General features: G+C 31.8%; 5 protein-coding genes and 1 non-coding gene across 7 annotated transcripts in view; 3 read left to right on the forward strand and 3 right to left on the reverse strand.

Moving 5' to 3' along the window:
• Window positions 1-456: 456 nt before the first annotated feature.
• On the reverse strand, window positions 457-564 carry LOC148572510 (small nucleolar RNA R71). The gene has a single exon (XR_015907888.1). It is a non-coding gene; the product is annotated as a small nucleolar RNA R71 (small nucleolar RNA).
• A 10,882-nt stretch (window positions 565-11,446) lies between these two features.
• Window positions 11,447-17,670, forward strand: LOC107631161 (cysteine synthase, chloroplastic/chromoplastic). The gene is made up of 10 exons (XM_016334511.3): window positions 11,447-11,876; window positions 12,122-12,231; window positions 12,618-12,675; window positions 12,791-13,054; window positions 13,807-13,944; window positions 14,728-14,779; window positions 14,877-14,956; window positions 15,948-16,007; window positions 16,539-16,619; window positions 17,267-17,670. The coding sequence occupies exons 1-10, from the start codon at window positions 11,631-11,633 to the stop codon at window positions 17,357-17,359; spliced, it is 1,182 nt and encodes a 393-aa protein (XP_016189997.1). The 5' UTR covers window positions 11,447-11,630; the 3' UTR covers window positions 17,360-17,670.
• A 9,302-nt stretch (window positions 17,671-26,972) lies between these two features.
• LOC107634669 (NAD(P)-binding Rossmann-fold superfamily protein) lies at window positions 26,973-28,369 on the forward strand. The gene is made up of 4 exons (XM_016338096.3): window positions 26,973-27,064; window positions 27,157-27,424; window positions 27,504-27,695; window positions 27,768-28,369. Exons 1-4 carry the CDS (start codon window positions 27,018-27,020, stop codon window positions 28,167-28,169), a joined length of 909 nt encoding a protein of 302 aa, XP_016193582.1. The 5' UTR covers window positions 26,973-27,017; the 3' UTR covers window positions 28,170-28,369.
• A 9,806-nt stretch (window positions 28,370-38,175) lies between these two features.
• On the reverse strand, window positions 38,176-40,542 carry LOC107631160 (uncharacterized). The gene is made up of 5 exons (XM_016334509.3): window positions 39,888-40,542; window positions 39,481-39,804; window positions 39,091-39,406; window positions 38,895-39,011; window positions 38,176-38,814 (listed from the first exon to the last, which is right to left on the reverse strand). The coding sequence occupies exons 1-5, from the start codon at window positions 40,164-40,166 to the stop codon at window positions 38,705-38,707; spliced, it is 1,146 nt and encodes a 381-aa protein (XP_016189995.1). The 5' UTR covers window positions 40,167-40,542; the 3' UTR covers window positions 38,176-38,704.
• Window positions 40,543-58,842: 18,300 nt separating this feature from the next.
• Window positions 58,843-59,631, forward strand: LOC110269525 (uncharacterized). The gene is made up of 2 exons (XM_021117420.2): window positions 58,843-59,139; window positions 59,197-59,631. Exons 1-2 carry the CDS (start codon window positions 58,843-58,845, stop codon window positions 59,629-59,631), a joined length of 732 nt encoding a protein of 243 aa, XP_020973079.2.
• Window positions 59,632-70,278: 10,647 nt separating this feature from the next.
• Window positions 70,279-72,089, reverse strand: part of GC1 (guanylyl cyclase 1) — a 5,902-nt gene continuing 4,091 nt past the window's right edge. For both annotated transcript variants that reach the window (XM_016334507.3, XM_016334508.3), the window contains exons 8-10: window positions 71,987-72,059; window positions 71,428-71,503; window positions 70,279-70,666 (exon numbers count right to left, since the gene is read on the reverse strand). In XM_016334507.3, coding sequence (XP_016189993.1) covers window positions 70,571-70,666; window positions 71,428-71,503; window positions 71,987-72,059 — 245 coding nt within the window. In that variant the 3' untranslated portion in view covers window positions 70,279-70,570. The remainder of the gene's footprint in view (window positions 70,667-71,427; window positions 71,504-71,986; window positions 72,060-72,089) is intronic.

The raw sequence follows: 72,089 nt of genomic DNA on the forward strand, positions 1-72,089 counted from the left end.
GAAGCTAAATTACAACAATCTAGAGACAACTTGATTGAAAATTTCAAACAAGTAAAGGAGATGGCAGCCGAACCCAACAACAATGCAAGGAGAATGCTTGGTGACTTTACTGCACCAAATTCCAATTTACATGGAAGAAGCATCTCCATTCCTGCCATTGGAGCAAACAACTTTGAGCTGAAACCTCAATTAGTTTCTCTGATGCAGCAGAACTGCAAGTTTCATGGACTTCCATCTGAAGATCCTTTTCAGTTCTTAACTGAATTCTTGCAGATATGTGATACTGTTAAGACTAATGGAGTAGATCCTGAAGTCTACAGGCTCATGCTTTTCCCCTTTGCTGTAAGAGACAGAGCTAGATTATGGTTGGACTCTCAACCTAAAGACAACCTGAACTCGTGGGATAAGCTGGTCACGGCTTTCTTAGCCAAGTACTTTCCTCCTCAAAAGCTGAGCAAGCTTAGAGCTGATGTTCAAATCTTCAGACAGAAAGAAGGTGAATCCCTCTATGAAGCTTGGGAAAGATACAAACAGTTGACCAAAAAGTGTCCTTCTGACATGCTTTCAGAATGGACCATCATGGATATATTCTATGATGGTCTGTCTGAGTTAGCTAAGATGTCATTGGATACTTCTGCAGGTGGATCCATTCACCTAAAGAAAATGCCTGCAGAAGCTCAAGAACTCATTGACATGGTTGCTAATAACCAGTTCATGTACACTTCTGAAAGGAATCCTGTGAGTAATGGGACGCCTATGAAGAAGGGAGTTCTTGAAGTTGATACTCTGAATGCCATATTGGCTCAGAACAAAATATTGACTCAGCAAGTCAATATGATCTCTCAGAGTCTGCATGGAATGCAAGCTGCATCCAACAGTACTCACGAGGCATCTTCTGAAGAAGAAGCCTATGATCCTGAGAACCCTGCAATAGCAGAGGTAAATTACTTAGGTGAACCTTATGGAAACACCTATAACTCAACATGGAGAAATCATCCAAATTTCTCATGGAATGATCAAAAGCCTCAACAAGGCTTTAATAATGGTGGAAGAAACAGGTTTAGCAATAGCAAGCCTTTTCCATCATCAACTCAGCAACAGACAGAGAACTCTGAACAAAATACTTCTAATTTAGCAAACTTAGTCTCTGATCTGTCCAAGGCCACTGTAAGTTTCATGAATGAAACAAGGTCTTCCATTAGAAATTTGGAAGCACAAGTGGGCCAGCTGAGTAAAAGGATCACTGAAATCCCTCCTAGTACTCTCCCAAGCAATACAGAAGAGAATCCAAAAGGAGAGTGCAAGGCCATTGACATAAGCACCATGGCCGAACCTGTGAGGAGAGGAGAGGACATGAATCCCAAGGGGGAAGACCTCCTGGGACGTCCAGTGATCAATAAGGAGCTTCCCTCTGAGGAACCAAAGGACTCTGAGGCTCATCTAGAGACCATAGAGATTCCATTGAACCTCCTTATGCCCTTCATGAGCTTTGATGAGTATTCCTCTTCTGAAGAGAATGAGGATGTTACTGAAGAGCAAACTGCCAAGTTTCTTGGTGCAATCATGAAGCTGAATGCCAAATTATTTGGCATTGATACATGGGAAGTTGAACCTCCCTTGTTCATCAATGAACTAAGTGATCTGGATCAACTGACATTGCCTCAGAAGAGACAGGATCCTGGAAAGTTCATATTACCTTGTACCATAGGCACCATGATCTTTAAAGGCTCTGTGTGACCTTGGTTCAGGGATAAACCTCATGCCCCTTTCTATAATAGAGAAACTGGGAATCTATGGGGTACAAGCTGCTAGAATCTCATTAGAGATGGCAGACAATTCAAGAAAACAGGCTTATGGACAGGTAGAGGACGTGCTAGTAAAGGTTGAGGGCCTTTACATCCCTACTGATTTCATAGTCTTGGATACTGGAAAGGAAGAGGATGAATCCATCATCCTAGGAAGACCTTTCCTGGCCACAGCAAGAGCTGTGATTGATGTTGACAGAGGTGAAATAGTCCTTCAATGGAATAAGGACTCCCTTGTGTTTAAAACTCAAGGATCTCCCTCTGCAACCATGGAGAGGAAGCAGAAAAAGCTTCTCTCAAAGCAGAGTCAACCAGAGCCCCCACAGTCAAACTCTAAGTTTGGTGTTGGGAGGCCACAACCAAACTCTAAGTTTGGTGTTAAACTCCCATATCCAAACTCTAAGTTTGGTGTTGGAGAGTTTCAACAATGCTCTGCACATCTGTGAGGCTCCATGAGAGCCCACTGTCAAGCTATTGACATTAAAAAAGCGCTTGTTGGGAGGCAACCCAATGTTTATTTTATCTAACTATATTTTTTATTAGTTATATGTCTTTGTAGGTTCATGATCATGTGGAGTCACAAAATAAATATAAAAATTGAAAACAGAATCAAAAACAGCAGAAGAAAAATCACACCCTGGAGGAGCATCTGTCTGGCGTTCAGTGCCAGAACAGAGCATGGTGCTGGCGCTGAACGCCCAAAATGGGCAGCTTCTGGGCGCTGAACGCTAGAACAGGCATGGTTCTGGTGTTCAACGCCAGAAATGGCACACAAATGGGCGCTGAACGCCCAAAATGGCCACCAACCTGGCGCTGAACGCCCAGAGTTGGGTACAAAGGCATTTTTACATGCCTAATGGGTGCAGGGATGTAAATCCTTGAACACCTCAGGATCTGTGGACCCCACAGGATCCACTCAGGATCTGTGGACCCCACAGGATCCCCACCTACCTCCACTCACTTCTTCTCACCACTCTCTTTCACACAACCCCATAAACACTCTTCCCCAAAAACCCTTCACCAATCACCTCAAACTCTCTTCCCCATCACCTCTTCACCACTCACATCCATCCACTCTTCCCCATAAACCTACCTCATAAACTCCACCTACCTTCAAAATTCAAAACCAATTTCCCACCCAAACCCACCCATATGGCCGAACCTTAACCCCCCTCCCTTCCCTATATAAAGCCCTCCATTCTTCATCAAATTCACATAACACACCCCTCTACACTCCTCTTGGCCAAAACCACATCTCCCCCTCCCTCTCCATACTTCTTCTTCTTCTTCTTCTATTCTTTTGTTTATTGCTCGAGGGCGAGCAATATTCTAAGTTTGGTGTGGTAAAAGCATAGCTTTTTTGTTTTTCCATTACCATTGATGGCATCTAAGACCGGAGAATCCTCTAGAAGAGGGAAAGGGAAAACAAAAGCTTCCACATCCGAGTCATGGGAGATGGAAAGGTTCATCTCCAAAGCCCATCAAGACCACGTCTATGATGTTGTGGCCAAAAAGAAGGTGATCCCTGAGGTCCCTTTTAAACTCAAAAGAAATGAGTATCCGGAGATCCGACATGAAATTCAAAGAAAAGGTTGGGAAGTTCTAACAAATCCCATCCAACAAGTCGGCATCCTAATGGTTCAAGAGTTCTATGATAATGCATGGATCACCAAGAACCATGATCAAAGTAAGAACCCGGATCCAAAGAACTATGTTACAATGGTTCGGGGGAAATACTTAGATTTTAGTCCGGAGAATGTGAGGTTGGCGTTTAACTTGCCCATGATGCAAGGAGATGAACGCCCCTACACTAGAAGGGTCAACTTTAATCAAAGGTTGGACCAAGTCCTTATGGACATATGTGTAGAAGGAGCTCAATGGAAGGTTGACTCCAAAGGCAAGCCGGTTCAACTAAGAAGATTGGACCTCAAGCCTGTAGCTAGAGGATGGTTGGAGTTCATTCAATGCTCAATCATTCCCACTAGCAACTGGTCTGAAATCACTATAGACCGGGCCATCATGATCCATAGCATCATGATTGGAGAAGAGGTGGAAGTTCATGAGATTATACCTCAAGAACTCTACAAGGTGGCTGACAAGTCCTCCACTATGGCAAGGTTAGCCTTTCCTCACCTCATCTGCCACCTATGCAATTCGGCTGGGATTGACATAGAGGGAGATATCCTCATTAAAGAGGACAAGCCCATCACTAAGAAAAAGATGGAGCAAGCAAGAGAGCCCAATCATGGAGCTCAAGAGGCGCAAGAAGCTCATTTCCATGAGATCCCGGAGATGCCTCAAATGCACTTTCCTCCACAAAATTATTGGGAGCAAATCAACACCTCCCTAGGAGAATGGAGTTCCAATATGGGACAACTAAGGGTGGAACATCAAGAGCACTCCATCATGCTTCATGAAATAAGAGAAGATCAAAAAGCAATGAGGGAGGAGCAACAAAGACAAGGAAGAGACATAGAAGAGCTCAAGGACATCATTGGTTCCTCAAGAAGGAAACGCCACCATCACTAAGGTGGATTCATTCCTTGTTCTTATTTCTCTGTTTTTCGTTTTCTATGTTATGTGCTTATCTATGTTTATGTCTTCATTACATGATCATTAGTAGTAGTAATTATGTCTTAAAGTTATGAATGTCCTATGAATCCATCACCTCTCTTAAATGAAAAAATGTTTTAAATCAAAAGAACAAGAAGTACATGAGTTTCGAATTTATCCTTGAACTTAGTTTAATTATATTGATGTGGTGACAATGCTTCTTGTTTTCTGAATGAATGCTTGAACAGTGCATATGTCTTTTGAAGTTGTTGTTTAAGAATGTTAAATATGTTGGCTCTTGAAAGAATGATGACTAGGAGACATGTTATTTGATAATCTGAAAAATCATAAAAATGATTCTTGAAGCAAGAAAAAGCAGCAAAGAACAAAGCTTGCAAAAAAAAAAAAAAAAATATATATATATATATATATATATATAGAAAAAAATAGAAAGAAAAAGAAAAAGCAAGCAGAAAAAGCCAATAACCCTTAAAACCAAAAGGCAAGGGCAAATAAAAAGGATCCCAAGGCTTTGAGCATCAGTGGATAGGAGGGCCTAAAGGAATAAAATCCTGGTCTAAGCGGCTAAACCAAGCTGTCCCTAACCATGTGTTTGTGGCGTGAAGGTGTCAAGTGAAAACTTGAGACTGAGCGGTTAAAGTCAAGGTCCAAAGCAGAAAAAGAGTGTGATTAAGAACCTTGGACACCTCTAATTGGGGACTTTAGCAAAGCTGAGTCACAATCTGAAAAGGTTCACCCAATTATGTGTCTGTGGCATTTATGTATCCGGTGGTAATACTGGAAAACAAAGTGCTTAGGGCCACGGCCAAGACTCATAAAGAAGCTGTGTTCAAGAATCATCATACAGAACTAGGAGAGTCAATAACACTATTTGAAATCTGAAGTTCCTATAGATGCCAATCATTCTAAACTTCAATGGATAAAGTGAGATGCCAAAACTATTCAAGAGGAAAAAAAAAAGCTATAAGTCCCGCTCATATGATTGAAGCTCTGTTTCATTGTTAGTTTGGAATTTATAGTATATTCTCTTCTTTTTATCCTATTTGATTTTCAGTTGCTTGGGGACAAGCAACAATTTAAGTTTGGTGTTGTGATGAGCGGATAATTTATACGCTTTTTGGCATTGTTTTTAGTATGTTTTTAGTAGGATCTAGTTACTTTTAGGGATGTTTTCATTAGTTTTTATGTTAAATTCACATTTCTGGACTTTACTATGAGTTTGTGTGTTTTTCTGTGATTTCAGGTATTTTCTGGCTGAAATTGAGGGACTTGAGCAGAAATCAGATTCAGAGGTTGAAGAAGGACTGCTGATGCTGTTGGATTCTGACCTCCCTGCACTCAAAGTGGATTTTCTGGAGCTACAAAACTTGAAATGGCGCGCTTCCAATTGCGTTGGAAAGTAGACATCCAGAGCTTTCCATAAATATATAATAGTTCATACTTTGGCCAAGAATAGACGACGTAAACTAGCGTTCAACGCCAGCTCTCTGCCCAAATCTGGCGTCCAGCGCCAGAAAAGGAGCCAAAACCAGAGTTGAACGCCCAAACTGGCACAAAAGCTGGCGTTCAACTCCAAGAAGAATCTCTACACGTGCAACACTCAGGCTCAGCCCAAACACACACCAAGTGGGCCCAGGAAGTGGATTTATACATCAATTACTTACTCATGTAAACCCTAGTAGCTAGTTTATTATAAATAGGACCTCTTACTATTGTATTAGACATCTTTGGATTACCTTATGATCCTTTGATCACGTTTTGGGGGCTGGCCATCTCGGCCATGCCTGGACCTTCACTTATGTATTTTCAACGGTAGAGTTTCTACACTCCATAGATTAAGGTGTGGAGCTCTGCTGTTCCTCAAAGATTAATGCAAAGTACTTCTGTTTTCTATTCAATTCATCTTATTTCGCTTCTAAGATATCCATTCGCACCCAAGAACGTGATGAAGGTGATGATTATGTGTGACGCTCATCATCCTTCTCCCTTATGAACGCGTGCCTGACAAACACTTCTGTTCTACATGAAATAAGCTAGGATGAATATCTCTTAGATCTCTTAACCAGAATCTTCGTGGCGTAAGCTAGAATGATGGCGGCATTCAAGAGAATCCGGAAGGTCTAAACCTTGTCTGTGGTATTCCGAGTAGGATTCGATGAATGAATGACTGTGACGAGCTCCTAACTCGCGATTGCAGGGCGTTAGTGACAGACGCAAAAGAAGGGTGAATCCTATTCCAGCATGATCGAGAACCGACAGATGAATAGCCGTGCCGTGACAGGGTGCGTGAGCATATTATTCACTGAGAGGATAAGATGAAGCCATTGGCAAGGGTGATGCCTCCAGACGATTAGCCGTGCCGTGACAGGGCATTGGATCATTTTCCCGAGAGATGACCGAAAGTAGCCATTGACAGTGGTGATGTATCACATAAAGCCAGCCATGGAAAGGAGTGAGACTGATTGGATGAAGATAGCAGGAAAGCAGAGGTTCAGAGGAATGAAAAGTATCTCCATTCGCTTATCTGAAATTCCTACCAATGATTTACATAAGTATCTCTATTCCTATTCTATTATTTATTATTCGAAAACTCCATAATTATTTTATATCCGCCTGACTGAGATTTGCAAGGTGACCATAGCTTGCTTCATACCAACAATCTCCGTGGGATTCGACCCTTACTCACGTAAGGTATTACTTGGACGACCCAGTGCACTTGCTGGTTAGTTGTATCGAAGTTGTGACAAATTATGAATGCGTAATCACGATTACGCGTACCAAGTTGCTCACGTGCTAGGAATAGTTTGAGCCTGGACATCACAATTTCGTGCACCACAGTGTCCAACCACTGATGAGGAGAAACAAGCAATGAATGAAATTCCTTATGCCTCAGCTGTTGGAAACTTGATGTATGCTATGGTGTGTACTAGACCAGACATTGCTCATGCGGTTAGTACTGTGAGTCGTTTTCTCTCTAATCCAGGAAAAGAACACTGGAGTGCTGTTAAATGGATTATGAGATATCTCAAAGGTACAACTAACTTGAGTTTGAGTTTTGGTGGTGAGAAACCTTTGCTAGTTGGCTTTACTGATGCAGACATGTCAGGAGATATTGATTCTCGAAAGTCTACTTCAGGTTATTTGGTCAAGTTTGCAGGGGGAGCTAATTCATGGCAGTCAAGGTTACAGAAGTGTGTTGCACTTTCTACCACAGAGGCAGAGTTTATTGCAGCAACTGAAGCATGTAAAGAGTTGTTGTGGATGAAGAAGTTTCTTATAGCACTTGGTTTCAAATAAGACCGTTATGTGTTGTTGTGTGATAGTCAAAGTGCTATTCATCTTGCCAAGAATTCTACTTTTCATGCAAGATCTAAACATATTGATGTTAGGTATCACTAGATACGGGATGTGTTAGATTCCAAGTTGTTAGAACTTGAAAAAGTTCACACTGATGACAATGGGGCTGATATGATGACAAAAGCATTGTCAAGAGATAAGTTTGAAACATGTTGTTTGATCGCCGGAATGGCGAGGGCCTCCACCTAGTCGAGAAGGGGGAGATTTGTTGGGTTTTTTGTCTCTCCTTTGTAAGGACCAAGCCCAACATTTTGAGGGTGTTTCTTTGCACCCATTGTGCCATAATCCTAATCAGATTTTGGGGTCAATTTGAGAGAAAGAGAGTAGCCACCAAAGAGAGAAAGAAGAGAGAAAACATAATTTCTGTTTTTATCCAAAGCAGTAAACTTCAAATGGCAGTTTCTCATTAGTTCACCGTTGGATCGATTTGAAACTTAAACTGCGTGTTTCTCTCATTTTGTTCTTCATTCCGGACGGTGGAGATGTTGATTGGAAGTATTTAGTGAGAAAAATTGGTTTTGCAAGAGAGAAATTAGGTTTCTCATTTCTGCACAGAGTAGAAATCTTTGAATGGCAGTTTCTAATTTTTTCACCGTTAGATTGATGTGAAATTTAAACTATAGATTCTTCACATCTTGTTCTTCATTTTGAGTGGTGGAGATTTTAATTGGAGATTTGCAGAAGGAGAAATTGGCTTCGACAATAGCTCTATTTTTTGGATACTTTTCATCTTCTTGCTTTTCATTTGTGAGCTTTGGTGCTTTGATATTTTGGCTGGTTATATGCATGTTTTTGTGCTTTGTTTGAGACTCTCTTGTACCCCATTTGATTATAGTGGAGCTATTTCATTGCTCTGGATGACCCATGGTTTTTATCTCTCACATTGAAGGGGTTTTCCACGTTAAAATCTCGGTGTGTTCTTGTTAGTGCTTTACTTTCTATATTTGGTTGTTATAGTTGCTACTATATTGTGTTGTGAGTGCTTTCATATTATTCTTGTATTAGATATTTGTGTTGTTTCTGCTGCTAGGTTCTTTCACTTCTTCCCCTTTCTCTTCCTCGTCATCCTCAAATTTATCAACATAAACGATGGTGATAGAAAGATAAGAAGAACAAAGGTAGCAGAAAATAAAAATAATGGTTAGAAAAGAACCAGAAGCCTTCAAAGGAGTAGAACTGCAGAAGAGTACTCTAACCTCATTAGTGACAATCTGACAATGAAGTTGAGTGTAATAGTAAATTCAGAATTTATATTTTTTTTAATGCTTGCCAATTATAAGAACTACTCGATTAATTTAATTATATATTTTATGGACCAATTTAAATTTGATTTTTTTCATTAACTTGATAATTGTATAATTTTTTTAGATGATTTTTATTATTAACCCTAATTTCACAATTATATATGTGGCTCATATTGACTCGGTGGTTGACTACTGCAAAACGTAAGATGTAAGTTTTTTTTTTTTAAACAAAGAGCTCAACACAGTACAGTGGAGCATTCAAACAGAAACAAAACAAGCAAACAAATTATAATAAACGTAATAACATTAAAAGAAGCTCCCTTGTCATCTCCGGCATTGTCATCAACAACTAAAGGGGTCCACACCACTCTATTCGTTGTGGCTCAACACAGTCATGTCGGTGATTTCTTCAACACCTTTGCTTTTATTCTGGAATATCCTTCTATTCCTCTCTAGCCATATGTTCCAAACCACCGCACAGAAACATCTGAATCGTTGCTCTCTCTTCTCCCTCCTCCTTGGCCCCTCCGTCCAACACAGAAAATGTTCCCTCATTGTCCCTGAAATAGACCATTGTTGGCCAACCATCGATAACCAAGCACTCCACACCTGCTAAGCAAACTCGCAGCATAGAAACAAATGGTGCACATGTTCCGCATATTTATTACATAGAACACAGACGTTATCTTCCTGGTTAAGGATCCCTAGCCGGCTTAGCCGTTCTTTTGTATTCACCCTACCTATCAGCACAAACCAAGCAAATAGCTATACTCTCGGTGGAACCAACCCTTTTCAGATGGTCTTTGTGAAATTGTAGCTTGTCACCTCCTCCGGGAGTGTCGTCTCCTGCAAAAACTGAACAAATGAGTTAGTTGAATAAACTCCTTGTCTATCATATTTTTATACTATCCTATCCTCTCTGTTAACTACTAGTTGCACAGGTCTCAATACTTTATGTAATTGACCCAATAGTTCCAACTCCCATTGAAAGAACTCTCTCCTTCATTGAAAGTTCTAAATCCGGTCAAACACATCCCAAAACCTACAATCTCCTATAACAAACTCACATTGGTTTAAAACACAGAAAAACCTCAAAAATTATAGTTAAAAGAGCGGTTTCCCACGCAAGATGTAAGTTGTAAGTAATGTTTCGTAAGTTTTTAGTAGTTTTGAAAATTATAGTTAGACTCGTGCAAGACTCAAACATCATGGGAAGTAGGAACCAATGGAGCAGAAAGTGTGAAGAGGCCCACAACCCAAAAGTCACCACCAATGTGAAACAAGATGAGCCATTGGCACTCTATTGCTTCCACAAAAGGCTTTTCAGAAACCCAAAGGTCGGAAAACAACTAAATTAGAAATATATTTTGATAAAAATTTCAAATAATATTACATTTTCAAGTCTTCTTATAAATCAACTTAAATAATAAACTTACAATAATGTTAATCATAATTAATTATTATTATTATATTAAATTAATTTAATTAATAAAAAAATTTAGATATATAACTTTATTTAAAAAATTCTACAGCGAACGCCGCGCTGCAAATTAGGAGAAGACAGAACTTCGTATCGCACTACAAGAAGGCCTGCGTTAGTTGCTATGTTTTACACTTTTACCACAAAGTACATTTGATTATGAGCAAGTGTGATGTATATATATATTTTTGAGAAAATGATGCTTCGTAAACTTTTTGTATATTTATAAATATTTTCACAAAATGTTTATTTTGAAAAAGTCAATAGGTCCCTTTCTTTTTTTATAAGTCAATGTCTTATTAGCCATTACCACGCTAGTCACGATAATATCATTTTGTTAGTTCCATTTTATGTGGCAACAAGGAGCACAATCAATCAATTATTCATTGAACTTGGACATTTTATTGATAAATTATTAGTGACCTAAATTGCTTCAAGATATTATAAATTTTTGAAAAAAATATTTAGATAATTATTTTAAAAGCTTACAAAAAAATTAGACTAAATTTGTTCTCTTTTTATTTAAAAAATATTTTAATTTTTGATAAAAAAATTACAAAAATATTCTCTTTATATAAAATTATCTAATTTTAAATATTAAAAAATTTATTATTTAAATGTATTAAATTTTATTTTTATTATATATTTTAAATGATAAAAATTTAAATGAGAACAATGTGTACAATGAAGGTTTAAAAAGTATTAGAGATATGATTATTAGTGTTACATTATCCTGTCAGGTTACGCTTTTGGGATGAGTCATGGTATTAGAGTTCTAAATCCGGAAGGTCAAGAGTTTGAATCTTGGTGAATCCAAAATTAGCTTTTTATAACATGAGATGATTATTATCCTGGTATCCAGATGGTTATCCCTACACATTGTATACTTAGGCCATTGACTCTACTACTCAATTTAAATACAGTTAACTTTACCTGAAATTTAATGGTGAAATTATATATAAATACTTTTTACGTGGTGTTTTGATAATTTTCATGATCTGAAAATAAGATTATTACAGTGAGTGAGTGTGAGTTGGAGTTGGAAAAATCCAATGAGGTCCCAGCGCAACTGATTCGATTTCCACCAACAAATATCTTTATCATCATCATCATCATCATCGTAATTTCTTATTCCACTACTTCTGCTTCTCCTCTTCCTCATCATCATCAATGGCTTCTTCTGCTTCCCTATTCAACTCGTTGACTTGCCCTTCCCGTTCTCCTCTTCGCTACTCTCTTACCCGCACCGCCGCCACCCCCACTTTCCTCAGACCGGCTTCCTCACCCTTCTTCTCCACATCCACAAGCCTCTCTTCTTCTTCTTCTTCTTCTTCTTCTTCCGTTATCTGCAAAGCTGTCTCTGTTAAGCCCCAAACCGGGATCGAAGGTCTCAACATTGCCGAAGATGTTACCCAGGTTATTGCTCTTGTTTTTATATTTTATTTTCTTTCGATGGTCAATTGGAATATCTAGAAGATTTGATCCGTTTTATTTGGTGTACTCTCTCAATTTGGCGTATTTTGATAATCTAAATGTGTCCGTGGATAAGTTCTTGTTGCAAATTTTGACTCCTTTATGATTCACCTTGTTTATTCTTTATGCGTGAGAAATAAGCATTCTATAGCATCTTGATATATATATATTTTTTTGAAATGCCACAGCTTATAGGAAAAACCCCAATGGTTTACCTGAACAATATAGTGAAAGGATGCGTGGCCAATGTTGCTGCCAAGCTTGAGATTATGGAGCCATGCTGTAGTGTCAAAGACAGGTGAGAACTGAGAACCTGAATCATTGCTTGTGAGGTCTAAATATCATATGCTTGCATGTTTTACTTGTTTTCCATTTTCATGAAAATATCTGGTGAAGGATGTGACTCTGATGAAAATGATTGTTGTGATTTTTCCAGTTATCTCTTTGTCAGATTATATTGTTTCAATCTTCTTTTTTAACATAGATGAAAATTATTACATAATAAGATGAAGGTGACAATAATGCCAATTAACTGTTAGCTCTATAAGAAACTACGAAAATAATGAGGTTGATGTTAATATTTCTGTAAGACTGCATTCTGTATATGACCTTATGAGCTATGCTTATTTGAAATTGAATCTTTAACCATTTTTTTTAAAACACTTTGTATTTTTATTCTTGCAGGATAGGGTATAGCATGATACTTGATGCTGAGCAGAAAGGAGCTATAACACCTGGGAAGGTAAATCTATTATAGAAATGATTTGTGTTCTTTCCTTGCAGATTAGCCATAAAAGCTATTGCTTCAAACACACTATTTGTTGTTCTCAGTTAACTTGTTTCTTGTGTGCTTTCAGAGTGTTTTAGTCGAACCTACTAGTGGAAACACAGGAATTGGTCTTGCCTTTATAGCGGCTTCAAAAGGATATAAACTCATTCTGACAATGCCTGCATCAATGAGTTTAGAAAGACGAGTTCTTCTGAAAGCTTTTGGGGCTGAGCTTGTTTTAACTGAGGCAGCAAAGGGCATGAATGGAGCAGTTCAGAAAGCTGAAGAAATTTTGAAAACTACACCTAATGCATACATGCTTCAACAATTCGATAATCCGTCTAATCCTAAGGTAAACAGTAACAGTCCATTTTATGGTAAAATATATTAATCCAATTTTTAGGCCGTGTGTTGTACTGAGCATTTTATCAAAAACCATGCTTCAAGCAGCAGTCCAAACTATAGGTTAGAAGAAATACAAAAGCAAGTCAAGTCAAAAGGTTAGGGATAAACATTCTTTGCTGTTCGTTTTCTGAACATATCCCCCTTAATTGATTACAAGTAAATGCTCATGGGTCTGAGGGCATAACCAAGATTCCCCACATAATTCAAAGAGCTTACTTAAAACTCTAAAGTCCTTATCTAACAGCTGGATTATGAAGCTTTAACTATTAACTGTGTAGCTGTTTTTGAAGGTTGGTATCCCATTACACAAAACTATCTTGAATGAAGTTTTGATTAGTTTATGCAGCTACAACACAGGATTAGGGTTAATCCTATTGAGAACTGCTTTCCAAATAAATGAACTACCTTTGAACCCTAGCTAGTGGCAATGAGGACTTAATCGAACCAGTCCTTGGGTTACTCTCTCCCTGGGAATCATGACCTTAAACTTAGTTTGTTAGGTGTTAGCCTCTAAATTGATATTTTTTAATGGAAAAGGGGGTAATTGTTCAAATTGTAGTTTGTAAGCTGATATTTGCTTACCCCTGTTGTGTGTAGTTGAATGGAAGATGTTGTACGACATGTCATAAATTGAATTCTGTCTCTACCATAGTGAGCTGTGGTATGATCTGATATATGAAGTTGGATTCAACTATGCAGATACATTATGAGACAACTGGCCCTGAGATATGGGAAGATACAAGAGGCAAAGTTGATATTTTTGTTGCAGGAATTGGAACTGGTGGAACCATTTCCGGTGTTGGTCAATTCCTAAAACAGAAAAATCCAAACGTAAAGGTAACCATCTCAATTGGCATTATCAAATTGATGGTATCTCTCAGTTTTTTTAACTTCAATAAACAAAATGACTAACATTAATTGTCCCTAAATTTAAAAATACTTGATGTACATGGTTTGATACGGAAATAAAAGATAAATAAGAAGACAAGAATTCAAACTGAATAAAAAGATTACATTGGAATTGAAATAACAATAAAAAGGATAGATTGAAATTGAATACAAAGAGAATCACTCTACTTTATACCCAATTTCTTGACGCAACAAGAAAGGGACTCCTCAACCTAACTTGTCAACGCCATAGTTTGGAAATTGAATCGAAGGGACTCCTCAACCTTCTACCCAATTCCCCGATGTAACAAGAGAGGGACTCCTCAACCTCAATTGTCCACACCATGGTTTCATCACGAAACCAAAAAGGGGTTTTGAAAACCTCTAAATCATTCTATCCTACAACTACAATAGCTAAGGAGGTATTTATAACCTCTTATTAGGTTAAAACAAAGAAAACCCTAAAGCCCATAAACATAAGGCCCAATCTAGTAATTAAATAAACAAAATCAAAATACATTAAATAAAATATTCTAAAAATGTAAACTAAAATATCTTCTAAATAACTCTTGAACTCTTCATATCATGAACATTTGAAGCACGTATCATGGTTCTTTTTACTCAATCAATGAACTAGTCATGTCTTGTTATCCCTTGGAGTAATAATTTGAGTTTGAGGGAAGCTCTCTAATAAGTTGGGTTCCATTTAGCATTTTCTTCGTTATGTATCAGGTTATTGGTGTAGAGCCTACGGAAAGCAATATACTTTCTGGTGGAAAGCCTGGTAAGAAAGCAGAACAAGTTCTACATACTGAGTCCAATACGCTAGTCTTTAAGTAATCCCTTAATTGTATGTTGTTTCTCTTTCCTCTTAACCACAGGACCTCACAAGATTCAGGGTATTGGGGCTGGTTTTGTGCCCAGGAATTTGAACCAAGATATACTTGATGAAGTTATAGAGGTCTGTTGTTTTGTTTTCCCATCTTCTTTCTCCTCTCTTCCTTTTTTTGTATAAAAAAAATAATAAACATAAAAACTTTTTGGAGTTATAATTCAATATGTCCTGTTTAGTACTCTCCATAACTCGGTTTATAAAAATAAAATAAATTAATTAATTCTTTTATCAAGACATGGCAGTTGCATGACTTTGTAATGAGTCATTATGCTTCATTCTTTTAGTACAGGGTTCTTTCTTTGGTACGGAATTCCCTTCTGCCTACATCCATATCTAATTACCGTGTCCTTGTTGGGTTGATCATTTGCTATCAAATTGGGTGGATGTTATATTCTGTTTAGAACTGGATCAGTAAATTCGGGAACATACTAGGGTATTGATGGAATGATTGAACAGTGTTTCTAAAAATCCTAGAATCATGTATTAAAAGTTTGAAACACAGGAAGTTTGAAGGCTCTTCTCTCTCTTCTCCAAATCTTGTTGAATATGTAACTGACTGATGAATCCCCTGCTCTCCACATTTATATTCAACTAAGCATTATATCATATCCTTCCTGTCATTTTTTAATTTAGATGATGTTTAGCAACTTTCGGCTTTGATGGGGAATGAAAATGTCACTTCTGTATCTCACATACAGCATTTAATGCTCTGATTTGCCAATTGTTTTTGTGGCAATATTTTCATAGTTGATATTTATATTCAGCTTCAGATTCAGTTTTATCGTTGGTTACTCTTTAATAACTTTTGTCATGTCTAACGACATGGGGAAACCATATTGACCAGTAGTAAACCTTTCTTCATACGCTGGTTTATTGTTCCTAGTTCTTGCCATTGCTACTATTTTTCTCAATTCAATGCACATCTGAAGCTTTTTTGGGTGGTTTAGTTTATATGTATGTGGCATAGGAACAACCTAACAGGATAAATAGTGAATAATTGAACATCCATTTTTCTTTCTGTTCTATAATTGATTCCTATCCCATGTGAATACGGCAGGTATCGAGTGATGAAGCTGTTGAAACTGCAAAGCAATTAGCACTCCAAGAAGGCTTACTGGTTAGTGCCATGTGTCATCTTTTAACTGTTTCTGTCATTTTAGTTGCATGATTATTTTTAATTGTTCATGCAATATCCCATGCCTTTTGCATAATAGGGTATAATGACTTCTTTTGATCCATATAGCTGATCCCACCTAGTGGGAAAAGGCTTTTTCAGTTTTTTGTTAGTGTTGTTGTACATGCAATGCCGACCCCACCTAGTGGGACAAGACTTTGTTGTTGTTGTTGTTGTACATGCAATATCCCATGTACTGACGCAGTTACACAACTCATGCCAAAGTAGCTTGAAAATTGAAACGATCTAGCACAAGATAATGGAATTTGACATGGTTACTGTGTTAATTTAGTTGTATCATGTGCATGAAGAGTCCTATTATGTGGACATAAAATTTAATCTTCTTTGGAGTGCTTGTCAAAGCTAACTCTTTAAATCTTACAACACCCCAGTAATTTTCTGGCCCAAAATGAAGAGCAAGATCTGTTGATGTTATACTTTAAAACTTTCATGCTCACTTCAATTGGAATGCAGGTGGGAATTTCTTCTGGAGCAGCTGCAGCAGCTGCAATAAGGGTTGGAAAGAGACCTGAGAATGCAGGGAAGCTTATTGCGGTAAGTGCATTCCCTCAAATAATAATAAAAAGCAACAGATGGATATGTTACAAGGAATTTAATCCGCCTCAAATAGGACGTATGTTTACTGAATTTACAAACATCATACAGATTTATATACGTATGATTCCTTTATTGGAACGTAGGGTTAAGTGTCCATCTGCTTGTACGGTAGCATAATTTTTTTTTTTTTCGCATGGGAGAATATGCTTTTGTCCTGCTATTTTGGGTGACCAAGTTTCTTTTATATTGCGTTGTGTCTCCACAACTTGGCAAGCTGCAATTTTTTAGTCTTTAATTTGGGTAGAACCTTTCTACATCATGTTTTTGTGATGTTTGTCTCTTTCTCACCTTTTTTCTTTTGGTTCATATTACAAATTTACAACTCCTCACCCACACTACACACTTACACACTTACACACAATCCTATAAGGGGTTCACATCCATTTTATCTCTTTCTCACTTTGTTGCAAACCTTTTACATTGCCGGTCCCAAGCTCGAAGAGAAGGATTGTGTTGGTCTTTTAGGAATCAATATAGAATTTTGTTGAATTTTTATCTAGGGACAAGACTTTATTATTGTTGTTGCTGTGATCTCATTCCCACTTTAAGCTAATTACATTTCACACACTGTTTATTTATTGCAGGTTGTATTCCCAAGCTTCGGTGAAAGATATTTGTCTACTGTTCTCTTCCAATCAATTCGAGAAGAAGTTGAGAAAATGCAACCAGAGCCCTGAAAAGAACAACTTTGCTCTTGTTATGGCTTAACTTTCATCATCATCCACCTTCTTGTAAAACATGGCAACACATGTCAACGTGTAGCTCTTTTTTTTTCCCTCAATTTTTTACTTTTAAGAATTTAGAGAATTCTGCACGCCATTTTCTTACTATTTTAAATTTTAAATTTTAATTTTAGGGATAAACTTTCCAGATGTGTATTACTATTCACTATCATTACTCTTCTAGTCTTCTTCATGTATTTGTATTGACTGCAAATAAGTCTCTCGATCGTGTTCCTTGTTTTAAATAAAATAATCGATCAAACAAACCTGTTCTCCTTGCCCTTGTCAAATCATATCGCAAGTGAAATCATTTAGTGGCCCACAAGTTCTATGGTCAATGATCTTTGAACTTAAATGTGACAATATTGCTAATAAGTCATCTGTGCTTGAACACTTGAACCCGTTGCAATAATATAATACACTGGGCCCAAGAATGATTTAGTTTGAAAGATTCTGACTCTAGTTTTCTCTTTAATGTAGTTTTATTAGTGCAAAACTATTCTTTTGAAATTCTGAAAGCTATACTTAACATGCTGTTTATATCGATAACAAAAAAAGTACCCAACAGGCCAACTGGGGTTCGCATATAAAATTTTTTTTTCCGCAAATGTCAGTGGGCAGTGGCCCTTCTTTTGTATTTTATATAAATTTATTACGTCGTTATTTTTATTAAAGGATTAGAATGTGGCTTCCATCAGTTCCATAGTTATTGTGACTACTAGTATTTTTTATTTTTATTTTAATAATATATATATAACTGAAGATAACGATTAATAAGACTTATTCTTTATAAGATAATTGAATATATTAATATATCAAAATATTTAAACACAAATATCTCAAAACTAATATCAAATATTATAGAAATAAATTATTGTATTTAAAATCTACAAATACTAGTATTGATATAATTTTAAATTACTTTATTGAGGAGTTAAGATGTTGATGTTGGATATCTTTAAGTATTAAAAAATTTGGTCTTGATGTAATAATAATAGAAATATTTTTATCCTTTTGGCCTGTTTTTTTTTTTAATATTTATTGTTTTCATTTTATCTATTGTTCAAATAAATTTCTATAATTAAGATTTTTTAAATAAATATTATATAAGTTAACTAAATCCTAAATTATATTTATAATACCACTGATTTTATTGGTTGAAAATTAATAATATAAAAGTCACAAACAATTAATAATGAGATAAAAAATTAAAAAATATATACTAAGTTAATATTATCATTATATAATTATCATTTTTAATAATTTTCAAAAACTTAAATTGTCATTATAAACTAGATAAATAAATAAAAATAAATAAAAATTAACTCAAAATAAAAGGAGAAAAGTGACGTGAATAAGAGAGAAAGAGAGAAGAAAAAAAAGATTTTTTTTTTATATTTGGCTTTATAAAAAAAGGTTAAACTTTCAAATAATTGTGTATGAATAAGTATAAAAAGAACATTATTATCCTTTGATTTTTCTTATGATGATTAATTGATCAGACCCATGCTCATAGGGTCTAAAGAGGGGAGCCATCAATATTTTTTTGAGAGGCCACTCTTAATTATTTTATTTTTTCACATAGGATAATTTTCTTTTGGGACGGCCACTGTCTCCTTATGAATACATAAAGCTTCGCCCCGTGATTGTAAGGAAAATAATCCATATTGTATATGATGTTTCATTTTTTATTTTTTATTTTTATTTTTAAATATAATATATCACAAAGACGCTTTAATTAACTCATGTAATTTATCTCACCTAATAAAATAAGATGTTATACTTTTTTTTAGTTATTTATAATATTTTTTAATTTGATATTTATTTAAACAAATAAGTGAGTTCACTACTCGAACAATTTAAGTTGGTTTGTTATTGTTGTAATTGAAAAGTTATGTATGTGGATAGAAATTAAATAAAAGTGCACGCAGTTGCATTTTTCTTATTGACATGCCCAAGAAGCTTGTTAAAAGGCAGTCTTTCTTCTTCCCATTCACAGAGCAGTGTAAGCAGAAGAGAATAATATGAGGTTCCCTTTATAGGTGCGAAGCTATCTATATATAATAACGAGTTAGGTATAGAGGCATGCTCGTATACATAAAGAAAAGAAAAAAGCACACACACCAACAAGTAATAAGAGAAAACTCTCTTTTCTCTCTTTCATACAATCATACCTACCTTTCTTCCTATTATATTGCATGTAAATATATATATAAGTCATGCTTAGTGTGAAGTAGTGGAGTACAATTTCTTCTCTAATTTAAGTATATTGGTAGACTGGTATTTTAGTAAAGAGAAAGTATAGGGAGTCAATGGAATATCTGTATAATATGTACAATGGAGATTTAGATATATCCGATTTAGTATTAGAGATATAACTATTAATGTTACTTTTTTCGATCAGCTTAACCTTTTGAGATGAGTGGTTGCATGACATGGTATTAGAGTTTTAGATTCAAAATAAAAATGTATATGTATATTTAGAAACTTTGTTAATATATATACGCTTTTCAAGTATGAAAGGCTAAACGCACTACTATATCATGTTACTGTGGATTCCAACTATGCAACGCATAACCATGGAAGATGTAGGGGACCATCACCCTATTATAGATTGTTGTATTATTATTGCCTATAATGATCAAACATATCATTAATTAAGTACATACTATTATTGGATATTGTACATGAGTCAGCATTTATATATACTTTATATAAAATTAATAATTAAAAATTATTAAATAATATTTTAATTAAATTTTTTAAACTATTTAATAATTTTTAAATATTAATTTTATATAAAAATAATTGCACATTAGTTTATATCTTGTATATATTTTTATTTTAAGAACATTAATAACGATAAAATTAAAAGTTAAAGAATTATAATTTAAATAGTATAATTTTTTTATAATCACTTAAAGATGCAGGTTTGAATATACTTATTTAAAAAAAAAAAAACTGTAAAATTTAAAAAAAAAAAAGACAAGGATAAGACATTTTGCATAAAAAAAAAGGAGGAAATTTAATACATTATTATGAAAAACGAGACTTTGCTTTATCATCGTTGTCACTTAGCTTGTTTGATTGTGAGGAAATGACAGAATATAGGACTAATTAAAGGGCTATATATATTATTATAAGGTAGCTATTGCAATGAAGATTTAATGATTATCATTATGTGAAGATACATTATTTTAATCATTGGATGATAGATTATAAAACTTGATTTTATTTGAAGTAAAAGTGTTACCTTTATTTAAAGTGTTACTAAATAAATAAGTTATATTTTTTAAATAAGAATCATCGTGAAAAGATGTTTTTGGCATCTTCGTGAGAGTAATTGCCTTATTATAATGTAGACATGATAAAATTTCAACTTGAAGTCTTGAGTCCTTGGTTCTCTACACCGTTAAATAAATTGAATAATTCTTTCTCTACTCACATGTGAAATAAATAAGAAGTTATTTCTTATTCCAAGAAAGAATTTCAGCAGTTTATCCCCCTTTTTTTTTCTATTTGTTACTTTTTTTTATTTACCAAAAATAGGGAGATTCGAATTCGCAACTTCATGTGAAGATTATGCTATTTGAATTATAATTCGGTGATTATTATAGAATAATGCTAGATAGACAAAAAAAAACAGCTAGAACTTGTCTTATTTAGCATTAATTAATTGTCGCAACAATTAATGAATACTAAATAAGATAAATTTGGTTGTTTTTAGTTGAAATAAAAAAGTCTCTCTCAAAGTCTTGCATTTAAGTTGGCTGTATGAACAAATTTCAGCTATCATATTCGACCGGCAAAAATAATTGACTTATCGATCTCCTAGTTATTTTGTTATTTATTTTTTAAATTAATTACAACTTCAAATTTTTTTTTTACCTATATAATTTTATCTTCTATTATAATATATTTCTATTAAACCCTATGCAAGAAAATTTTAGAGCCTTTTTAATTTATTTAATTTTCTTCTCTTGATTTTTTTCTTCAATCCATATTTCAATTCAGTAACTTTAATTCCTGCATCTATCTTTGAAAAATGAAACTTACATTCTTAAAATTTATTAGTTGAACTGTTAAATTAATATATATTATATATTTAATATAAATGCTGAACCCAACATATTTAGCTTGATAAGCACAATATTATTTTACGTATTTAAAAAAATATCAATATTTTCATAGAACAGTATTAAATGTGATTGAAGTCTCACCCAAAGTTGCTAGTTTTAAAAAAAAAAAAAAACCCAGTTTAAAGAAGAGCATTATATGTTTCAAGACTAGAAGCTTCTCAAAGTCAATATATGTTCTTTCACCAAGAAATGAAAAAGTCAATCTATATTCAGCAAAACGAAAGAAAATTGAAAATTGAAAACATACTTGCATTTTAGCATATCATTCAACAACTCATGTTCTCAATGATTAGACTTTATAATTGGAATGATAGCTTAATAAATTGCTTGAATCACCAGGTAATTCAAAAAGCATAAATACAAATTCGAATAAAGGACAAATTGGTCCCTGACCTTTTTTTTTTCGGACATTTTCGTTCATAAGGATTGAAAAATACATTCATGTCCCTGACTCTTCCAAAACGCAGACAAATTTACCCCTCCGTTGAAGTGACTCCGTTGGACTCAACGGAAAATGCTGACATGGCTCCCGTGGCGCTGACGTGGCCGTTACGGAGCACATGTGGCATGCAATTTTTTAAAACAGGACATATTAATCCTCTCACACCAAAACGTGTATCTTTTTAAAACAAGACATATTAGTCCTCCCACCCCAAAATGACGTCGTTTCACCCAAATCCCCAATCTTTTACATTTATGAGCCAACTTTGTTTTTGCCTCATTAGCTTCTTTCTCCAATCGAACAAGCCGAGTCCTATACTCCTCAGCCTTCTCTGCTTCAACTTTGGCAATTTGCATCTCTTTTTCTGCAGTTCTGCTCTTCTTCGCTTCTACTGCCTTCAAAGCTTTAGCTGCTTTTTTTCTCTCCTTTTCCAAATTTTTCTTCTTCTTATCCACCTTTTTCTTCTCTGCCTCCAGGAGCTCCTTCAACCTACACAAAATCACTACCAGAACCACTACATAAGTAGTTAGCTAGTAATTGTGGCCTCAAGAATAATGTACCTAGTACAGAATACCAACGTTTCTCAAAAGATTGTATATATTATAGCAAAACTTTACACAATTCAATTATTACTTACTTTATAAAGCTGCTTATGAACATATTCCATTCACCGAGTACCACTTTAAAAATAATATATACAACTAAAATTCAAACTTCTTTGGAACAAAATAACGTCCAGCAATAATTGATTATCACACTTAAAATCGTTGTAATAAGCTGAATTCGTAACCAAAGCTACATACTTCATTTTCTAAAGATACTCTAGCATTACATTTTTTAAGCTTCTCCTCAGCGTCTGCTTTGGCTCGTGCCCGTTCTTCTTCACATTCTGCAGAAAATACAACATTGCAATGTCTCACTAATTACAACTTAATCCAATCTGTTCAGTGAATCCACTCGCAGAAATTCTACTACATATGCATAAAATTCTTATTCAGATTCGCTACTCACATCCCAAAGAAAAAGGCAAAAATGAAAAATTGAAAATAAATAAATAAATAACTTTGGTTGAGCTTCACATTTTGAGCCTGAACTTCATTGATTTTGGTTTCTAGAAGCTTCACAGCTTGGCGAAGAGCGTTTCGTGATTCTTGAAGCTTCGAACACTTCTTCTTCCATTGCCACAGAAAAGGAAAATAACTAAAGAACTCGGCTTTGAATGACAAATAAAGTGAAAAAGAAAAAAAGAGAGAATTTTACTGCTTCACAGTGGGAGCAAGCAGTGGCAGAAATAGGTTCGAATGGGTGATTTGCAAAGAGAGCCATTGGCGGCCAAGAGGGAATGGAGAAATGTGAGATTATTCAATCCATAGCAGAGATTCTACACCACCGTTCTCTTCGTCCTTGGGGTAAGCGAGGGAATGGAGAGGGAGGGGAGTAGAGTGTGTTAGGGTAAGCGAGGGAGTGGAGAGAGAGGGGGATGGGGCAAGGAGAGGAGGGGCAGCGTAGGTGGTGGTGGAAGAGGGACTCAGGGGCAGGAGGTGGTTGGGGTTGGAGGTGGCTGAGGATGGTGACCCACTTCACCGTTTCTGTGGAAGGATTAGGTCTCATAAATGTGAAAGATTGGGGATTTGGGTGAAACGACGTCGTTTTGGAGTGGGAGGACTAATATGTCCTGTTTTAAAAAGCTACACGTTTTGGTGTGAGAGGACTAATATGTCCTGTTTTAAAAAGTTGCATGCCACGTGTGTTCTGTAATGGCCACGTCAGCGCTACGGAGCTATGTCAGCGTTTTCCGTTGAGTCCAACTGAGTTACTTCAACGGAGGGATAAATTTGTCCGCGTTTTGGAAGGGTCAGGGACATGAATGTATTTTTCAATTCTTGGGGACGAAAATGTCTGCAAAAAAAGAGTTAGGGACCTATTTGTCTTTTACTATACAAATTTAAATAAAGCCTCAATGAGTATTGATTTTTAATAATTTTATTATATTCATTTTTTTTTTCAAAAAAAAAAGGTCCTGGTTATTGGGATGGAATATTGGAATTTATTATATATCCCATTCAATAGAAATAATTGTCCGCCATTTAAAAAAGAAAACTGAACGATAATTTTTTTTTCATTAATATAATCATGAATAAAGGAGATGTCAGATGTGGTAAGTAGATAGGGAGAATATTTATAATAGTTATATAATATAAAATATAACAGATTAAATTATATATAACCGCTTCATGCATGAAATAAAATATATTAATAAATATTGTAAGGGGATGAGGTGAGATATGAACTCGTAGTGCCCACAATGGTAGACTTAACTAAATTATGCAAAATCACATGTTGCATGTTGCCACTCTGTTTTAGTTCTTGTTAATTTATAACTTATTGGTTAGCGCGCGATAAAAAAATTATTTTTATACACTTGTGTATTGGATTCATTTTCTAAATTCTTTTATGTGAACGCTCGTGTATAGATTGATAAGTTGCGGCTACGAAGTTAAATAATTAGGTAAAAATTCAAGTTTAGTTAACTTCACGTAAAATTGATAATTGAGAATCATTAGATGATTTAACTAATTTGACTAAATTTTTATCTAACGGCTCTCAACTATCAACTTTACGTGAAGTCAACTGCACCTAAATTTTCACCAAATAATTAATATTCGACAGTTATACAAAGTATTTTATTTTTATCCGTGTCACAAATATTTAAAGTAATAATAGTGCACACCCTATTTTGCATATACAAATAAAAATGTTATTTATATATTAAAATTAATTATTATGTAATTTAATTTATTTTTATTTTAATATATATTTTATATTTATAACTAATTTTAATAATTAATTTTAATATATACGTAAAATAGTTGTTGCATATATATTATGGATATAATCGTAGAATTAAGTAATAGACAATGTATGTAGAAGAGTAGAATCTTTTAATTGCATCGTCACCAGCCACAGCACCATATACACTTTTATATATATATATATATATATATATATATATATATATATATATATATATATATATATATATCTTATTTATTATTTAAAAAAAATACCAACTCAGAATTTGTCCAAGTGATAAGTATATTCTTTATTTAATCAATAATTTTGAATTCGAGTCCTAAAAATAAATGAATTTTTTATTGAGAACCAAAAATATTATACATAAACAAATTGACAAAATAAATTATCAAGTGTTTTAAATTTATTTAGATGAATAGTATGATGAAGTAAAAATGTTTCTGAACTAAGTATTTTAACCAAGTAATGAAAACATAACATATGACATGCTTTTCTTTTCTGGTTAAATTTGATTTTTGCTTTAATATAAAATGATTGAATTTAAATGACTAAATCAATCATTTTTTTTTAATAAAATCAAATACTTAATATCAATTGAGAGTGCTTTTGTCATTAACTATTTTATTTTTTTTTATTTTAAAAAATCAATTGACCAAATAATTTAGTCATTTCCATTTCAACTATTTTCAATTAAAAAAAAAGTTGACCAACAATAAAATTATGTTACATGTCATATTCTCGTTATTGATCATAAATTCATAATGTTTCATCCTAAAATATTTTACCTCCATTATTTCATTTGAAATTCTCCATTTATTTATTAAAACACTATATATTGTCTTGATGGGCACAACAAATAAAGTAAACCACATATTTGTAGCAGTATTTTTTTTTTCTTATTAAAGAAAGTTATGCAGCAGTATTTACTATATCAATACTATTGTATAAGAGTGTTTAAGATTTGGTATCATCCTACACCCAAAACATATTTTATAGGATTCAAATTTATTATTTTTAGATTGGATTCGGTTATATTTCGAATCATTTCATTCGAAATTTTGTTTAATAAAAATATATATTTTAAAATAAAATTAATAATATTATATTATATTTTAATTTTTAATTAATATTTATTATATTATATAATATTATTTTTATTTTAAAATAATTTATTTTATTATAAATATGATGAAATATTTATTAAATTTAATTTTTAAAACAAAATTTTATTATTTAATATATAAATTTATATATATATATTAATTTTATATTAAATTGATCCAATTTAACTCAATTTATTTTAAATTAGATCAAAATAGACCGGATAACTTTTTAAATTATGTCCGAACTCAACCATAAACGCCCTTACTGTTGAAATAGTTTGTGTGTGTCCGTTTTTTTCTTCCTACTATACTTAAAGGTATTAAAGATATATAAACATTTAAGTAGCGTTTGGCAGAGAAATAGAAACGAAAAGACTGAAATTGAGAGACAGAAATTGAAATAAATCTCAGTATTTTATTTAGTGTAAAATGAGAGACAGAAATTGAAATAAGAATGAAATTTTAATTTAATTTGTATAAATAATAAAATTGGAATTAATTAATTGAAATGAAGTTATTTTAGGTATAAAATGTTATTAAAATTTCAGTTTCCATTTCTAAAAATTTTAGTCTTCTGTGTCCCCACTTTTTGGAGGTACTGAAATTTTAGAAATAGAGACAGAAATTTTAATATCAATCTCTAAAGCAACAAATATAATACTGAATCTCAGTCTCATAATCTCTATTTCAGTACCTCAAAACAAAAACTACAATAAAGATCATCAAACAAAATTCCTTCATATATATATATATATATATATATATCCTTTTTGATATTATATATGAGTAGTGTTTCCTTAAGAGGAATGCTAGGGACAATAATTTTTGTGTTTTATAATCATCAATTGGTCATCAAATAGTATTTTTAATGGTGTGAGATTACATTCAATGGTAAGAGATTACTCATTTTTCTTTTAATAGTTAAATAATAGCCACAAAATACAAAAGTTGCTGACCCTAAACTTTCTCTTTCCTTAATCCCAATAAAGAATGCCAAGTGGATACATAGATAGCATATATATAATCTTATTCTTGTCTGTGTTTTCATTCATTCACCATTCATTGATAAGCTACTAGCGAGTCCAAAGTAGTACTATAACATACATTTTGTATATATGGAAGCGGAGCATTATTTTCCTTCTCCTTCTCTCTGCTCAACCAGGTATAAATACATTGTCATTGATAATAATTTGTGTGTGTACTGGAAATGAATGAATCTAATTAATGTGTTGATTTGTATGGTAATGGATGAAGATGGTGGTCAAAGGAGACGGTGGCGGTGGTGACGGGTGGGAACAAAGGCATAGGGTATGCGTTGGTGAAGCAATTTGCGGAGCTTGGACTGAGCGTGGTCCTGACTGCGAGAGACTACCATAAAGGGGAAGCTGCTTTACAGGCCCTTGAAGCACATGGTCTTGCCAATCACCTTCACTTTCTCTTGCTCGATGTTTCTGACCCTCTTTCCATAAAAAATTTCGCATCCTCCTTTCAAGCCAAATTCGGACCCACCTTGGATATTCTCGTATGCATTCCCGCTTTTAATAATCCAAATATCAACACAATTCCTTCCTAATTATGTGATTTTATTTTTAATTAATTAGGTTAATAACGCGGGTGTGTCGTTCAATGAGCTAGACGGGAACACGGTGGAGTATGCAAAAACGGTTATGGATACTAACTTTTATGGCCCTAAGTTGTTGATTGAGGCTCTCCTTCCACTCTTCCGTTGCTCTTCTTCTTCTTCTTCTGTCTCTCGTGTTCTCAACATTAGCTCAAGGCTTGGCTCCCTTGATGTAAATTTAAATTCTCTTTCTTTCATTCATTCATTCATTCATCACTTTATCTAATTATGTGATGCCATGCAGAAATTGAGGAACAAGAAGATGAGAGAAATGTTGGAGAGGGGGGAGTTAGGGGAAGAGGAAATAGAGGGAATGGTGAAGAGGTTCCTTGGAGACGTGAAGAGTGGAAGGTGGGAGAATGAAGGGTGGCCATTGCAGTGGACTGACTACGCGGTCTCCAAGCTGGCTCTCAACGCATACTCAAGGCTGCTCGCTAAGAAACAAAGTGGCCTCAGTGTCAACTGTTTTTGCCCTGGCTTCACACAGACCGCCATGACAAGGGGAAAGGGCACCCACACCGCCGACCATGCTGCTGCCCTTGCCGCCACACTCGCCTTGCTTCCCCCCTCCCACTTGCCTACCGGCAGGTTCTTCTTGCTTAGCCGCAACACCACTCCTACTACTACTATTACTTCTAAACTTTGATCCAATTTCTCTGCCTAATTTTATATATTTTTTTTCAGAAATTCACAACCAGTATTCAACCAATTTCATTATTATAATTATTTTTGTTGGTTGAAAAAATATTTATTAGCTCCTGTATCCGATGATTTATTTTATACTGGTTCAACAAAAAGGTTACAACTTTGCCTAATAACAACAAATTGAGCTAGGCTAATATAACATGCTTATAAGGTAGTTTCTTGTTTTGTAATTATTTCTAATAGAAAAAGTATAAGGAGCAATGAAATATTTGTACAATGTGTACAATGAAAGTTTAGAGATGTCCGATTTAGTATTAGAGATATAACTATTAATGTTATCTTTTTTCATCAGTTGAAGTTTTTGGAATGAGTGGTATCATGACATGATAATTATTATCCTAGTACCCAAATAGTTATTCTGGATAGTATAGATGTTCATTTTTTAACTCATATAGCCTATTGTACACACTCTCTAGTAGAACTCCAAGTAACTGTAACCTATCTAAAATATGATCTCAATACGTTAATTATTTATCAAGGTAGATTTATTTTTTAAAAGGACACTTTATATGATATTTAAAAATAGAATAATATTAGAGAGATAATAATTTAAAATTATCTTATTTAATTTAATATATATAATTGTATGTATGTAACATTCATAATTATATATTTATTTATTTAATTTTAATTTTTATAAAAATATTTAGATAAATATTTAAAAAATATACATAAAAAAATGATAGTAAATTTCAATTACTAAATCTCTTTTTTCATGTTTAGAGAAAAATTGGATATTCACAACAAAACAATTGTTTAGCATTTCCAAATTTCAATGATTAAAAGGTACTATTTATCTAATTATACTTGAAAAAAAATATGAAAATTTGATCTTTAAAATATTTTTAAAAATATATTTATCAATTGTTTAATTGTTTTTATCACGACGTTTTTAAATTTTTTAAAAATTTATTTATTTTTTATATTTTTTAAGATTATTTTTATCAATAATATAAACTTTTGGATAATATTTATTTTAATAGTTTAGCAGTTGATATTTAAATGTTGCTAACTATATGTCTAATTATATTTTCATTTATGGACCTAAAAATGAAATTACTTTATTTGTCCCGCCAAATGAAGTTAGTAATAGGGCTTATCCATTTTTGTCATTATTTTTAATTATTAACTCAATTTACTTAATTTAATAATTTATCTTAGCAAACAACAATTATTAGTAATAGGATTTATTACTCAATTTAGTAATATGTATGAAAGCAAACAACAAAAAAATAATCTATCTTAGCACTTGACGTTTAAAGACAGCAATTAAGAAATCGAAGTAGAACGAGTAACTGAATTTTCTATTGATATTGTAATTGAACCACCCCCTAATCCCTATAAACAAATAAACCAATTTTTTAGTTGAGTGGCAACATAACACATACATGAAAAAACTGTTGTTAATTAATGATGAAGCGTCATGAAAGATCCTAGTGATAGGTGAATGACAAAAAGGCAGTTGGTTTTAGTTCCATGCATGGTCTCCTGACTCAGCAGGGAATTATATGATGAACACAAGCAAGAAACAAAGAATCTTTAATTTCGTTTTGTGTGTTTGAAACTTTGAATCAAGAATAATGTGGTTGATTCCAAGCATCTCCCTCGACGTATGGGATTCCTTCCAGGACCTCCCATTCACAAGCAGCGCCTTCTGGAGCAGGGAGAAGGAGGATGCTGGTGACACGTAGCACCGCGTGGAGAGGAGCAGCGGGAGCTTCATCAGGCGCTTTGACAATAAATATATGGAAAAGTATAATATAATAAAATATTTTAACTTTTTACGAAAATATTTAATCTAAAATTTTAAAAATTTCATGATTAATAATAAATAATTAAAATAAATAAAATATATTATAATAATATTAATAATTATAATATAAAATATATATTACTATTAATGTAATAAGTTTTAATTATTTTCAATATTTTTTCATTAATCGATATAAAAGTTTTGAATTTAATATCTTCATAACAAGTTAAAATATTAAAAAATAAAAACTATTATAATAATAATAAATATATATTTTATATTTTTTGATACATTAAAATAACTATCACTAATTTATACATAAAAATAATTATTAAAAGATATTTTAGCCAAATAAACTAACATGAATGTTATTTAATTCTTATAAAAGAGGAAAGAAGAGTATTATTTTTGGGTCTTGCATTCTTCTATTATCATTTTTATATAAAAAATGTTATATGATTATTATTATTTTTGTTAAGATACACCCTTGCACACACAACTCCTTTTCTCCATGAATTCCATATATCAATTTCTTAGTCATTGCTAGAATTTGAATCCACTGTACCTTCTAGCAAAGTAAACATAGTTGTCACTTACGATGCATGGACACTGACACGGACACGGGACACGACACGATACGGGACACGCTGACACGCGAATTTTAAAATTTTATATGACACGGGGACACGCATATATATAAAATATAAAATACTTTTTAGATAGATTGTAATGATATTTTGATATTTTATTGATATTAAAATATAAACTAAAATTTTTAATTATTTTTAATGTCTTATTTTAATTATATCAAGTATTTAAAATATTTTTTGTTTTAATAAATAATAATATATACTATATATAAATTTATTTTAAAGATATATGTTAAGGATAAGACTGGACAGCAGACACGTGATGGTATTTAGGTGTGTCCAGACATGTCCGGAGAATAATTTTTTATTTTTTATTAAGACACGGTTGGATACAGCAGACACGCGTGTCGGACAAATATCGGTGAGTATCGTATCCGAAATGTGTCTGACACGCGAATACGATAACTCAGCGAAATGTCCGTGCTTCATAGGTTGCCACTAAAGAAGGCCTTTCTCTATGTGTATACTCCAGTCTTCTTTGGACATTAGTGCAATCTAGTCATTTTCATTCAAATTCGGTTTTTGAACAAGGCTTTTCATTGAAATTTATTCATTACCCTCTAAGTATTAACTATTAATGATGAATGTGTTAGCCCATACATTATTGGGCTACGCTGTAACCCAAAAACTGTAACCAAGACCTGAACAAAATATGAAGCCTTTGTTTGCTACAAATGTTATAGCCGAACCAAAAACTATCTTCCTGTACATATTATTGACCAGAATTAATTTAACTATTCATTTTAATTACTTTTATTAGATACGGCATTATAAAAGGTTTACTCGAGGAAAGATCTTATTATCCGTATAGAGTACAAAACTTTTACTCTAGATTTTTCTGATAATTAGATTTATCTTTTGTATTATACTGGTCTCATTTTTTTAAGGGAACAACTAGGGAACCAAAAGCATATCAGCCAAAATGTGTTTAATTGTATTTAATTAAACATATTATCTCCCTATTATCACCGCACTAAAAATTACTCAATTAGGTTATTGGCAACGGGTGTTTCAATTTGTTGTTTGGGACAAAGGGCATTCCTTTCTTGTCTCTTCGTTATTCTGATTATAGAAGCAAGATGCCTCTCCTTATGTTAGGAAATTAAATGACAACTCTATCTTTGCAATCAACAAGAGCAGATATAACACTTTGTTAACATTTTAAACAAAAATTAATATTAATAACACTAATTAATACAATGAGTAATAGAACGCAGCTCTTATACAGCGTATAATTCCAATATGCCTTTAATGATAACTCATTAGCAATTCTCTTTAATTAAAAAAGGATAAATTATTAAACATTTATTGATGTTTCTGTCAAAAGAAGAAAGCGCGATTACTTTTTGTAACTTTAATTCATAGATTGGTAGCTGCAAATGATGAAGTTGGTGCATGCCAGTCACTCGGATAAGGTCAGTTCAGCATGCATAATAGACGCCACTAAATAAACATTAACCCCCAAATAAAAAATAAATAAAGAAAAAGAAACATTTACAATAATGCAATCTATACATATCGAGATTATGTGTCATATAATTGGTTATGACTTATGGCAAATAACTCATCAGGTCAACCATTAGTTGGAATGTTGGATTTGGATAGGGAGGGGAAAAAGTGACATGATGTTCATTAATTGAAATAAACGCAACCAAAATAATAGTCATTAGTCATATGAAGCATACATCAAACTTATATACGTAAATTAATATCCCTACGATTTGATAGCTCATAGTATATCTTCAGTTCGTTGTTAATCTAAATAAACAATGGTAATTAAACTAAAAAATGGTATTCGAATTTCAAAAAGTTATATCTGTCAAATATATTTTCAAAAGACATAAGGTCTCAAAAGGTAACAGACAAATCTTTTATTTGACAAATAATTTGTACACTTACTTTAAATTTTTGTAGAACAATCTTATAAATATATTAAAAGATGCATATAAAAAAGTGGAGGAAAATTCGATCGCAAAAACTCTTTTTTAATTTTTTTTTATTAAAAAACGATTATTCACAAAAAAAGTCACTTCATTTTTATACAATTAATATTTTGGCATTTTTATTTAGAATTGTACGGTTAGTCGGTTACCAAACGGTTTAGGATTGTTTGTCGGGTGTGAAGGTATGTCCCAGCCTTGACATGGATCATGGGAATAAGAAGCGTGAGCGGTCGATTTTTCGAATTCTTCGCGAGTTAAGGGGGGTGCTACCTGCAAGGACACTCCAACACTCAAGTCAGCAGGTATACAGGTGACAAAGAAGAAAAGTTATGATGACGTACTGTGGGGGAGGGGTAGGACCCTCCCCTTATATACCCTGTCAGTAGGGCGGGCCCTACGGAGGAAGGCCTCCTTCCAAGAAACTTCATTTCCCACAACTGTCATGCAGCTGGTAGTAAGGGTACGTGTCTGGATCGCAGACCGAGCAGGTTATGCGAGTTGACCCGGCCGCACATATCGGTTTGTTCGTGGGCTGGGGCGACAATTGTGCTCAGCTAAGTTGGACCGTAACAAGAATATAGCACCTCAAGTTCAACTGGAGGCACTCCAATGTTGCTCACATGCTTAATAACCCCACATGCCAAATAAAAGTGTTCAAAGAAAAGTAACCTAATTTGGTTACGATAGTATTAGGAAGATAAAAAAAATTGTCGGAACTTATCTTATTTAGTATTTATTAATTGTCAGAAGATAAAGAAAATTGTCAAAACTTATCTTATTTAGTATTTATTAATAACCCCACATGCCAAATAAAAGTGTTTAAAAAAGGTAACTTAATTTAGTTACGGTAATATTAGGAAGATAAAGAGAATTGTCGGAACTTATTTTATTTAGTATTTATTAATTATCCCAATAATTAATACTAAATAAAGTAAATTATAGTTATTTTTGATTAATTTTTTTTATCAAATATTTCCGTTTGGTTAATAGTAACTAGGGTATGGCATAATGGCAATATTAACACAACAAAAATCTTCTCGTAAGATAAAAATTTAGTACTCATGTTACCAATATTTTAAGATAAGAGAATATAATGTCCAAAACTATCGAAGGAAATAATACCTTTTCTAATTTTCTTTGGCAGTAAACAATATAATTTACTAATGAGTTGTTACGTACACAAGTCAAAATTTGAATTTCTAATATTTATTTAAACGAATGAGTAAATTGACCATTCGACTAATTCAAAATGGTTTAACCAATAGATTGCTTGCTGTGTGCACGAGATGGGATTCAAACTCTCAATATTTAATTAAACGAACAAGTAAACTCTCTACTTGATCAACCCAAATTAATTTAAGCAATATAAATATTTATAATAGTTTTCCTCCTCTTCGTTCTTATGAGATTTTCTAGAGATGGATAAAATTGAGGTACAAAAAGTTTAATGGATTTGGAAATGGACTAGGGTCCAAAACGGACCTCCTAAGAAACGTAATTCACGGCTAACTATGGGCCATCAAATTAGGAGGTCTAAAGTCTAAACCCTATCCAAACACTCCCTTTGAAATCAAAATACAAATCTCCCCATGAAAATAAAATTAATTATATGATATAGATGTATATTATAAATTAAAAATAAGTTAAATAATATATATATATATTTATATACAAATATATAATGACAGATTATAATAGTAAATTTTAATATACAAATAATATTTTTGAATAAAATAGGGTTATCGTATGTTAAACTTTGAAAATAAATCTTACAATAAGGCAAATTTAAAAGAAAATATTAAAGAGTTATTAGAATTTGTTATTTTTTTTCTTCATTTAACTATTAATTCTATTTCTTTAGTCTATTAAATCAACAAAATACTTTATCTCATATTTTTAAATATTATAACAAATAATTAATATCTAAAAATAATAAATTTTAATAGGGCTCTAACATTTCTGGGATTTAAATTTCCTCTGTTACTATGGGAGTTTCTCTAATCAATGATCTCATGAGTGTAGTTGATTGACTGCTGATCTCTAAAGTAGATCCTAATCTAGATCGATACCAAAATCACTTAAACTTTAAAACATATATTAAAAAAGAAAATAATAATAAAAATAATAAGCCATGATAATGTCACAGCTGCTACTCATAATAAGTCACAACAGCAATGTGACCCTCCACGTGTTGACAGCACATATCTTATTGCATGTTACTTGAAATTATTTTGCAGTCTTTGCTAGCTATGCTTGGTACCTTACTAGCAAAGGCAAATCCATATCCATATAATAGACAGAGTGATCAACACAAAGGAGGAAGCCTTCGATCTATTTCTTTCTTCTCTTTTAAAATGGTGGCCCTTCAATCTTCATAACCAAGAAACCCTAAATGGATAGCTTCCTAAGCCTATATGGGCCAATGTACAAGATAAAAGAGGCAATCAATAAAATTGGTTGAGATTCCTAACTTCAACCAATATGTATATACTTGGTTTGATTAACAGTAAAATCAACAGATTGAGGTTGGTATAATGGTTAATTTATTAGTCTGTTTAAGTAAGTGTTATTTATTGACCAACAACAAAATTTTAAATAGAGTTTCGATCTGACGAATTAATTATTAACTTGCTGAGCTGAAAAAACCGTGAGAAACCAAAATACAATAATTAACAGGTTAAATACAATGCAATAATTGTCTTTTAACGGCGGCAGGAATTCGTTGCTTAACATCCATCTATTATTTGCTTTGATTACGAAGGCAATCAATAAACCAAACAAACAAAAAGTAAACTAATGGCATTCACTTACCCCCAACCGATACCATTTTGTTCTTTCACTCTTTCAGACGAACTGTTTCCTACCCCATTACTAGATGATTCATTCATTAATGTCTACTATGTAGAATTCTAGAACCTAGACCAATTGGACCGATTTGTATAAATTAATAATTAAGTACATTAAAATTATATTATTTAATAAAAAGCAAGGTACTAATAAATAGTGGAACTGCTTGAATCTGACAAAACTCTCTTGGATCCTGAAAAGCCTAATAATTATTGTGGTCTTTCTCTTATTCAACATTCCGAGCCCAAAACCTTAACCAACAGCTGTAATTTCTTGCTTAAGTAACCGGAATTGAACAAAATAGATAAGCTTCCAATAATAATGAAATTAAGGTAGTAGATTTGATTTAGTTGGGGGAGTAATTGATGTTATGTGAAGGAGGCACACGTGACGTAGGGTAGATTTGGTTGCATTAGCAAAACATACAAAATGAATGAAGGGGGACCGTACAGCGGACTCACATGCACACGTTCCATAAATCCACCACTGCACCACCACCATAATAATCATCGTCTCTGCCGTCAAAACTACTTTATAGCTGTAGTCCACTTTCACTCACTGCTACCAAAATATTTATTTTAACATTGACACTTCTACTTCACTCACTAGTCACTACTCGCTCGCTGCTTTTATGCTTCAAACAAATTGAACCAGTATTCATTATTAGGGCTGAGCACGGGTACCGGATACCCGATTACCTGTTTGAATTCGAATCGAACCAATTAAATTGGTTTTGGAATCAATCGGTAATCGGGTTCAACTCGAACCAAACTGATAGTCTTTATTAATAATTGGTTCGGGTATTAATTCTGATGGTGCAGAACCCAAACCAATGCGCAAACCCGATCATATATTAATTAAATAAAAAAATTAAAAAAATATATATATGACTTTTTCGTTAGACACTATTAATATGTTTGGATTTTAATGAATTTAGTTTTTAATGTATTTGATGTTTAACATGTTTTGATTATTTCTATTGATGTTACATGTTTATTGTACTTATTGAATTTTTAAAATAAAAAATTGGTTTTTTTTTTTTTTATAAATTTCAAAGTTATCGGGTACCCAATTATTCGAACCGAACCAATCAATTCTTAATTGATTTAGTTTGGTTCGGGTATATATACAAAAGAACACAAATCCAAACTAAACCAAATCAATTATATTTTGATCGACTCGATTCTAATTTTACCATGAACTCGAACCAAACCAACCCGTACTGACCCTAATTCATTATTCTCAATCTTTCTTTACCATCAATTGGGGGTGTGTTTGAAACTCTTAGAAATTCAATTACCTTTTTAAATAATTGACTATATATATTTAGTTAAAAGTAATTTTTAAAAAAGAACTTATTGTGTTTGGAATGCATGCAAAAAAAAAAAAAAAAAAAAAAACTATTTTTAATTGGTGTGATTAAAATAGTGATATAAAATAATTATTTACATTATTTAATATTTAAAATCAAATTGCTTAGTTGGTATAATTAAAAGAATGATATAAAATAATATTATTTTTGGTGACAATTTTTTTAGTTTAAAATCATTAGTTTCGTTATTTTCAATTATAACTCAGACAAGAATACTTAAAATATTTGCAGAAAATCTTTATAGATTCCCAAACATACTCTCATTCGGTTTTTTGTAATAATAATGACTGGGCCATGGCCCATGGGCAATTAATATTTTTTTAAAATATATAGAAAACTAAATTTTAAATAATTAGTAATAGTATAACAAAAAAAGTAATTAATATTAGTTAACTTTTTTTTATCATAAAATTGTTTTTTAATTCTCATTTTAGAAGATATGAGATTTTAAATTAGAATGTAAAATTTAAAATTGAAAAAAGGAATTCCTTAGTTCAATTCTTTTAAGAAACAGCCTGAAATTATCTATTTAGCCCTTGAATGGGCAATAGTTATTTAAATTTGATGACGGTTCAATAGAAAATGAGATCTGAGTGGCTCCGTTTTTAATCCTAAGGTCAAAACATTGGATTCTATAGTGAAAACATTGGTAGAAGCAGGGAAGCAGTAAAACCAGGAAAAGTATACTGGGTGGACGTCTCGATTACATAAAATCTCTACAGACTCATAAACAATGAGGGACCAAGCTCATGTACCCTGCTTTATACTTTATACAAGTCAAGACACATTCAGAAATATTAGGGGGGGGAATTCTGAGGAAATCCGTAAAATAATAGAATTGAAAAATTACAATTCTTATTATTTTAATTTAAAAAATGAGTAAATATTTATTTTCTTTAGTTTACTGAATCTCCTCATACTCGAAGAGCGAAGGGTATAAAGTAGCAGGAGAAGAGAAGTTTGACCGGGTCAAAACCAGAAATGGTTCCCTCCAACCAAACTCCAAAATCAAATCACGACTTTCGAAGAGTCCTTTGTTAGTTGCTTCTTTAAGGAAAAAAATAAAGGCGGGTGAGGATACAGTTGGAAGAGAGAGATAAATGGGCCCCGCACCAACTAGGCCTCAGGATAATATGGGGCCAAAATTGTACCCATCAAAATTCCAACCAAATACGTACACCTAATTCCATCTCTCACTTTGCTTCAAAACATAATGCCTAAATAGGCAAACCATCAACGTCTATCACCTTCTCAAGAACCATGTGTTACTCTTATTTCCCATCACTTTAATTCTTCGGACATAATTAACATAGAATATAGAGAAATAAAAACTAATTATTTTCCCTTGATTCCACCAAGGGAAATTAGGCAAAACAGTAGAATTCAAGAATTACACAAGAGATATTATTACATAGTATAAATTATTACATATACTATAACAAGCAAAAGAGAGGGATTGTACATAAGGTATGGGTAAAACCTTTCATCAATTCCTTGTTAGCTTGACTTGGAACACTTTTTCCAATTCCATACACCATACCATACCTTGCCCCTTAGTATATTGTTGCCCATATGAAAATGAACCGCGTATCTTATTACAACTAATTAATAATACTAACAAGTACCAAAAAATATAGAATAACCTTCTTCCCTAAACTATTTCTTTAACTATTGCTTCAAACTAGAAAACAGAGATCCCAGAAGCTACAATCCGTTACCCTAAACCTGGATGTTTTATTGCAACTAACTACCCAAAACACATTCCTTGAATCCCATCATTCATGGGACAAAAAAAAAAACCAAAACAAAACACCAAGTTTACTAGCACAAACCAGTGGCCAATTTTCACTATTTTTCATCTCCATGGCCTTTTAAAACTAGAAAAGAACAATTTTTGTTTTCAAGTCAGAGTCAATAAGTCCACTCCTGCGGGAGGCGAACTTCGTAGCTGGCTGCCTCTTCCCGCCGTGCCCTTAATCTGTTCTGCATCAGAACAGCGTTTCTTCTTGCAACCAATGCATCTAAAACAGAAAAGAAATATCTGAACAAGGAAACCCTTAAATAAAATGTCACAGACATGAGAAACAGGGACTAGGCTTACCATAATCAGTGGCAAAGGCGTTGGAGAAGCACGGCTGAAGTGATGGACCATTAAAACCCTCAATGTTTAGGTTCAAAGCATGAACAACCTTAGCCGGAACCACAACAGGTGCAGAACCTGATGGAATAAACGATTAAAATTAGATACAAGTGGACCAACCCTATAAGAAATTAAACGAGCCAAGAGAGGGGTTTACCAGTCTTCTTTCGAGGCTCGGCGGTGTTCCCATAATGGCGAGGCAAGAACACCCCTGTTCCACCAGAGCTGGCTCTTTTGGCGGCAGATCCAACCGGAACCGGAACCCGATGCCCGGATCTGCCATACTGCAAGTTGTTCTGATTCTGGTGAGGTTGGGGCCATGCAGATTGGAGACGGTTACCACATTTTACACTCTCGTAACAAACTTCACGCGCTCTGTGCTGCTGTTGGAGGAGCCAGTATGCTTTATTACCAGCCCCCAGACTTCCCCATGTAGAACCACACTGTTGATTCAACACCTGCTCTTGAGAAACCTGAACACAATGGAAAAAGATTATTAGATTCAAGTTTTTCAGAAATGCCTTCTTCCCAAAGACCGTTTTGTTACCTGAGGAGCGTGGTTACAGAACGAGGGGCATACGGTGGTGTGAAGGTTCTTCGGTGCTGCTGCGGTGGCGCGTGCAGAGTTAAGAAACCCTCTGTTGCTCTGAGACACGTGGTCGTTCAGCTTCATCCTGGCCACTTGTCCTGCGGCTTGGTATATAACCTCCCAAGGGTCGTTTTGGTCGGCGAACGGCGTCGTCGAAGGGGAAGGAACACGGGAAGATCCGTTCGGTGTTCCTTCGCCGGAAACTAAGCTACGGCCGGACCAGCTTCCGATTCCGCTAAGGGTAGACTGAGGCGAGCCAGCCATACCGCGAGTTTTGCATGCCTGTGAGAACCAAAACGAAAATAGAGAGTTAGCTTCAGAAGGAAGAGAAAGTGTGTTATTGTGGCTTTCAGAATATTCTATACCTCAGGTTTCTCAGTGGCGAGTTGTTTGCGTGAGTCGTGAATCGTCGCCTGACTGAGCCGGCGAGTCAAGCCGGCGAAGAAGTCTTCTTCCTCGTCGCTGCTCTCCGTCTCGGTGGAGCCAGCAACGGACTCCACCGGAGAGGACACACCAAACTCATAGGGGAACTCGGAAGGAAAGCAGAAAACGGCGTCCGGGTCGGCTTTTGGGGAGCCCTTAGCTCCGTCGAGGAAGTGCGGCGGCGGAAGCCAGAGAGCGGCGTCGTCAAGGAGCTTCGCCATGGGTGGTCGGAAAGTGGTAGAATATTGAGATAGAAGTTGAAAATAGGAATGATGAGAGAAAGTAGGAAGTAGAAGAAGTAGGGTGGTGGATCATAGAATGTTGAAGACAATGTTGCTTTTATTAAGGTTTCAGGGTCTCCTTTCACACACTTCAAATTCTTATTTTATTGTATTAAAAAATAAAAAGAAAATGAGGGGGGAGAGAGAGGTGCGCAATTTGCAAACAACTGGAAGAAGGGCCCAGTGGTTGGAGACATTTGTCCTTGTTTTTGTATGCAACTCACCTGCCATTTGTCCACTCCACCCCCTTAATAATCTCTTTCAAATTAAATCAAATTAATTAAACACCACCGTTTTCATTGGAACATGCATCGTTACCAACTTACCATACCCCGCATTCTTTTTCTTTTTAGTTTCTGTTTTTATATTCCACATGCCTTAATTTTAATCTTCACAACTTTCTGAGTTTTTTTTTTTAACTTTTATATACCTTAAAATCAAATTTCAAATTTCAAATTTCTTACACTTCTACACTAACCAAGGGTTTACTATTCTATTACCATACGTCTCAATAATTGTTTTTCAAAGTCTTCTCTCTTTTTCTTTGGCACTACTACTCTCTTTTCTTTTTAGTAGGATTTAGCTTATGGGTACTCATCTATGTTAAGGTTTGTAATTATAAAAGTATTTATGAAAGACAACAAATAAATAAATCTTTAATGTACTTGTTATATATTTATTGAAATTTTAATGTGTCCTAACCCCTACCTAAGGCACATTTGGTACATATTACAATCTAAGAAGTAAGTTTTTCCTAAGGGTGTTTGCACTGCGATTTTGTTTGATTTTGAAAAAATAAAACTAATTTGATCCAATATATATAATTTATTACGATTTAAATTGGTTTGGTTTATTTGATTTTTAAAAATAAAATTTTAACGTTTTATTCTTTTTAAAAATAAAAATAACTTTAAATTGATAAGCCCAATAAATGAATAAATCTTATTTTATATTCACAAAATAATAAAATACTTAATAAATAATAATAATACATAAATAAGATAAAAATTAATTTAAATTTTAACAGTGTTATTTGAATTAGTTTAAATTTTAACGCCCCTAATTTGTACATATTTAAATATATTCTCTTTGTCATAAATTAATTTAAGAATGGATAAAAAAAAATGGTATAATCCATCTTTACTGTGTTATTATGCAAAAATGTATATCTATTATGTAATAGACATGCAAAATGTAGGTTATGCTTTGAAGAACAATGCTAAAAATTGGATTTTTCTTACCCCACAACAAAGAAAACGGCAGCTAGTGATACACAGAGAAAGGTTAGTATTTTATACATTTTATTAGTAGTTAGTTAGGGTTAATCCTATTTTTTTGAGTTAAAATTTCTAAAAACAAATAGTATATAATTTTTTTAAATTAATTTTTTGTTAAGTAGATAAATAAATTAATTGTTAGTTAATTAGGAATAGTTAAAATATATATTTTCTTCATTATAGTTATATTAATAGTATTAGTTGTTAGTGTTGATAAATTGTCGTTAGTGACTTAGTGTATAGTATTAATTGGATGTTAGTATATATTTTTTTTAATTTTAGTTTTAGTTTATTTAATTTTTTTAAAAATAGAAATTTTATTAATTTTAGTTTCATTTTATATAATTTTTTTGAAAAACAGCCCGTTTTAGCAATTCTAATTTTTTTTTAAAAAAAAACAGCCCTGCTTAGCAATGTTGGTTATATTTTAAATAATTTATTAAAAAAATATATTTATTTAGTAATTTTAGTTTTATTTAAAATAATTGATTTCAAAACAAAATTATTTATTTAATTAGGATATAATTTTTTAGTGATTTAGGTTTTTAGGTTAAAAGTTGACTAAAATATATTAGCCTTGATTATTATTTAATGAGTATGGGTTATTTTTAGAAATTTTTTATATAAAATGTTAAATATTTCAGTGTTTTATTAAATTCTAAGTTAATTTATATATGTAGTGCGTTTAATTTTTAATAATAAAACTGAATTATTATTAATTATTAATATATATACGGTTAGATTTTTTATTTTAATTATTTATTGAAAAACAGGATTATTGTTATTAAATTTTAGCTATGTTTACTAATTTCAGGCTTTTTTTGCAATATATATTGGAAAATAATGGAAACAACTTTAGATCGGATAATTATTAATATTTAGGATATGTGTTTTTTTTGTGTGACTATTTAGGATATGTATTTAGTAAATAGATTAAGAGTTATTATTATTAATGTTTTCAGTAAAAAATAAAAAAAGAAAATATAAGTAACGTTCACATTTTTTTTTATTATAGAGTTAAAGATAAAGATGGAAAAATATAACATCACACACGAGTATATATCAAAATATCTTTAACATTTTGTATATAGAAGTAATTTTTATGTTTACTATTGTGCTTAATAATTAATAATTCAATTAGTAATTATAAATTATTTGGATTTTGTATGGGCATCTAGGTATGATTGCAAGGACATGGATAGTTCTTTGTCGTTGCTCCTTGTATGGGTATGGATACGAATGCCGCTAATAAAACCGTTGTCGATGGATACTAACTTTCCACTCGTTCGTAGGTAAAATTTAGCTAAGACGTGGATTTAGTGATTTTTGCTGTAGTAACTGAAATTACGAATAAGTTATGATTTAATTTGATGATATTGTGATTGATGGTTGAAATGATTTATGAATTGAGGAACCCTTAAGGGTGGTTAAGTCCACTTTTAGATGATCGATGTTATGTCCGAATTTTTATAAAAATATGGGTTATTGCAATATGGCAGGTGGAATGATCATCAATCAGTTATCGAGCAGTATAAAAATTAGACAACTGCTTATGGTTCTTTTGCAGCCATTGCTTCAAACCATGTTGACAAAGCTTCATAAGAAGCTTCCCACCCACCAAATATTTTTTCAATTGTTTTTTGTTTGACCAACCATGCTTTGCGATAACTTATCGTATAGTTAAACATCGACTGCACTTCAGCAATTACAGATTTCACCTTTAGGAATGGGTCGACTTCAACCAATGGTTTTATCGCTTCTGCAATTGTACCAGAGTCCAGTTTGATATGATCTTGAGAGATGATAAATCTGATGCACGTGTGATTACCGTTATATCTCCTTATCACCCAACAATACTGTCTTTTTATAAGACTAACTCTGATAAGTCAATCACAACTTGTTCCGTATTATACGCATTTAGTATAGAATGTCGTCGATTTTGATTCATATACCCTATAATCAACGCCCCTCTAAATGGTATACTCTTTAACTACTGCAATCACAAGACAAATAATAATAATAATAATAATAATAATAATAATAATAATTTCTAGAACCGCCGGCTGCATAACAAATTAACAAGACAAATAATAATATAAATAATAGTTAGTAATGATAATAATAATAACGTAACAATATTAATAATAATTCAAATAATTCTAACAACAATAACAACAACAATAATAAAATTATCTATATTGCATAACATCAAGATTTAAAATTAACATAAATGATGGCTCTTCAGATGGATGTTTTGATTCACTAGTACGTTAGCAACATCTGTCACATTTTCCTCAATTGATATATCATCTTCTTTTACATCTTCAGTTGGATTAACAATTTGATAATTACTTTTAAACTCTTCATTACTTTCGATATTATAACCCATCCAACCTGTATTAGGTTCTGGAACATTAACATCTTCAATTTCTTCGAACTCAATGTATAACTCGATAAGTGAGGTTCGTACTCTAATTTAATGGTAGGTCGAAAACGTTCCTTGTATACCAGCTTCATCAGTCACATGCATTATTTGAAATTGAACGAAACTACCAAATACTAACACAGGCTGTTTGTACAAAATATTTTTCACTCTCTTCAAGTCTTGATGATCTACACTCTGACAAAGTACACTCTTAAGTCCTTCATATGTTATTGAAAGAGGAACAACAATAACACATGGATTTTCACACAAAAAATTCACACCCTCATGTGTATCATGCAAAATATGACCATTGAAATATATTCTTAAACTAACATAACTCTCCATTTTATACACTTACTACATTTACCTTCAACTTATTTCATTCAACAAATGAAGAACAACTTCAAATGCTAAAGAACTAAGGCTGCATTTGTTTACAAATATAGGACACTGAGACAGGGACACTGAGACATAAAATCGTGTTTGGCAGAGGAGACATGGACAAAGACAATGTGTCCAGAGACACTAAATTTAGTGTATTTTGTGTCCATCCTAACAGGACACGGAGACACTAACAAATGACACAACTTATTTTTTATTTTTTCTTTCATTATTCTTGTTAATTTTTCATAATTATATTTTTTATTGTTATATTTTTCATCTCAAATTTTTTGAATGAAAAAATGAGAATAAATTAAATTTTCATAATTTGTTCTAGTTTATCACCAAACAGAATATAAGAACACAAAATTTTGTTTCTCTATCCATCAATGTCTTGTCCTGTTCTATTCTCAGTGTCTTGTCCTGTCCTGTTCTTAGAAACAAATGCAGCCTAAGAGCTCTGAACTCTCTCAAAATTTAAAGACGAAGAACTTTGTATTGCTCACTTTCTACTCTGCTCAAAGTGTTTCCAGCATAACATCAACGTACTTTTTATAGTTAATTTTATATTTGTTTGTTCATAATACTAAACGTCGACGATGTTTTCGCTTTTTTGCAAAGCGTCAATACCGTTTTGACCATTCTCTCAACGATAAAATTTGTTTCAACACAAAACAGCATCACCGTTTTCTATCTTTTAAATTAAAAAAAAAAATTACTCCATTACAAAAAGGTAGCATCATTTTCCATTTCCATCTATTTGTTATTATTTATTTCTATATAAAACGGCCGCGCCGTTTTTGTTTTGACCATTAAAAAATTGTAATCACATACAAAATGTCTCCATCATTTTGTGTGTTTTGACAAAAAAAAAAAAATCTTTTTCATAACAGTGTCAAACTCACTTATACACAAATATTAAAAAAATTACACATATTCTTACAATATTTAAAAAACTCAGCCTCATTATGTAGGAGACATTTTATTATTTTGGCTTTTTTTAGAACCACTAAAACATAAGTTGTGTTTTTCATATTGCAGAGAAAATGAAACTTACGTTTTTGCAAGTGAGCCGAGAGATACATGTTTGATACATATGAATGAGGTTCTTTATATATTGTCCACTCCATCTAAATTTTGTGCAAGTGAAAAGCATAGAAAAGAGAAACAAGTTTGAAATAGAGACGAGAGGATAAATATAAGTGGAGTGAGTGAGAGGTTTGTGAAATATTTTATTTTTGTGTAAATTAAATTTTATTAAAATGGTCCGTGATCTTACATTTACCGACAAAAAGTATATTATTAAACATCTGGATAATCCTTAATGTGTAAGTATTTGTCTATGCATTGCCTGCATAAATCAAACGCGAACAATCGTTAGTCATTTAAGGCTAAGTAAAGAAATAGTAACAGTAACTTTATTGAAAAAACATAACATCATCATACTCGCATGCTCAAAAAAATCCAAAGCATGCATAGCTTTGAGATCCAGAACTCGTATAAAAGACGGAACACAGAAAGAATGCTGCTTGACAACTGTATCTACTTCATTTTACACCGCTAGATTGTTTGCCTCATCCCTATCATCATTTTTGTCATTAACTTTTTAGATTGTTTCAAATTCCTTTTCACTATCATTTTTATATTTTTCCCAAGTTATGTCCATGATTTCATTCATATTCAACTTGTCATCAATTACATTCACTCACATATGTTGTTCAAATTCAACATACAACTCTATTATTGGCACGTAAAATCGGGTTTGTTAATAAATATAAAACATATATTGCATACATGCGTCGTTCGTGATGGGCATTTTTTGAAATTATATTAGCCTACCAAATACGATAATAGAATTTATGTATAAAATGCTGCTCACTTTAAAATATGATACAGAGATCGTTTTATAACTCCACAAAGTTCATGATGCATGGAATGACCCAAAAAAAAAAAAAATTCACACACAAAAGACACTTCATAGTCTGTGTGGAATATGATTTTACCGTTATAATACATTCGTAAATTTGCAGTATCTTTCATTGTCTTAACTTAATTTTTTTGACACCACTACTACTTGTCATAAAATTCAAAAGTATAAAAAAGATAAACAACAATAGTATTTATAGACAAAATTTTCGGATTAAAATATTTAAATTAATCAAAATATAATTTACGCTTTTAAAAATACAATCTATGTTTTATAATTTTTAAAAGAAAAAATACAAAATATAAAATGCAATCTCTATTTTGGAGACTGCATACAAATAATAAAAAAAGTATATTAAAATAAAAAAATATTAAAATGCAAATCATAGCCTTCATTTTGCTTTAACAGTATATGAACAGAGTTACTTTACAAAGATCTATTTCAACGTGTTACAACAAATCTTTTTTATATTGAAAAAATGTAGCCTCTCTCTGCACTATGCTAATTGTAGTACATGTCTTTGTGGTTTAGTAACTTGCAAAATGATCTACCATAGTGGAGCAGAGTCACAAACTGGCTCATGAATTAGTGTGATGAGTCTACAAACTTGTATAACGTATGAACACTTTTTGTTGGGTTTGAATTCCTATTTCCTTTTTTAGTTACTTAGAGAAAAAATAAAGACTTCTCCATAAGCTCCTTGAGTCTTGACTCACTCTATGACATGAGCCAGCACCATTCTTATTATTTATATTATTAAGTGTTAATACATCAAAATCAAACTCAAATAGTAATACCAAATATTTTGACATTTTGATTGTTTTAATTTATTTTTTTTTATAAATTTCGCACTTATCATTTGAAACATAAATAAAGGATAAAAATAAATATTGTGCATCCTGAAAGAACTGCCGTTATATTTTTCAAAAATTAATTCTATTGTTACGTATGTAGGCTATAGTTTGCGCCACACACAAAATATCCATCTTAATTAGAAATAAAAAAATTATTAAAAACTAAAAGTGTCAATTTAATTACATTTTGTATATTACTTTAATCTTGAATTGTTAATCATTTTTATTGTTTCTTTATTTTTCTCAACATTATTATTTGTTATAGTGTCATGATTAGAAGACCATTGGCAAATAATATATATATATACATATATATATATATATATATATATATATATATATATAGTAATAATTTACTAATGGTTGATCATTTAAAAGAGTTCACAACAAAAATTGTTTTTAAATTAAAATGACATTTTTAATAAAACATAAATTGAAGTATGATTATAATTTTCGAAATTAAGATTGCAAAAATAAAAATTATGTAATTCCTAAACATATTTAATTCATGCTAAAAAAATATTAACATTATAAATAAAATTAACCATGACAATTTATCCTTCTAAGTTCTAATTTTATATACAACTCCTAAAAGTAAACTCCATAATAAGAATAAATGGACAAAAAAACAGGTTCAAATCATGGAATAAATATAATATATATACAAGAGTATGAATGATAAAAATAGAAAGCAAATATGTCAAATATATAACAGCAAATATATAACAGTCCAGGTACTGTGATTTGTGAATAATTGAATATACAGAAAATAGATTGGGTGTCATTACTGCTGTTAACATGTTGCAGTGCATTGTTGTTTTAGTTAGTAAATGAGTTGTATATCTGAATATATAGAATATGGATTGGGCGTTATCATTGCTGCTAATTTGTTACCATTCATTGTTATTTTGATTGACAAACGAGTTGTGTATTCAAGGATAGCCAATAAGATTCGAGGATAAGGGAATAAAAGATTTTGACCTGAAAGACATAGTAATATGGTCCAGACACAGTAGAATGAGAATACAGACATTATGACTCATCCAATATTTAGCCAATAGTGAGCATAGTTTTGAATTACAACACAAGATTTTTTTATTTGGAACGTGTATGAAAAGGTACCATTTCAAATAATAATAAGATGATAACTATATTTTAATGTTGGCAGGACCATAAATAGTTTAAAAAAAAATTATGTTGGATTTGGCTTAAATTTACAATGGAATTTACATTGTAATCTAATGACTTCAGCGAGAATAATAAATTTTATTTTAAATACTAAATATTGAGTACATAGTACTTTATAATCTAATTATTTACATTTTATAATTTTAAAAATTTCACTAATTATTAAAAAAAAGAGTACTACTGAGTTATAATCGTCGACCAATATTTGTTATGTTAGAAATTATTTTATTTTATTTTATTTGAATTTGAATGTTGAAAATTTAGTTAAATAAAGTTGAATTGGATTTTGTAATGTTGAATGTGTTTAAATCACTTATGATTTGATATATTTTAGTTGAATTTTTTTTATTTTTTTAAAATTTAATATTCACGAATATGATATCTACAGTAGAGAAAATAAATGAAGACTGTGACGGAAATAGAACGGCATGGGAAGCAATTTTTTAAGAGGAGTAATAGGGACTAGTAAATTTTGTAATTTATAGTTCATTTTTTTTTTATGGTTAAGTTCCTGACCAGATTTTAATAAAGTGTTGATCCTAGAATTTCTCTTTTATAGACGGCGAGTGGGCTACGAACGAGAAATGTTTCTACCTCTGTAAATATTCATCGTCATTCTTGCGCATGGATAAGATTATTATTACAATTTTACTAGGTAGACAATAAATTTTGTAAATGATGTAAATAATAAATTTTAAATAAAATATTCAATAAAAAAATAGAAATGGTTCATACCTCTAAATTCAATCCATACATATTGAAGGTGATTAATATATATGATTAACACAGGGTAAAATATACTACGTTGAAAACATACACATTGAGAAAAAGTAACTCTGGAGTTAGTTGATTGTTATTGTTGGGAGGGTGGTGATACAAATGATTTAAGGTTTAAATAGTTGATGATGGTAGGGATAAATTAAAAACAAATAATTGATTAACGACTAATTGTTTAATGGCTAAAATATTAACTATACAAGTAAAAATATAAAAAAAAAATATAAATATAGTAGTATTTTTTTTTCAAAAAAATATAGTTAACATTTATTTCTCTCTAAATTTTGGTTGATGGTAATATCTTAGTCATTCTTCTGGATTAGATATATTTATATAAAGAGAGAATATTCATTTTAGTAGTTAAGATAACCGATAAAATTCTACATTTTAAATAGATTTGATTCATATATAACATATATTAATTAGCCATTTGACAAACATTTGTCTTCACGTTAATACAATAGCTACTTGATGTGGATTGTGAATTGATGATCAATATAATATCTAAAATAAGTATAATATTTAATTAAATTAAAGTTGATAGATACTAATTACGTTATATGAATCAATTTCAGATACTATATTGACACAATAAAAGAGTAATGGCATTAACATTTAGCTATATTAAAGGATTTAATTTATGGTAACAAATTAAGGTACTAAATTAGTAAATAATTAAAATAAACTCTCAAATTTAAGTTTTCTAAATTTTCACTCAATTAAATTTTAGTCTATCAACTTTTTCAACACCAATTAAATTAGTTTCTATTTGATTGTTCATTGAAATTGTTATTTTTATTATTTTGTAGGTTTTTTAAAGAGTAAACACCCAACCCGGTCCCTGTCCATATTAAATTAGGATAACGCGATCCCTCACCAAAAAAGTAACACACGCCGATCCCTGTTTATGTATAAAATAACTCATCGCGCCCCCCCTCACATGTATTCCCGTCCATAGACGGGACCGGCGTGGGTTACTTTTTTGGTGAGGGATCGCGTTGTACTAATTTAAAATAGACAGAGACCGGATTAGATGTTTATTAAAAAAATATTAAAATTAATAGTGTCAACAAATATTTTGGAAAGACTAGTTGACTAATATTATAAAAAAAAAAAATTATATAAAGACTAGTTGACTAATTTTTAAAATTTTACTACCGTTGATATTTTAGAAATTATTTTTAGTAAGTATAAAAATAAAAGTGGTGTTTTGTCTAATATTGATATTTGACAATTGGATACGCAAGGGATGTTACTACAACGTTGTCAAAGATTCGTCCAAACATGGCACACATATAGTATTCAACACGTATTTTGTATTTTAGTTATGACTTATGATCCACCTTATATATTAGACAACAATATCCAAATTTTTTTAATAAAAGGCTAATTTTCAACAAAAATATCCAAATTTTTTCTTATAGAAAAAAAAATTAAGCCATGATATTCTTTATTTTTAAATTAATTCTTATTCAATTTATTAAAATTAATATATTAGAAAAATTCACCTAAATATATTAATTTTTCAATAAATTCAAAAAGTTAAAAGATTTTAATAATGTAGATATAGAACTTATTTTATACAATTATATTACCTTAACACAAAAAATTAATCACCATATAAAAATATGTTTAATATTCATAAAAAAATACTTTTTTGGTTATGAAAAAATTAATTTTTTTATTATTGACAAATTTATTATTCTCTTATATCAGATTTTGTTTTCTTTAGAAAATATAGAACCTAACTTTGCTTCGTGACTGCTCGCCAGTGGAAATATAAAGAAGTTAATAGGAAATTTCGAATATAACTAGTTCATTATTAAGGGTATAATAGATATTTTACCAATTTTTTTTACTAAAATCTTTTCATATAGCCAACGTGAAACATCTTATAACCAAGGTAATATTCACTAATTTTATTGTCTATTATCAATTTTTTTACTTTTGTGTCATTCTTTTCCGTCAATCTTCTCTTATCTTTTATATTTTTAACACTTATGTTACATTATTTGTATTTATTACACAATGTGTCAATATAATAAATGATTCAATATTTTAATATATATTTTTTTAATGTTATATCAATTATGAGTGCGAACACTTTTACTGATTTACTGTATTGGATGAAGTATTATATTTAAAATATATTGAGAAGTATTATATTTAAAATATATTCAACATATAGAAGTATCATATTTTTAACTAATTATATCTTAATAAAAAAATAAAAAATTTGTAATATTTTTTTATACTACTAATTTTAATATTTTTTTTAGTAAATACCCAACCCGGTCTCTGTCCATTTTAAATTAGGACAACGCGATCCCTCACCAAAAAAGTAACCCACGTCGGTCCCTGTCCATGAACAGGAATACATGGGAGGGGTCGCGATGAGTTATTTTATACATAGACAGGGACCGGCGTGGGTTACTTTTTTGGTGAGGGATCGCGTTGTCCTAATTTGATATGTACAGGACCGGGTTGGGTGTTTACTCGTTTTTTAAACCTCAAAAAAACTATGGTTTCATTTTAAATTTATTGTACAATTCATAGCTCATAAATTTAAAATATAATCTTAAAATATATCAAAACCTTTAAAAATGAGTTTAATCTTTCCAAAATTTAAATGAAAGGCAAAAAGTCATAAAACCAAAATACAATAAGAGGCAAAAACTTGACAATAAGAGTAGTGAAGGAACCAACTAAAACAACAAATGAAAAAAAAAATGTGTCAATAATTGTAAGCCATAAAAAGCTTAGTAGGTTTGAAACTAACACAATCCAAAAGTAAACCTCCACCAATGAGTGAAAATAATATAATTTAGACGAAAAGTCAAGTATGAATAAGTTTGATTGATGTTGAAAGTTTTGAAAAGCAAATTTAATTAAGTAAAAAATTGTAAGACAAAATTAATTGACGGGTAAGATTTGGAAAACTATTTTGATAATTTATTTGTTAGAAAACTATAAATTTTAAATTTATAAAATATATAAAAATTTAAAACCTATCCAAAATAGGCTTTTTTACCTAAATGCGCATCTAAAAAACATTAATTCCCAAAATGCGCATGGCTGAAAATTTTTCTGTAAATACGCATAGCCATTTTGTGGTCGCTGCCCGTGAAATGGAAATGAACTCCATTTCAACTATGGTGCCCACGAAATGGGCCACCAATATCATGCCAACCACACACGAAATGGATATTCCATTTCCATGAAGGCAGCAACGAAATGGAAGGTGATAACTTCAGTTGTATAAAATTTATAGTGCTTGGTTTGATTGATTAGGTGTTTAATAATTTTATACTTAAACATAAATAATTAAGATTAATGTTATAATATTGAACTAGGATGATGCAATGATTGGCAAAAAACAAGAGTAACATATATATATATATATATATATATATATATATATATATATATATATATGCAAAAATAGAATAATTTGAGAATAGATATAATTTCATATGAAAAAATTAGTAAAAATATTTGATATGTGCTGAATGCTATTTAATGAATTAGAAATTTGATATTAATATAAAGGTATATGAATTAATGAATATGTTTTTAACAATATAGAATTTGATATCAATATTTAATTGTTTTTTAGTGTAATTCATAATAACGTATTAATCGCTAGCAACAATTTTTCTTTTCAAATTTTACTTGCACCTTAAATTCTACATCTAATTCTATCTTATCCAATTTTATTCGCATAAAAAAATTATTATTTAAAAAAATACAATATTTAATAAATATAATAATATAAAAACTACTTTAATAAATATAATAATATATATGTTACTCTTGTTTTTGGCCAATCATTGCATCATCCTGGTTCAATATTATAACATTAATCTTAATTATTTATGTTTAAGTATAAAATTATTAAACACCTAATCAATCAAATCAAGCATTATAAATTTTATACAACTGAAGTTATCACCTTCCATTTCGTTGCTGCCCTCATGGAAATGGAATATCCATTTCGTGTGTGGTTGGCATGACATTGGTGGCCCATTTCGTGGGTACCATAGTTGAAATGGAGTTCATTTCCATTTCACGGGCAGCGGCCACAAAATGGCTATGCGTATTTACAGAAAAATTTCCAGCCATGCGCATTTTGGGAATTAATGTTTTTTAGATGCGCATTTAGGTAAAAAAGCCTCCAAAATAGATAACCTCCGATCCTTAAAACCAATAAGAATACCACTAAGATTTGTTGTCATTGTTGGGACATAAATCAAAGATGAAACCCCACATGTAGATAACTAAATATCATGTTGAGGTTTTCGTAGGAGGCCCACCAGACCGGGGGATCTTTAATTAGCAAACTATGCGTCATTAATATAAAGCAAAGGACACAATCATTACGACATTTGACCCATAACATTGCATTGCATTATTATTACTCCTTATAATTAGCAGCACCGATTTCCTTTTCTTTTTCGTGTCTACTCTATCACAATGTCAAAAGTAACAAATGCTAATCTTGTCATGCAAAGCTTCATGGGGGTTAACTTGATCGATCTTCATTAATTTGCGTGGTGATCATATTTTTATTTCATAGTTCGTTGCTATCTAGATTCACTACTTTTGTTTTGTAGAGCGCATGCTCATGAACATATATATATGTCAACCATTTCACACGCCGCAAAGAATGTGCAAATGGAAATTATTTCTTCATTTTTTTTTAGTTTTAATTTAAAAAAAATGTAGAATATTAATATATTATTTGATAACTTATTATCAATAATAATTAATATCAAAGACACTTTTATTAGACACAAATACAAAAAAGATATTTTTATTAGATACATCTATAAAAATATTTTTATTAAACACAGCAATAAACAAAAATTGACAGAAGTTGGTAGAATCCTTGTTGGTTAGATTGTTTAATTTAACCCCACTTTCATATCTTAAAGGCCTAATTGGTTTAAAGTAGTGTGTTAGTTGGTGATGCTGGTAAATTATTCTTGGAGTGCATATATAGTGACATACGAAATTATTCATATAATTGGATAAAAGTCAAAAGATGTTTGCTACCTGTCTATCACTTCTAGAGTTCTAGTTCTACTGTATCCACCCCCTATTTTATTCGTTAGTGTTTAATCTTGACTCTCTTTCAACTTTCAACCCTTATTTTATTTCAGCAACACTAGAGAGATAAAAAAATATTTTATTTCATTAATATTTATTAATTATTATAAAAATTAATAAATATTAAATAAAATAAGTTCTAATTTGTTTTTGACTTTTTTTTTGTTATCAAACATTTTTTTTTTATTTTATGTCATGTTATGTTATATTATTTTATCCTTTGTTATTTGAACAAACACTTTCAATATTTTCATCAAATAATTCTATACCTATAATAAAGGGATAGATCGATAGATATTCTTTTAACTAATAATTTGTTTGTTCATGTCTCTTCACTCAATTGATGACTTGTTTGAAGTATGAATTTCTAGTAAATTTTATTAATTTACAAAAATGAAGAAAGTGACCTTACAAGCATGTTGGGACACAATATTAGAAGAATAAGGAAACATAAAAGTTGAGACAGATGTAGTTGAAGATTTTATATTTTTTATGTGCCGATAAATAATTATTATTCTTGGAAGGTATATATATATATACTATAAAATAAAAGTAGCGAAAAAAGGTATGGAGAAATGGCATTTATTGTGAGAAATTCTATGTGTGTGTGGGTATAGTATCCACATTCCACAGAAGTCCCGTGAGTGATTAAAGAAAGAGAAGAGAGAGCACACGCATTTCATTGATTGCATGCAACTTATTAAATGTTCCTTCTACAGTACAATGGAAGAGCATCACTCATAGTCGATATTTCAGCCACAACCCATGGATCCCATTACAAACCTTTGTTCGCATATCAATTATTTTTTATAACATCCCAAAACAAAAGATAAATTTAATTTGTATACAAATTATTATAAGTCTCGCGGGACCAACATTTGAAAAAGCTCTATGTCAAAGGATCAACATCTGAGGATAGAATTTTATAAAATTTTGGACTTTCTCAGTACAAGTTAATTTTTGTGGTGATGGTTATTCTCACGAACTTTATTACTTACGAATATGAAAATTTTACACCTTTGTATGCCCTTTGCATTGTACCTCTAGTTCTTTTATTTGGTTGGATGACAAATTTAAAACCCTAAATTTTACTATTACTATTTAACTAAGTTGGGTTGGTCTAATGGTTAGCTCACTAGTTCACTTAAACAAATGTCGGGGGTTCAAAACCCTCCTTGTACATGCAACAACCTATTAACCAGCGACAAACCCTTAAATGGAGCTTTGATCTGCGATGGATTAGTTCTTAATATGTCGAGTAAGGAAATACAGTGAGAAATTACTTTTTTGATATTTGAATTTAATTTGAGTAATTTAAATAGTATCCCTCTATTTATTATAAAAGAGTGTTTAGAGACTAGTAACATTTATTTATATTGGTCAATAATTTTAGTAGGTATACGTATTTTGTAAATGCATTAAAAAAATTTTTTTCCTTAAAATCAACTTATAAAAATTGATTGATGACTAATTGCTATGAAGTATTAGGATTCCCGCCAAAATAGAGTTTGAGAAAAAAATAGTGAAAAAATGACGAGACATCGTTTTCATGGCATGGTGATGGGCATGGCGGGAAACCTTCGTAAATAAATGATGCTTGGAAATTGGAAAATGACAACACCGCTACTCATGGCGGGAAATAATCTTCGTTTATATCGTTTTCAATTAGATGAAAACTCAGGTGTAGCCGACTTCACGTGAAGTTGATAGTTGAGAGTCGTTAGATGGTTTGACTGATTTGACTAAATTTTTATTTAACGGCTCTCAGCTATCGACTGTACTTGAGTTTCCACCTTTTAATTATCATATTTATAGAAATTTTCAACGGTTAAAAATAATACAAAGCGTGTTAATGTTATTGTTATCTAATAAAAAGGTTAATGTTACACAAATATAAATATATTTACATGTAATTACACAAATAACAAATTTAATTCATACCTTTTTTATTCGTTAACATGTAATTATATTCTCTTATCATAGTTATAGTTGACTTTTTTGTTTATGAGTAACGTTACATAATTAATAAAAATTATTATTTTTAATTAATATTTAATCAATTATAAATATTAAAAAATAAAACATTAATTTAAAAATATTACTAATATTAATAAAAATATTAATCTTTAATATTTCTCTTCGTTTATTATTTAAATAAGTACTCGTACAAAAATGAAAGAATTTTGTAACAGAATGGGTATAGTAAAAAAATTTATAAAGTAAGTGACTTCATGATAATCGAAAAGTTAAACTGGACACAATTTCATCCCAACCGAAGAAATCTAAAATTGAAAGTAGCTTACAGTGTTTTTTTCCTTTTAATTATTCACCGTTATTATTTTATATTTTTCTTCTTGTTTTTGCTGACAGAAACCAACGGTTCAGATCGATTCTGTGACTGTGATAGTTTGTTTTAACTTTATTGTCCATTGATTCAATTGAAAAGAAGAAATAAAATATATATATATATATGTATATCTAAATAAAATTTTATTATATTAAAATTTTTAAATTTTATAAAAATAAAATATATAAATTTCAATTTTATTTAAAATTATTAGAAATTTATATATTTTATTTTTATAAAATTTAAAAATTTTAATATAATAATTTGTTTTTTAAAAACAAAAATATTTGATACAAAATTTTGAATATATAGTTATAAAAAGAAAAAGAAAAAGTGGTGAAAATTGCCGCGAAACATGTATTGAGTTTGGCGCCTAAAAAGAAGAGAGGAGTGACGTGTGAAAGAGAAACATCAAAAATCGAAATACAATATCTGCTTTGCAGACATTCATTCATAGCTTCCTTCATTGCCCTAACCAATGCTTTCGATGACACATGATGAGACAACACACCATTTTCTGCCTCGCAAATATAATTTCCCTTTTTTTTCGGTATAATGGAATTTTGATTTTGTGTTATAACTAGTATGAGCAACTTAATGTAATAGAAAGCTTTTAAGTATGTTGCTACATGGTGTTTAAGTGAATTTTAATAATTGATTTTAATTATATATCATATATTTTTTTATAATTAAAATTAACAGTTAAAAATTATTAAGATATCAGTATATAGATATATTTAAAATTTTTTTAATGTAATATTCATAATTTGATGTTACTTTTATAATTTTATCAATTAATTTTAATATACTGATAGTATAAATACAGTTGTGCAATCACATTTATTATTTTAGATATCAACATGAAAGTTAATTATATAATTGAATACACGTATAAAATTATTTTATATTCATAGCTCATAGTCACAAAAAAAAAAACATTCACAATGCATTAAAATTAAATTCTAAGATTAAATCTAAATGCTCTGTTAGGGTTTTTTAGTGCTCTGTTAGGGTTTTTTAACGGAGTTCCTAGTACCATCAAGGCTACATTGTCAACATCAATTAAATCTCAATACAAGTTTACGTAATCTGCATGGCTGAGACAACGAGGGATGAAGATCGAACCGAGGAAGACAACCGGAAAGGAGGTAGGAATGTGATTCTACTGGAAGAGGCATACATATCAGAAGGTATTAACGCTTGCTCCAATAGTCTCTATGGAAGATTCTTTGCTTCCAAAACCTTATCAATTGGAACCATGGGGAATGCTTTAAAGGCTATATGGGGAAACCCGGAAGGATTTAGCGTGAGTGACAAAGGGGATAATTCCTTCCAATTCTTTTTTAATAAAGAAGTGGATGTCTTGCGTGTTGAACGTGGTTCTCCATGGCTATTCAAAGATTATGTGCTCCATGTCAAGAGATGGAAGGAAGATCAGAACTGTGATGAAGAGATTATTTCCAATTTTTCAGTTTGGGTTCAATTTTGGGGTTTGCCAGAATCGTTTAAAACCCTCGAAGTTGGACGTAAATTGGGAGAGAAACTGGGCACAGTGTTGGAAGTAGGTAAATTTCATATGCGAGACAGAGAAACTAAGATTGTGAAGACCAAAATCAATATTGATGCTGCCAGGCAAGTGAGAGATCAGTTAATAGTGGCAGGACCTAATAAAAATGAGGTAGAAGTGGCACTGCGCTATGAGAGACTTGAAAAGTTCTGTACCTATTGCGCAAAATTGGGGCACGAGGTGAAAAACCGCCATGATCTGCTGAAGGACACAGAGAGTGATATGGTAAAAGAGGATGACATTGGCGAATGGGTTAAAGCCAGCCAAGTGGGAACGCGAATCTACTCCGAAGAAGAAAGAACATTCAACAACTCAACCCAAAATCAGAATAAGACCACTCAACGTAAGAAAGAATCGGTCTTAAACTGCTTATTAGAAGAATTTGCAGGGATGTCAATGTAAGAAGGGAAACAAAGTTTGAAACCACAAGACACTGGTAACAGGACAGCACCTGAGTTACCTCAATCAGCCAATTCTAGAACAGAATGCATGGAAGTTATCATAGCTGGTCAGTCCAATACCAAGGAGGATGAAGGGCAGCTTATGCAATTCGCTATTGTGCAGTGTCTCACCACAGAGAAAGGTACGAAGTGGAAAAGTTTAGTAAGACAAGGTGCTGCAGAGTCAGATACTAAAAGTGAACCCAAAAAAAGGTTGATGAGTGGTATAGCTGAAGGATCTACAAAGAAAGCAAGAACAGAGGATGAAAATGCAGTTAAACAGATGGTGGAGGGTGCCAGCCTACAAATGGCACCCAAGGCGCCATGAGAACTATAGTTTGGAATTGTCGGGGTTTGGGGAGACCCCTGACAATTCACACCTTAAAAGTGATTTGTAAATCTCACTCCCCCGAGATTGTGTTTATAAGTGAAACAAAGAACCAATCTCAACAGGTGGAAGCAAAACTTCGGGTATGCGGCTACGAAAACTGGCATATTGTTAATCCGACAGGAGTGGCAGGAGGACTTGTGCTAGCTTGGAAGGACAACATCAGTGTTCAAATTATTAGCAGTGGAGAATTCTTTGTGGCAGCCGAAATTAAGGAAGTCGGAAGCAGTGAGGTATAGGCGTTTATTGGTGTCCATTTGAGTTGTTCGGAACAAATTCGATCCTTACAGTTTGAGGAGCTTACAACAATGAGCCAACACCTGGAAGGAAAAGTGGTAATAGCAGGCGATTTTAATGCTATAACAAGCCAAGCAGAAAAAGAGGGTGGAGGCCAAAAATCAGCAACCACCATTGCAACATTCACTAATTTTATTGACAGTAACGAATTAGTGGATATTGGAATGGTGGGGCGCCCTTTCACGTGGACAAATCGAAGACAAGGAGAGAATTTGGTGAAGGAGAGGCTTGACCGCTATTTAGTTGGGATGGAATGGAAGTTGAAGTTTCCGAATGCAGTGGTGCACAGGCTCACAGAGTCAGGCTCGGATCATGCTCCAATTTTGATGGAAACCAAACCTCAATCCTGGCATAGTAAAAGGTGGTTTAAATACCAGGAACGTTGGTGTGGAGAAGAGGATGTCAAGAGAATTGTCAGTGAAGTGTGAAGAATGGAAGTTGTAGGCTCGGCTATGTTCTCCTTGGCCCAAAAGTTGAAAGTTTGTAGACATAGACTAGTTCAATGGAAGAAAACTCACAAAGCAAACTCTCGGAAAGAAATTGAGGACCTTCAAGCTAAACTAGAGGAGTTGCGGGTGGCTGGAATCAATGGGGAGAGGAGGTTACCAGTTTGGAGGAGAAGTTGGAGCTGGCATATTTGAAAGAAGAGAGCTATTGGCGAGAAAAATCTAGAGTCAAGTGGCTAAAAGAAGGAGATCAGAACACTAGATTCTTTCACCAGAAATTTCAATCAAGGATGCGAAGGAACAGAATTTGGAGATTAGTGGGGAGGGACAATGAGATTGCATCAAAACCGGAGGATATTGCAAAGGTAGCTGAAGACTACTTTTGTGATATTTTTAATTCTTCTTGTTCGACCGATCCGAATCCATACTTAGAGGATTTGGAGCATAAGGTTACAACTTCCATGAACCGTAGGCTCCAAAGGCCAGTAACTATGGACGAGGTCAAAAGAGCTACATTTAGTGTTCATGCTCAGAGTGCTCCTGGTGATGACGGGTTTACAGCTAAGTTTTTTCACTTTTTCTGGGATATAGTTGGAGGTGACGTTTTTAAGGAAGTGAGAAGTTTCTTTCACAGTGGCAGAATTTTAAAAAGCTTCAATCATACTCAAATTTGTTTGATTCCAAAGGTGCCAGATGCTAGTGACATGACTCAGGTACGACCGATCAGTTTGTCTTCAGTTATGTATAAAATTATTTCTAAAGTTATGGTGCACCGATTACAAGGTATTATGAATAAAATTATAAGCTCGAATCAGAGTGCGTTTCTCAAAGGTAGACTCATTTCAGATAATATTCTAATTGCCCACGAATGTATGCACTATTTGAAAAGTAAGAGAAGTGGGGCAGAGCATGAGATGGCTATTAAACTAGACATGAGCAAGGCTTATGATAGGGTTGAATGACATTTTTTATGGTATATTATGGATAAGCTGGGCTTTGATGCTAAATGGATTAACTGGACTAAGGAATTGGTAACGACTGTTTCTTACTCTTTCGTTGTAGAAGGTCAACCTTTTGGCTATTTTAGGCCAAATAGGGGCATCCGACAGGGTGACCCCCTATCTCCATATCTCTTTCTTTTTTGTGCAGAAGGGCTTTCCTTCTTGCTACACAAGGCAGAGCAAAATAGATTAATTCAAGGAGTTCAAGTTAATCGAAGATGTCAAACAGTTAATCACCTTTTGTTTGCTGATGATTCAATCCTTTTTTGCAAGAGCGCACCTAATACAAGCCAAAGTATTCTAGAATTACTAGAGATCTATGAGGGTTTCAGTGGGCAAAAAGTCAATTTGAATAAGTCGGCTATCTTTTTCAGTCACAACACACCTCAGAACACAAGACTAGTAGTTGCTCAGACACTAAATATTGAACATATCGGAGCACAAGACAAATACCTATGACTGCCCTCTATAGTTCAAAAATCAAAGAAAGCAATCTTTGGAGCTATCAAGGATAAAGTTCAGAAGAGGATTATGGGTTGGAAAAGAAGTCTATTGTCATCAGGTGGCAGGCACACGCTATTGAGAGCGGTGGGGGAGGCGATTCCTATTTATACACTCTCTTGTTTTAAGCTCCCGGACACGCTGTTGACTGAGATTCATAGCATGCTCTCGCAATTTTGGTGGGGTCAAAAAGGCGCAGAACGAAGAATGTTTTGGATTAAATGGGACACAATGACGAGACCGAAGAAAGATGGAGGGCTGGGGATCAAGGACCTAAGGGCGCAAAATTTGGCTTTATTGGGCAAGCAATGTTGGCGTCTAATGAAATACCCTAATTCTACTCTATCAAAAATGCTCAAAGCTAAATATTTCAGATATACAGATTTCCTACATGCAGAGATAGGAAGCATACCGTCGTGGGGCTGGAAAAGTGTTCTTGAAGGGCGTAAGGTGATCGAGAAAGGCTTGTTATGGAAAATAGGTTCTGGCACTAATGTTCGCATCTTCCATGACCCCTGACTCCCACCACCAGTGCCCCTTAATGTCCCTCAAAATGCACTCACAATCCCGCCAAATCTGCAAGTGTATTACGTTAGTTCGTTACTAAATCCTGATAGAAGCTGAAATAGAAATCTGATTGAGTCGATTTTTTCAGTTGATATATGCAATAAATTTTTTTCAATCAAACCAACAGAGAAGGAGGATGAAGTTAATTGGTGCCGGACAAAATCTGGTATATATGAAGTTGGATCAGAATACAAAATTGCTTATGAATTCTTTCATTCTCCTACTTCATTGAGGCCCCAGAACATACACAACAGAGTCTGAAATAGCATTTGGGAGTTGAAATTACCACATAAAATTAAGATTTTTCTATGAAAAAGTCTTCATGAAAAACTTCCGGTGTTGCAACAAGTTCACAGCCGGTTCGCATCCACTCTTGCCACTTGTCCAAGATGCATGTTGAAAGCTGAATCAATTTTTCATGCTTTGTTCCAATGCCCCCCTGTCTTCAATAATATGGCGTCTAACCTTAATAATCCCTGACCTATGGATGAGAGAAGAAGTGACCTTTTTCAATTGGTGGCAACGAGTCATATCCTGGGCAGCGGCTCAATTCGACGGTAGACAAAAGACCCTCCTCATAGCGGCGCTGTGTTGGAGCACTTGGAAAGCGAGGAATCGGTGTGTTTTTTAGAAGGTAACAAGCCCGGCACTAGAGATAGTGAAAGAAGCCAGCAATTTAGTGCGTGAATTTGTGAGCCATACCTGATAGATGCTACTAATTTTCTTTACTCTTACTTTACTCTTCTTTAAGTTCTTAGTCTTTCAGTCATAGTTGGTGATAAATAAAAATACCCAATTCTTTTGTACTTTCTTATGGAAACACTTTTATTTTATATTAATAAAATAACATTTATCTTTAAAAAAGAATTTCAAGAATTTATTTGAATATTTAAAAATAAAAAACTATTTTAAATCATTTATAAATATTCAAAGACCATTTTAAATATTATTTTCTTGTAAAGCATATAAATTACACTAAAAAAAAGGACTATTTTAATTTGATTTGGTCCAAATCAAGTTGGTCGAGTTTTAAATATGGCAGGTAATTTTGAATTTTAAAATCTCATAGCCTAAATACATTTTTTTATTAAATCTTCGCTAATTAAAATTTTTTTATTCATATCATTATTATGTGAGTTTATTCTTGTATTTTTATGAACAATAATACTATATATTTAAGTTTTTTTATTAATTTAATTTAATTGGACTTAATTTATAAAAAAATTTAAATGTGTATTATTATTTTTTTATGAATTAAAATTATTTTTAAAATTAAATTCAATTGTGAATGAGTCGAGTTATGAATCCATGAAGTGTAAATTTGTTAAACTTAATTTAATTCAACTCATTTCTACATTGCTTTTCTAAAAAAATATATATTTTTTTAAAAAAAATTAAATACCTTAAATATTCTCTAAACTGAAACTCTGTATTTAAAATGTAAAAAAATGAAAAAGCTGTGAATTGAATTTAAACCTAGAAAGTGGGGAGGTGAGTGACGTGTCCGTGATGAATTAACATTATATCTCATATCATGACAAGTACCTACCATACCATAAGAAATTATATCCTTGAGTAACCGTCAATCTTCCATTCCCTCCAATAATTTCCAAAATTTTGCAGCTACTTTACTACATCTAGTATAAGCTAGCGAATTCAAAATCTTCAAGAGGGTGGAAGTGGGACACCCACAAACTCGTAATGAAGTAACATACCAACATCGTAGGCCATACCACATCGCTACTTGAAATATAAATATTATAAAATATTTTAAAATTATTTGTTTAAATAACATTTTCGTCATTTTTTATTTAATTTAATTTAACTAATAAAAATGTTAATTTAATTTTAAATAAAATTATTTTTTTAGCATTCGCTTCCCATAAGGGGCTGTAAAGTGGGCCAAAAAGTCAAAAACCCGTTTCGGTTATACGAAATGGCTATTTTAGTATTGTTGTGTACTTTTGAACGTAAATTCACTTTTGCACATTTGTGGAAATAATCTCTATATCTTTTAAGACTTAAATAAAATAAGTAAAATAACTTTTAAAGAGAGAGAAAATATTAAACTCAAAATTCAAATAATGTAATATTATTCTTTACCCAAAGTGATGTTCTTCAGAAAAATAAAAGATGAAAAAATTGAAGTTGTTCATTTTTTTTTTATTTACTGTATCCTCTAATTTAACAGATAAATAATTTATCATAAATTTAAATTTTATTTAAGAGTTAATATGCATAAAATAATATTTAAATTCTAATATTTACTTAAGCAGAAAATAAATTAACTTCGACAAACCCAATTGATTACCTGTTGCCCACTTGATTCATTTCTGAGATAGAGAAAGGAGCAATTCCAAATGGCAAGTCAGGTCTCAACTTGTGCCAGAACTAGACTGCATGCCCTGCGGTGAGTTCTTAACAGGGCTGAGAATATATATCCTATATGCGGGTATTCAATTCGGATTAATTTATTCGGATAGGATTGTAAGTAGGACTGATAATGAGTAGAATAAGGTAGGGTTAATCCTACTCGTAGGTTGATATCCTATTTTTAGGTTGAGAATCTCTCAATCCTAACTCTATTCCCACACCTTAAAATTCTAAACCCTACCTTATCTTATGTGCAGAAATATCAAATTTTTTTAAAATAAATATAAAATTCAATCATTTCGAATTTTATATATATTAATAACAGAAAAAATAAAAAACTAATGCTCTAAATTACTAAATTAACTAACTAACTTTAGCGGTTGTTCATTTATTGTAAGTCATTATATAAAGGAGGTTGTGGGTTCAATTCTCACTTCCTTCACTATGTATCTAATTTTTATAAAATATGTGTTATATATGAGGTGCGGGTAGGGTAGGGTAGGGTAGGGTAGGGTAGGGTAGGGTAGGGTAGGGTACACCCTATACCCTACCCTATCCGCATGCATACCCGAACCGTATCCTATCCTACCCGAACGGGTTGGACCGGATTGGGTACCCACGGGTAGGGTATGAATTGCTTGCGAATAGAGTAAGATACGAGTTCAGGGTATACATTCTATTCTACTCGCACTCCTAATTCTATTCTACTCGCACTCCTAATATATTATATAATATATATGTAAAAATTATGTATATAGTGAAAAAAGTGAGTGTTGAATTTACAATTCTTTTTTTATAAAAAATTGAAATAACCACTAAATTAGTTGATAATCATATTATTTATAATTTTATGTTAGATTTCTTTAAGATTTTATTATTTTTAATTTTAATTTGAATTTAATTTTTTATTTTCTATTTATTAATATGTATAAAATTTGGAATGGTTAAATTTTATATTTGTTTGAAAATTTTTTATTTTTATGTGGGTAGAGTAAGATTTAAAACTTTAGGATGTAGGTAAGGTTAGGATTGAAAAATTCTCAACCCACAGATAAAATATGATAGAATTTTAAAAAAATTTTTAATTTGCAGGTAGATTCTACCCATTACTAGTCCTAATTCTTAACTTCTTATTCATAGATCACCATCCTTTCAATATATTATTTTATTTATTTATCAAACATTATAAAATTGGATTTCTTAAAAATAAAGCCCAATCACACTAGCTACAATAGCATTAAAATTAAAAAAAAAAAATTAAATTGATACGATGCAAATCCGACTCATTTGAATCATATTAAATTTGAATAAAAAATAAAATCATACCAAATTGAATTATATTGGTATTTTTAATTTTAACTGTATCAAGAAACTAGAAAAAGTTTGTCCGGTAATGTTAGCACTTAGCATACTCAATTTTTTTTAATGAAAAATTTACTTTTTATCTATTACTTTTATGAATTTAATTTTAATGCATTAATATTATAAAATATTTTATACAATTATTTAATTATATTTATTTTTTTAGATAATTATTTATATAATCAATATAAAAATTAATTATTTTATATTCTACTTTTATTTTATAGAATATAAGTCACAAGAATAAGGGGCAGCAGGCATAAAAATTAAAATTAGAAATTTTATAATGAAACATATTTTTTGTTAACAGTGATTAGCATATGTAGATTGGTTGATATCAATATCTTTGTATAATTCACATCAATGTACTATGTACATAAACTTGCAATGATCAAATGTATCTCCATGACCAAATCCTTGTCCTTATTAAATAAGAGGGGTAAATTAAAATTGAATGTTGTGATCAAGTTGTTGTATAAGGTTGAAGATGTGTTGGTGGAAGAGATGACAAATTTGTATGGGATCACAAGACAAAATAAAATAAAAAGTAGAAAAAGCAGAGAGGGAGATATTCTTTTCACCGTCGCTTTCATTCCAAATTGGTTATTGTACGAATAAGACACCAACATAGCATAGAGCATAGCATGCAGATGCAAGAGGGTAGTATCAGAGATCCGCCGAATAATGGATACGTTGGATTTGGCATTATTAAGTGTTACTCCCATCCAACCAACGGTTCCTCTCCTTAACCACGAACCTTTTTCGGTTTAGACATTCAAAATATAAAATAATATGTATTTTATTTTTCGATTAGAATTAGATGAATTTGGACCATCTCTCTCTAGCTAAATTGTAATTAAGGTTAGGGAATTATTATTTAAGATATTTATGGAATTGGAGGAAGAGGACAATGATTCGTGTTAGGGAAGGGGGGGAGGGGGGGTGTGTCCTGGTCTGAAACTTTTTCTATAACATGGGCTACTGTGCCTCTCACTTTTACTTTTTCAATGAAAATGTCGTACTCTCTCTACAGTCATGGCCAGCACCTACGCCTGTTCATCCTCCACATGCCTCCCATTTCACTATCACCTTTCAAATACATAAATGAATAAGTCATCCATGGCTTAATTCTTTACTCACAAGGGTTTTATATATGTGTACTCATTCTTAATAGGATAATTTTTTTGTACAATATTTCTCGTTCTCAACACTTGTTTAACCAGATAAATGAACTGTTCCCATTCGATTAACCTAAATTGGGTATAGGATAACTTATTGTAAGCAGAAGGTGCCATCCATATCAACTTAGGCCATGCAAAATGTGAAAATAGGTTGATGGTCAACAAGAAAGGTAGGTTAATAGTGACCATGAGTCAATTTAACTTTCACCAATCCATATCATAGGGTCGTATCCTCTAAGATCACTTTCGACACCAATTTCTTTTAGGAGGTGGTTTGTGGTATGATCAACATTTGATCCGATTTCATTAAAGACAATGCACATTTTTGTTGAGGACTGTTTTATGTTCATGTCAATGTACATATTCTTTCTGGGGCCAAAATTTTCTTCTCCAATTAAATTAGTTAATATACCAATGTTATTTTATTATATTGTAGATATTGTTACTATGGGTTAAGTTCGATTTTGATCTTTAAAGGTTGAAATTTTTTTTATTCCCAACCTTTTTTGGATACAAAATCGTCCCTAAAGTTTAATTTGATTTTAAAATTGTCCTTATCTTAGGGACCAAAATGGTACAGAGGTAGCGGCGAAAGCGGAGATAAAGGTGGATCGTAGACAGCTTCTTATTCTTTTTTTTCTTTTCCCTTCTTCTTCTTTCCTTCCCTCTTTGCAAGAAAAAAACACTCGCTTTCTCTTATTTTTTCTTTAATATTTAAATAAAAATAACGATTTTAAAACTTAGTTTTTAAATTTAGGAACAATTTTGTATGCAAAAAAAATTAAAAATAAAATTTTTTTTGACATATAACTTAAGGACCAAAATCCTACTTAACTCTTGTTATTAATATATTTTAATTAAATTTTATATAAAAAGAGCATTATCCTCAGATATGAAAAACATATGTATACACTTCTAAAGTACATCTAATACATTCTTTAAGATATCTGTAATCTGTTTTTTCTTAATCTATAATATTTAGAAGTTACTCATAAAGAAATGTAATTGTAAATATTATAAAAATATATATTGTATTTTTTTTAACTACGTTAGATATATACTAAAATCAATGATCAATATAAAATACATACTAAAAATAAATTATATTATAAATATATTTATACATAAATACATAATAACTGATTTTATATTTTAATAACTAATTTTAATATGCAAATAGTATTTTTTTTTAACCAAACATGTAAGTGTTTTTTCAAATAAAGTGTGTACAATACGGCAATAGCTATCACACTCTGACATTCATCCAAATAGGGATGGGTGAACCGGTGAACTCTATTTTAAGTTGAAACATACATCGTTCCTGAACAAAAGAAGTAGAAAACTAGAAATTTGGAAACAAATAGTGGTGGGTGAACTTCCTCTGTTTTTGTGATTAAATGGGTGAACATTTTATGAAGCAACTACTATAGGCAAAAGTAATAAATGAAAACATTTAATGTTAATGAAGAGAGTAGCTATCCACAGCGGTTAATTAAACTCGAGTTGAGTACCACTGGCTACTTAGTAACTTGAAATTCACTTTATATTTTTATAATTGACTATTTTATATTTCTCACTCAGCAACTTGGACTCTTCTAAGTTCTAAGTTCTAAATCAGCAAAGTGATTACAGGAAAATCAGGAGATTGTTGCCTTTGCCTTTGTCCACTTTTGATATAGATTCTTATTTTACAAAGAGCCAACTTCTATGGAGTTAGGGAATTGGGCCTGAACCTTTTTTTTATTCAGTTTTCTTATTCGTTTTTGTTTTTGGGTATTTAGGGTGGGGGTTAGTAAGTGCATCTCAAGGTTCTGAAAACTGATTGTTGACAACCAAAACTAGATCAGATATAATGAAATAATATATTTATATATAAAAATATTTTGAAGAGTACTAGGAATCAACAACTTTTGTATTTTATAACCATTAATTGGCCATTAATAGTATTTTTAATGATGTGAGATTAAATCCAACAGTGTGAGATCATTCAATTTTGGTTAAATGCTGGCTAACTTTTTTAAAAATTGCTGACCCCGAAATTTTCCTTTTTAGCAATTTTTCTAGTTTTTTGTCTGATTCATTGTCAACCAATTTTTATTCTAAATCAAATCGGTTTAATAACTAATTTCTGATTAATTCAGTTAAACCAACTGGTTCTATTCGGTTCTCAAAACCATGGTGCATGTGTCTATTATATTAGGCCGATTAACCAAAGGAGAATTTGTATTAGTCAGAAAATTTATTATACGATTAACAAAGTGGGAAACACAATCGGGGAAGGAAGCAGAAATCGCACTTGCACATTCCTCCTCCTATATAATAAATAACTCAAAAATTCTGAAAGATAGTTGATAATTGAAAGGATAACAATCGGAGGAAAATACTAATTATTGAGGTGTTTGATCAATAAAATGTAAATATAAATACCCGGAAAACTACAATAATCTCGCACATCGCAATAGCGGGAAAGTAACTTCCAAAGAACATGCACGAGTGGGCTGAGTGGCAAACATAAAAGATGTAAAGTTCAACCAGTAAAATATAACAATTATATATTGTGGACTTGCAGGTATAGAATGACATTATAATAATACGAAGAATTGATGATGATGATGATGATGATAATGATGGTGGTGGTGATGATCACGTCCTAAAAAAATATGGATAATGATGAATTGATGATGATGGTGATAATTATATATTAATAATTAATTAATTAATATTAATAGTACTAGTACAAGCTAGTTATGGAGAACATGTCTGGTTGTTCTGCGGGAGAGAGACGCTGTGTCGGGGAACTCTGTTTTAGAAGATTCTTGGGAAAGTGAGTTCCACATCCCCTTACAGAATCTATCACCGTTTTGACCAACTCACTTCCCTTCTTCCATTACCATGTTCTCCACCACCGTCATTCACAAAACGACAACCACAATGATGACAATTGTTTGAGTGAAACACAGCAATGGCATAGTCACAGAGAATATAATTATTGAACCTTAACCATGCTTACTCATCAAATTAGTAGTCTATTCTGAATTTTTTAAGATAAGAAACACAGCTAAATCCAAAGTTTAGTAGATAAAATAATATTAAAAGCAGTGCCAAATGGTGAAAAGCCCCAAAACCCGGGTTGTATCCCACTTCTTTGCATGTGGGAGTGACAAGTAATTATAGCATAAAATATATATATCACACATCCATTCATGCATTTAGAGCCAACACGCGCTCCTTTACAAAAATTAGGTGTATCAGATGCATAGAAAGAAGGATGCATTTAATGGTCCAAGCAGGTCATGAATGCATATGTGGTTCACTGATATAAATGTATCACATCACATGCATTTGTTGAATAGAGAATACCTGAAGCAATCTTGTCTTCTCTCTAAGAGGAGTGTTATTAACTATAATCATGCATAGCTGGAACTGCCCAGATAGTATAATTCATCTGTAATCACTAAACATATTGAATTTATTTCAAAAAGATACATCAGCTGAATAACAATCGGCCATAAAGGAGAAAAACAATTAATAAATAATCACAATCTCACGTGATACAAGATTAATGGAAGCAGCCGACACATTACAAAATGGATAGTTTCCAGAACTAAATGACATTTTTATTTTAATAATTTTCAGGCAAAAAGTTTTTCTGTCCATTAAACTCTGAATCCATTCATGATAATTTAGTTGTCTGTTTCACATCTTTCCGAGAAGGTATACATGATCTTTACATAACATTACAATGAATTGATTGCTACTATACAATTTTCAGTAATGCATCTTACGTATCTACACAATGCATACAGGCCGGAATATTACCATTTTAACAGGATTTTACTGGGAATATAAATATAAGAGAAGCTATGATTCTCTTTTAGCAACTAAATTAACACACAAGGAATATGTAATATATGCAAAATAGAAAAAAATGGCAAATTATTGCAGAGGAGAAGAAATTGAAGAATCCATATTGACATCAGTGGAAAGTTGGTTTGAAAGTTGATGGTGGTTCTTGCTCTTCTCCAAAGATATCTGGTTGGTCATATAAGAAAAATAATCACTTCACACAATAGCATCAAGTTATCAACTTGAGTTGAGTAATTAGTAGGAATACTCCGAATAAATGAGAAAATTATGATAAAAACAAGGTTATAAGAATAAAAATGGATTGATCATCAAAACTTCCACTATAGGTTCGAAATGAAGATGATAAAAACTTCCACTAGATCCAAAAATGAAGATGATGGTACTGGAAATGTTCTAATATCCCATTAACCATCATACATAGAGACAACTAACCAGCTAAAGAAGCTTGTTAAGCATTTAGCAGCACAAAAGAAAGCAGTTGATTTTGACAGTAACATCCACTCAAGAATCACACAACTTATGTAGCAAAATAAAGAGGAAAATCACAAAACTTTATGTTATGTTACAGGGAACCTATAGCTTCGCTGTAGATACATTTAGAGTGAATGTTTATCAGTATCCATCAAATTCTAATAGAATCCTAAATCATCAGCAAACATTTTAAAATTCAAACCTTGACGATGTCCCTGGAAGGCTGGAACCGAGAACAAGTAACAATAATTATTCAAAACAAAATACATCTATCGACACCATTCTTGCTCAAAATTTGACCATAAGAAAAAACCAAATTATTTATTAGAGGTTTAAATGATGTCAATAGAACATGCAATTGAACTTATTTTAAAACATCGGTTACTCAAAAATGAATAAAAGGAACATGGTTGATTGAGCATGACTTGAGGTAATTTTGTGGCACGTTAACTTACCAAGAGAAGATCCTCATCTGTCCCAAAGGTTTTGCGAGCTTCTTCTAAGGACTTTGAAGATATCCTTTTATGCTTCCTGCATAATTTTTAGCGAATTTTAAATCTGTGATTTATAAAGTGAACAACAAACTCTTATTTTAGAATCAAAATCATAAAAATTTCACGGCAATAAGATAATCCCGTCAAACAACATGCAAAAAAAAGGGCTTGTCTTATCAGTGCAAGTTGTTCAAGAATTTCTACTTTTCATGAAGATCAGTGTCATTTGTTTTTGTTGCCCCTTGCTAATTCGGCAAATTCAGCCACAGTATCATGAATATAATCTTCAAGTTGTAGCTTAGATCTATGAGCACACAAATTCACTATGAATATTTTACATGGATGGTTTTTCTCATCCAAGTTTATGCATTAAATGACATGAGTTAGGGATCCAAATAATAACTGTTGATAATACAGGGATCTTAATAAGCATAAAATATTATTGTGCAGAGAAAAAATAAAAGCCATTAATATAATACAAGATATTCTGCAGATAATCGTGAGAAAAAAGGGGGGTTACTTAGAGCTGGCAGGATCTCTAATCTCAAACATATCTGCTCCAGCATCATAGCCACATATCAAAACATAGTGACCTGTGGATGGAATTTTTTAATTCAGTAATT

Source organism: Arachis ipaensis, chromosome B3 (genome assembly GCF_059453495.1).
Source record: "Arachis ipaensis isolate K30076 ecotype BB chromosome B3, ASM5945349v1, whole genome shotgun sequence".
Taxonomy (NCBI): domain Eukaryota; kingdom Viridiplantae; phylum Streptophyta; class Magnoliopsida; order Fabales; family Fabaceae; genus Arachis; species Arachis ipaensis.

Excerpts from the sequence above, each read along its gene's own strand:
- LOC107631161 (XM_016334511.3), top strand. The coding sequence starts at position 11,631 with ATGGCTTCTTCTGCTTCCCTATTCAACTCGTTGACTTGCCCTTCCCGT. Across the intron at positions 11,877-12,121 it reads TTGCCGAAGATGTTACCCAG|CTTATAGGAAAAACCCCAAT; the intron begins GTTATTGCTCTT and ends GAAATGCCACAG. Across the intron at positions 13,945-14,727 it reads AGAAAAATCCAAACGTAAAG|GTTATTGGTGTAGAGCCTAC; the intron begins GTAACCATCTCA and ends GTTATGTATCAG.
- LOC107634669 (XM_016338096.3), top strand. The coding sequence starts at position 27,018 with ATGGAAGCGGAGCATTATTTTCCTTCTCCTTCTCTCTGCTCAACCAG. Across the intron at positions 27,065-27,156 it reads CCTTCTCTCTGCTCAACCAG|ATGGTGGTCAAAGGAGACGG; the intron begins GTATAAATACAT and ends TAATGGATGAAG. Across the intron at positions 27,696-27,767 it reads CAAGGCTTGGCTCCCTTGAT|AAATTGAGGAACAAGAAGAT; the intron begins GTAAATTTAAAT and ends GATGCCATGCAG.
- LOC107631160 (XM_016334509.3), bottom strand. The coding sequence starts at position 40,166 with ATGGCGAAGCTCCTTGACGACGCCGCTCTCTGGCTTCCGCCGCCGCAC. Across the intron at positions 39,805-39,887 it reads TCGCCACTGAGAAACCTGAG|GCATGCAAAACTCGCGGTAT; the intron begins GTATAGAATATT and ends TGGTTCTCACAG. Across the intron at positions 38,815-38,894 it reads CGCCTTTGCCACTGATTATG|ATGCATTGGTTGCAAGAAGA; the intron begins GTAAGCCTAGTC and ends TTTCTGTTTTAG.
- LOC110269525 (XM_021117420.2), top strand. The coding sequence starts at position 58,843 with ATGAGAACTATAGTTTGGAATTGTCGGGGTTTGGGGAGACCCCTGACA. Across the intron at positions 59,140-59,196 it reads AGGAAGTCGGAAGCAGTGAG|TTTGAGGAGCTTACAACAAT; the intron begins GTATAGGCGTTT and ends CGATCCTTACAG.